Here is a 72,089-nt window from a genome sequence, read left to right as displayed (position 1 = left end):
AGTAGGCCACTTTCATGAGAATGCCTAATCTCAACTATTAATGTACTTCATAAACCACTTAAGAGGAGAAATTTAAAGAACATGGCATAAAGATAGTCCTCAAGTTATGAGGGCAATTGGGCAGCAAGTAGGCAGTTACCAAGATAATGGTAGCAGACCCTGTTGCTGTCATAACTCCAGGACTGTGTGGATCATTAAAGAGGAAAAGATGGGAATCTCATATAAAGAGCATAGGGGGATGAGGGTTGCCAGTGGCAGGCACTAGAAAAAGCAGCTAGTAAAGGTAGTGGATGAGTGCTGGGAAATATAGGTGGCAATAGGGTGCTACAAAATATAAAGATCCCTGGGATCTTATATTTTGTAATAGGGTTTTTCAGAAGGGACTTGGAATGATTTATGGAAATGACTTGCAAGCTTCCCTATTATCCTTGAGAGAGAAGTTGTAGTGATCATATTGACATGGTTTGCTGTCACATTGTAATCTCAAGCTGGATGCCCAAAGATAAACATCACAATCAACTGACCTCAAGGACACAGTGACACTATTTTGTAGACTAATTGCAAGTCTCCTTCATTCAAAGCAATCACCAAATGAGTGGTTGTAAGTCAATGACTAACTGTATTTGATTTGCACAAAGCTTCTGAAATGGTTCCATATACAGGTAATCCTAGAGTTACGACAGTTCACTTAGTGACAGTTTGAAGTTGTGCAATAACTGCCTCCCTTCCAAACTTTTGCAAGCCGATCGGACAGTGGGAGCAAAAAAATGTCTTTATTTAAGACAACTTCCAGAGAGGCAGCAATTGCAGCATAAAGAAGAAGGGGTCCTGTGGCATCTTAAATAACATCAAGTTACAGCATAAACTTTCACAGTCTGTGAATTCCTCTAGAGTTAATAGTAAATAGTGAGATAACCATTCATTATGGTTATCTGGTGAAGCTCAAACCTCAATATCTTTGTTAACCTTATGAATCAGAAACAGAGATAATGCCACAGAACAAAAAATACTTAACAGGTATTTTAAGAATTAATAGAAACCAAGTTAAAAGAAACTATCTTATTTAAAGTTAGGGAATGTAGTAGTGCTATCAGAATAAAATGAGAAGGCTGTGGACAAGTCATATGTATCACCACTGCCTCTCTTCCCCACACTGTCCTATAGGTAGTCCTCGACTTACAATCATTCATTTAGCGACTGCTCAAAGTTACACCCGCACTGAAAAAAGTGATCTACAAATGATCCTTGGCCTTAGACTTGGTAGCATCCCCAAGGTCACATTAAAATGTAGGCATTTGAGCAACTGGCATGTATTTATAATAGTTTCAGGATCCTGGGGTCATGTGATCACCATTTGTGACTTTCCCAGTTAGTTTCTGGCAAGTACAGTCAATAGGAGAAGCTGGATTCACTTAACAACTGCAGTGATTTACTTAATAACTGCAGTGATTTATTTAACAACCTTGGCAAAAAAAGGGTCATAAAATCAACCATGACTCATTTAACTGCTTTATTTAACAATGGAAATTCCAATTTTGCTTGTAAGTCCAGGATTCCTTCTATAGATAGTCCTCGACTTACGATCACAACTGAACCCCAAATTTCCCTTGCTAATTGAAACATTTGTAAAGTGAGTTTTGCCCTATTTTATGACCGTTCTTACCATAGTTAAGTGAATCACTGCAGTTGTTAAGTTAATAACATGGTAGTTAAGTGAATCTTGCTTCCTCATTTACTTTGCTTATCAGAAAGTCGCAAAAGGAGATTATATGCAACTGTCACTGCGACTGGGTCACTGCAACTGTCATAAATATGAGCCATAAATATGAGCCATTCTGATTTCGTGACCTTGAGGATTCTGTAATATGAAAAATGGTCGTAAGTCACTTTTTTCAGTGCTGTTGTAACTTCAAACAGTCAGTAAACAAACTTTTAGGTCAAGGACTACCTGTAGTTTTTTTCCTCCTACTTAAAAGAAATGTTTAAATACCTGCTGTTTCTTTCCTATGTGCTGCTTCCTAACAAGCATGTACATTATTTTGTTTGTAAACAGAAAGAAAAACAATCCACTATTTAGATATATATATCACTACAGACCTTTACATAAGGAATAACCTGACTCATCATTCTGTATCTGATAGTTTCCTGAACTTTTAACAGTGTTTGCAGATTGCTTAGTAAACAGTCTGCTGCAGAAAAGGAACCTATTTCCTTCCTGCAGAACAATTAGGAATCAGGGAAATGGAAAACATAGGACTTGCTTTGGAATAATTATTCCTAGATATTTTAGGGCAAATCCATTTAAAATCAGAGTGCAGATTCTATGAAACACTTTTGTTTAATAGCATTAATATGAAACCAATTATAAAATCTCAAAATCCTTTCTAAGAAAACAATAGCAATGGTGTAAAGAAGAGATCTTACTGTTTCTGTACCTAATTAAGTTTTATGAAAAAAGGCCCTTGATCCTCCCACTAGCTGTGACATCATGCAACAGAACTGATAACAAATTTTATTAGGCCAGGAAGACAATGTGGTCTGGTCTTGGATCCTCTTCCTAAAATCTATCTCTACCCAATTAATTTATGGACCAAGTTCATTAAAAGGTATACTGATGTACTATATGTCTCCGTCAATATACTGATTGATTAGTTAATAAAATTGTATTGTATTATCAGAAAAACAAAACTTCAGCTATAACAAGTTAAAAAATCATCTACCAGCAATTTGTAATATTGAAGATGTAACAGACAATTGTTGCACCCAGGCATAATTCCTCCACAATCAGAATATTTTTGCAGATTTTGCCGATGCTATTCCACTTGAAAAAAATCAATACTATTCAACTCTGTATTTATACATATAAGAGAATATTTCTTTATTTTATTTAGTAAATATTCTAAAAGGCAAGATTTTAGATATCAATTAAGTTTTGTTTCTCAATACACAAAGCACTTGATTTTTATTTCCGTTCCTTCTATTTCACCTTCCAAGAAATTAGTGGAGTTTGTAACATCAACCATCATAAAGGTATTATTTGCAGAAAAAAAATACACATAACATTTTCAATCCAACTTGTCACCAAATCTTCCAACTCTTATGATCTGCCAAAATGGCAATATTTCATCATTTTAAAGCAATTATTATTCAAAATTATAAAATAAAATGTAGAAAATTAAATTAGAATAGTAAATGGTTAGCACTTCTGTGATTTTCAGTACTGATTTAAAGTCTAGATGAAACAATCTTTATTGAAAGCACTAGAATATGTTTTCTGTCAATGCATTATTCAAGAAAGATACATCTAAAATGGGAATGAAACAGTATTTTTTACCAGTGGTTATAAGAGCACCCTCACATTTTTGTAATCTGTCAACTTGTCAGTTTTATATTCCAGGATCATTTTTTTAAAGTCAGAATTCACTTTGCCTAGTTTGTATGTATTAGCCAAGTGGAATATCCATACTATCTTCTTTCCAGTTAACTTATTGAGCAAACTAGGTAGATAAATCTCCCCGCAGATGAGTAGTTTTTAATTAACCAAAATACCAAAAGCACCAAATGATCATTTAAGTGGTACTTCAAATTTCTTTTCCTTTAACTTTCCATCCAAACACATTACTACGGTATTTCACTATTCTGATTTATCTTCATAATGCTGTTGTCCAACTGCAGATTCCTCATTTTTGTCTAATTTTTTAAAAAGCCAATAGGAAAATCTATACTATAGCCTTTAAACCTTCAGTATATACTCCTAAGCAATCAGCTAGTTAACCTGACAAATTTACTAATTTTTGGTATGCTGTGTCCCTTGCAGGAAAATTCACAAATGGCAACCACTAGCTTTTGGATTTTCATTAAAAATTAAAGTTAAACCTGTACAAGGTAATGTCAGAAAGCAAATCTCCAGCAGTTAGATGGACACAGCCAACTTAGTAACCAGAAGACATCAAACAGCAGACTTTAGAAACACACCATGAAGCAGTGGGAAAAAAATACAATAGGCAGGAGAAAGAGTTTTTAGTGAAACTTTTTTTGGAAATACCAACTGACATCTTAAAAGCAATCAGAAATCTGAGGTGCTGAGAATTTCCAAAGCGTGAGCTGAAAAAGGAACTTCAGTGAGAGAGAAAAGATACTTTAAAAAAGTCCTATGAAGACGAATGGGAAGCAGAAAAGGAAAAGTGAGAGAAATTATATGCTGGGTTCCATAAGCTTTAGGATGAGCATCAATCTAAAAAAAAAGTATTTGTAAGAGTGGAAGAAAGAGAAATAAATAATCGTCAGCGCCACACCTTAGCAAGTCCGCTGGGTTCGAGAAAGCGGAGGCAGAACGGGGAGTGGGGAGTTAGTCTCAATTCTTTCCCTTAACAGTGAAGACCAAGGTTCTTTTCACCACCGTGCAAACTACCTTTTCTCCTTAATACCTGCTTTGCCAACCTTGGATGAGGTTGGTGTATTTGCTCAAGGTCCCCTCCAGAACTGCCTCCGTTCTCCTACCAGCCGCCAGTCCCCCCGGGGCACCGCCGCCGCAGCCTCCTCCTGGACTGGCCGCAGCTGAACTAGGGCTGCTGCTGCTTCCTCCATCCGGCCTCACGGCCACCGCTGCAACCACCGCTCCTGCTTGCCGGCCATAGAGACCCCGACTGGTAGAAGTGGAAGGCGAGGAGCCCGCCGACGTGGGGCGACTGCTACTCCGGCTGCTACTGTTACTGCCTCCGCCGCTGCTATTGGCTGTAGCCACGGCCGCTGACACGTTGTCCCCGGGGCTTTGCGCCGCTGTAGCTGCCTTCTCCATGGAGTTCAGGGGAAGGCTCTGAGGCGGCCCCGGCCCTTGCTTAGATTGTAGCTGCTGCCGGCAGGTTGGGAAATATCCGAGTCATTCGCTAAGAAAAAGGGAGAGGAAGGACTGGGCGATCCCCGTGGCCGCCACCCACTCAAGGGCTTTTTGCGCCCACAAAGCGGAGACGGCGCCGGCGCTTTGTGTCCAGTGGCGTGGAGAAATCCGCCCCGCCCGCGATTCTCCCTCGAGGCCGCCCTCTTGCTCCAGCCCTAGTTGTGAATCTCTACTTGAGGCCCGCCAGAAAGGCCGGCCGCGAGCGATTCTCCGTGCTACGAAATTTGGGAGGAGACAAGATACACTCGCGCCTCGCTCTTACTGCCAGCGCCGGCTGCCTCTGCTCCGACGCGTACGCTTTTTGGAAGACTAGCCCAAGGAGCGTTCAGCCGGAATAACTTTTGCATCAGAGTTACGGAGTTGAAGGCGTGTGGACAGCCACCGCGGTGAATGTCAGGCTGGTTGATTTTATAACTGGTCTTAAGCCGAAGGCCATAAACCATGCTGAATAGGCAACTCCGCTCAATGCGAATTAGACTGCCCTTGAATGGCAGAAGAGGTCCCGGAGACGCTGTCCGACCAGTGTATCCCACCTTCTGCCCCATCGTGGGAGAAGAGCTATCAATGGTAGCAAGTAAAAAGTGTATATGCAGGTTTTAAAAGCATGTGCCTTGGCAGATGGAGTAGGAACTAACCTTTTGATTATTTATGCCATATGATATAATCCATAATTTTTATGATATAATCCATAATTTTTCAAGATTAAGTCCCAAGAAAAGCTGTTCTACTTATTCAGTAGAACAGGCTTTTCCAATCTGGGTCCATCTGATCTATAAATTGCATCATGGTTTGCTGCTTGAAGTGATACTGTGGAGGACCTTATTGTTCCATTTCACGCTAAAACTTTAATTCAATCTTGATTTTTTAAAAATAAAAAGTCTACTAGAAAGAATTGGGTAAGAACATGTTTTTATTAAAGGCTAATTTTCCCCTTCAGGTTTTTAAACAAAGTCTTTCCATATCTGAAATTTTATAATTTCTGAAATTTACTGAATCAATTTTCTAACCACATAAAACTCTAAATCATAAAATGAATACTAAATTGAGTTAGACTCGTAAAAACACTGTTCCATCCATGAAGTTCAAGTTAAGAAATAATCAAACTTATTGTATGAATACAGCCAACAATATGGCTAATATTGGGGAACATCATTTATAGTAATTTGTTGTTGCGAAGTCGTGTCCGACCCATCGCGACAACATTCCTCCAGGCCTTCCTGTCCTCTACCATCCTCTGGAGTCCATTTAAACTCATGCCTACTGCTTCAGTGACTCCATTCAGCCACCTCGTTCTCTGTCGTCCCATTCTTCTTTTGCCCTCAATCTTTCCTAGCATTAGGCTCTTCTCCTTCTTTCTCATTAGATGGCCAAAGTATTTCAGTTTCATGTTCAGGATCTGGCCTTCTAAAGAGCAGTCAGGGTTGATCTCCTCTAGAACTGATTTGTTTGTTCGCCTTGCAGTCCAAGGGACTCGCAGGAGTCTTCTCCAGCACCAGCAAAGGCCTCAATTCTTTGGCGCTCAGCCTTTCTTATGGTCCAACCTTCACAACCATACATTGCAATTGGGAAAACCATAGCCTTGACTATATGCACTTTCGTTGGCAGGGTGATGTCTCTGCTTTTTAGTACGCTGTCTAGATTTGCCATAGTTTTCCTCCCCAGGAGCAAGCGTCTTTTAATTTCTTGGCTGCAGTCCCCATCTGCGGTGATCTTGGTGCCCAGGAAAATAAAATCTGTCACTACCTCCATTTCTTCACCATCTATCTGCCAGGAATTGAGAGGGCCGAATGCCATGATTTTAGTTTTCTTAATGTTGAGTTTCAAGGCAACTTTTGCACTCTCCTCCTTCACCCGCATCAAGAGACTCTTTAGTTCCTCTTCGCTTTCTGCCAATAGAGTGGTATCATCTGCATATCTGAGGTTGTTGATATTTCTTCCGGCAATCTTAATTCCAATTTTTGATTCATCTAGCCCCGCCTTTCTCATGATATGTTCTGCATATAAGTTAAATAGGCAGGGTGATAGTATACAGCCTTTATTTATTCATATGTATATATGTATATGTATGTGTATGTATGTATGTATGTATTTGTTTTCTGAGGTTTTCGCGGGTGTTTGTATGTAGGTCTTTGGTTATTCGGGTTTTCTCCCGCGTAAAATTGGAAGTGTCTTGGCGACGTTTCGACGAAGTCTCGTTCGTCATCTTCAGGCTTCAGCTTCGTGCTTCTGGGAGCAATGTGTGATTGCAGCTGTTTCTTCCTTTTTAACTGCTAGTGGGGGTTTGAACTGATTGGGTGGAGCTTGGCTGTGCTCTGACTGGATGGGGGTGTGTCCTGTTTGGGTGGGGGCTTGGTTGTGCTCAGATTAGTCTGAGTTGCAGGATTTGAGCTGGTGAGCTGCATTGCTGTTGAGCTCACCAGCTCAAATCCCCTGCAACTCAGACTAATCTGAGCACAACCAAGCCCCACCCAAACAGGACACACCCCATCCAATCAGAGCACAGCCAAGCTCCACCCAATCAGTTCAAACCCCACTAGCAGTTAAAAGGAAGAAACAGCTGCAATCACACATTGCTTGTATGTATGTATATGTATGTATGTATGTATGTATGTATGTATGTATGTATTTGTTTTCTGAGGTTTTTGGTGTTTGTATGTAGGTCTTTGGTTATTCGGGTTTTCTCCCGTAAAATTGGAAGTGTCTTGGCGACGTTTCGTGAAGTCTCGTTCGTCATCTTCAGGCTTCAACCGTGCTTCTGGGAGCAATGTGTGATTGCAGCTGTTTCTTCCTTTTAACTGCTAGTGGGGTTTGAACTGATTGGGTGGAGCTTGGCTGTGCTCTGACTGGATGGGGGGTGTCCTGTTTGGGTGGGGGCTTGGTTGTGCTCAGATTAGTCTGAGTTGCAGGATTTGAGCTGGTGAGCTGCATTGCTGTTGAGCTCACCAGCTCAAATCCCCTGCAACTCAGACTAATCTGAGCACAACCAAGCCCCACCCAAACAGGACACACCCCCATCCAATCAGAGCACAGCCAAGCTCCACCCAATCAGTTCAAACCCCCACTAGCAGTTAAAAAGGAAGAAACAGCTGCAATCACACATTGCTCCCAGAAGCACGAAGCCGAAGTCTGAAGTATGTATGTATGTATGTATGTATGTATGTATGTATGTATATATGTATACTATATATATATATTACTATATATATATAGTAATAGAACAGTACAATACCCAAAACTTTAGTTTCACATTTGATGCTTTTATACCACAGCTGCTGTCTGCCTACCAACTCTTTCTACTATTGACCTCACCCCATTCCTAAAAGGACCATAAGGGGCGTGCTTAAGAGCACAAACGTGCCTACCGTTCCTGTCCTATTGTTTTTCTTTTTTTCTTCTTATATATATATATATGCTTATACCTCCTAATATTCCCTCATATATATGTTTATATACTATATAATCTTTTTGTGTGATGCTTATATATATTGTTGTGACAAATAAAATAAATAAATAAAAAGTAAATAAACTCAGGGTCATATCAGACATCTGTTTGAGTCAAAATACTTTGATAATTAAATTAGATGCACAGGAAACAAATGTAAAACTTTCCTGCTCACAGGAGCATCAATACTGAAATGGCCTTCTGGGGCAAAATAAACAGAAATGAGATAATGTTGGAGGTGACGCTTTCTTTCCAAGCCTCATAAATACAATATGTAAATAGGGGAAATCCATTCCTACTTTTTATACAAATTGATTTATGTACTTTACATAACAGGTTTAACCCTAACTAAATCCATGGGTCAAATTATCAGTTGAATTATCTGAAGATTGTGACTGATTTGGAATTACTTTGGGGTGCAAAAATTATTAAAGTAATTTTGATGGGTAAATGAATTGTTTTCCTTATCAAAATAATTTGGAACATAGTATAAAGTGATACCCTATACTTCAGTAAAGTACCTTTTGAAAATTACTATTACCGTATATACTCGAATATAAGCCGATCCGAGTATAAGCCGAGGTCCCCAATTTTACCCCAAAAACTGGGGTAAACTGGGGACTCGGGTATAGGTGGAAATGAGGCACCTACCGGTTGGGGAAAGCCTCCTCCCTCAGCTGAGAAGGCTGGCGGCTCCGCCCGCCTCTCACTGCACCGGCAGGGCTTCCCCGCCGTCCAAATGTGAAAAAGAAGAAAAAACTCGAGATAAGCCGTATATACTCGAGTATAAGCCGAGGGGCTTAAAAAAAAAAAAAACTCGAGTATAAGCCGTATAGACCCGAGTATAAGCCGAGGGGACGTTTTTCAGCACAAAAAACATGCTGAAAAACTCGGCTTATACTCGAGTATATACGGTAATTTACAACAGCTTTAAAATTCTGAAATATCCTAAAACAATAGAGAAAAGAATGAAAAACAGAGCTGATATATTTAAAATTGCTTAGAATCCTAAGAAGCAAATGTTCTAATGGCTAGTCTGAAACACAAACAAAGATGATGTCAGTCTAAGGTACTATTACAGAGAAAGCTTACCTGTACTTCCAACAACCTAATTGCCATTAGCCTAAAAGCCATAAGAGAGAGAATTCCAGCCTTTATTACAATAAAACACATTTAATCTAAATGACACAATAAATCACATTAAATATTTTACAATTGTTTAAAAGCACGGCCAAATCACACACAGCATTTTTACAGTGGTAGAAATGGAGCTGGAAAGAAGTGTGATCTAGTGATTTTCCCCTCTAAGGTCTAGCCCAGGCACCCATTTACTGAAGTGATCTTGCCAGACTGTCCCTCATGTACAGATTGCTGGTTTGCTTGTTACCTCAGACACTTGTTTTGCACTGTTTGTTGATCAGTGATATTGGAAAATGAGGTTACCCACAGCAGTGAAACAACCCTTAGGTTGCTGAGCATTTAAGTTCAGAGGCAGGAGAAGTTGAAAGCTTGATAGAATCTTGAGGGCAGGGGGATATGATTGGTTTCTTGGCAGCCCTATGGTCTGGTTCCTGCTACTAAATGTCAGGTTAGTATTTAATAAAATCCTTATCCATGACATGATTATGAATGTGGCAGCCATTTTAGTATGTATGACCAAAGCTTGGATGTGTTCAGAGATCTGAACATAAGACGCTGTTGTTGAAGTGGGCTCTAAGGAGCAAGTAAGTTTTGTGCTGCTGTACTTCATCATTGGATTAGCGGTTGAGTCTCCACACTGATAACTCTTGGGTATCTTTAAATTGCAAATGGGTAGCATAGAATCTTGGAAGTTCATTCGTTCATAGCCCCCTGGTAATCATGTGCCTGACCTATATCATGAAGAACCTGACACATATCAGGATTGCACACTAGATCTGGTTTTTGTTTCAGGGCAATTGCAGCATGATCCGGTAGTGGAGGATATTACCATCAGTTCTTTGCCATGGTGTAATCTCTCTCATCACTTTTGGGCTTAGTGGAGCTGCCTCATTCTGCAGGGAGTTGAACTCTTCAGTTGGTTCACCCTAGGCTATTGAGATACCTTGAAGTTTCCCTAAGGATGTAGTGGGCAGTTGAACCAAGACATTAGTTGTGACCTGGAATGGGCATATAAAGAGGACCTTAGATTGAATTGTTTCTATATGGCTTTCACTTTGTGACAATCCTGGTTCTCTGATGGATTCCAAAAGATGAAGCACCAGAAGAATAAGTAGAATGCCATAGGACAGTGGTTCTCAACCTTTATAGTGCTGTGACCCCTTTAATACAATTCCCCACGATGTGGCGACCCCCAACCATAAAATTATTTTTGTTTTGAATTTATCACGCCTGAAGCTGTATTGGCTAGCGATCTGAACTGCTTGCGATTGCCTTGAGGACGGAGGCATTAAAGCAGAGACTCCTCCCCTATTAAGTTTATTGCGCCTGAAGTCAGATTAGGCTAGCGATTGGGAGTGATTGCAGCTGGCTGGAGAGGGAGACATCAGAGCAAAGATTTCTCTCTTTTTTAATTCATCGCACCTGAAGCCGAATTCGGCTAGCGATTTGAAGAGCCTGCAGCTGGTTTGTGGAATCAACCATTGGAGCGTGATTCTTCGACTCGCAAGAATAAATAATTAAAATCAAACATTAAAACCTAAGGACACATGGGGTGGGGAGAGATGGAGAGGGGCAAAAATGGGATCTGTTGTTACTCGACCAACAATCTCCACTGTGCTGTTCCCCTAGACTCGCAGCTCTTACTTGAAGAGTAAGGGGCAATGGTACCCAGTAAAATCAGGTCCATCTTGTGTGCCATCATTCCTTTTCCTGAACAAATAACTTATGCCCCAGATTATTGTAATGCTCTCTACATGGGGCTCTCCTTGAAGTGCACTCGGAGGCTTCAGTTAGTCCAGAATGCAGCCGCGCGGGTGATAGAGGGAGCCTCGCGTAGCTCCCACGTAACACCGCTCCTGCGCAGGCTGCACTGGCTACCTGTGGCCTCCCGAGTGCTCTTTAAGGTTTTGGTTACGACCTTTAAAGCGCTCCATGGCTTAGGGCCCGGGTACTTACGGGACCGCCTGCTGTTACCGTATGCCTCCCACCGACCAGTACGTTCTCACAGAGAGGGACTTCTCAGGGTGCCGTCCGCCAAGCAATGTCGGCTGGCGGCCCCAGGAAAGGTCCTTCTCTGTGGGGCTCCACACTCTGGAACGAGCTTCCCGGTTTACGCCAAATACCTGACCTTGGACCTTCCGCGAACTGAAGACACACCTTTTCATTCGCGCGGGGCTGGCTTAAATTTTTTAATTTTTATAAATTTTAAATTTAATTGATTTTAAATTTGTTATTTATTTTAAATGGGGTTTAGTTTTATAAATTTTTAAAATGCTAGGCTAATTATAATAAGTTTCTTAATTTCTATTTTAAATTGTACATTGTATTGTTATTTTTTACTGCTGCCTGTACACCGCCCTGAGTCCTTCGGGAGAAGGGCGGTATAAAAATCAAATAAATAAAATAAATAAATAAATATTGTATGCAAACTGTTGCAACACGCTTTACATAGGATTGTCCTTGAAGACTAGCCCAGAAGATAGTAGTATGGACAGTAATGAGCCTGCATGGAATGCATATGCAATATCACTGCTTCATGACCTCTATTGGTTGCCAGGTGTGCTCAAATACTTTACTGTTTGTAAAGCCCTTCATAACAGCCCTAGCTCCCTGAGAGATTGTCTGTCTCCAGCAATGTCTGCACATTCCATTAAAATTGAGCAGAGTTGGGATGCTCTTAAACAATGTCATATATTGGGATCTAGAAAGTGAGCCTTTTGTGCCATAGTAGCTCTCCTCTGGAATAGCATCCCCTCAGAGATCCTTGGCTCCTTCCTGGTTTCATGCAAAAGGTATTTTAAAATATGGTTTTACCACAGGCCTTGGCAAGCTTCTTACAGGATTGTATATGTTGGTTAGGATCCTTTCTTCTTCTTCTTCTGAAAAAACATTTTTTTTCTTTTTATTATTCTGTGCTGCTTTTTAAAGTATGGTGTGACAGCAATAGAAGTTTTACATACATTTGATAAACAAATGTTAAAAAATAAATAGTTTTATATTATTAGCATGGGTGGTGGATATGAACAAGCACTGCTGTAATGATGTTGCTGGCAGGTTGATTCAAAACATTAGTATTTCTGCTTGTGATACATTTTTCTTAATGCTATATTGCATTTAATGCATTAATTTATAAATGTATTAATTGAAGGAGTGAAAGAAGCTTGAGCACATTGCATCAAATAAGGATTATTAGTAGGCCTGTGCAAATCAGCCCTAATTTTATTTTGATCAAAGATCTGAAATTCAAAGAAAGCATGATGCCAGTCTGCAGTTCAAAGACTAAGTCAATTTGATTTGATCTGAGATAAAATTGATTTTTTTTTAAAAAAAGTCTAGAGGCAATCAAGGAAGATTATTAATACAATGCAGATTCAAATTGCTTGAGTTTTTAATAGAAGAGATTAAGCTTGCAGAAATGATAGAATCTTTTGAGTTTATTAATACAATTAATACTACCAAGTTTCAAAACTTTTATAAAATGTTTTATAGATGGCATCTAGATCCTAAAAAATTATCGTGTATGTATCCAGAAATGCAAGCAAAATGTTGGAGATGTAATTGTGATGACGCTACATATTTTCACATTTGGTGGACTTGTAAGGACATAAAGGCCTTTTGGATAAAAATTTGGTGGATTTTACAAAATGTTCTGAAAAAGAAGATAAAGTTCCTGCCGCAATTTTTCTTGTTGGGAATTATTACGGATTGTACAGTAATTGAGACTAAATTGATTTTAAATCTAATAACTGCAGCAAGATTACTAATAGGACAATATTGGAAGAAAAAAGAAGTACCAACAATAGAAGAATGGATATTGAAAGTTGCCAATTTGGCTGAGATGGCGAAGATATCAGCCTTTTTGAAAGACAATACGCAAGAAAGATACTTAAAGGAATGGAAAAAATGGATTGACTATATTCAACGTAGATATCAGACTAAGAGTTATCAGACTGTTTTGAATGATTATGATGTATTATTTTGATTGCTTTTGGGGAAGTTAGGAATTGATGATTGTAGGGGTATAATTAAGTTGGGACGAAAATTTTTAGCATATGTTTGTTTTATTTTAACTATACCTTGTGCTCGTTCCGGGAAGTCGGGGAGGGGTTGAAGGAGGGGAGGGGGAAAGGGGAAAATTTTGTAAAACTTTTTGAATAAAAAAAAAAAAATACTACCAAGTTTCAGAGGCAATTCTTCAAGGATTTTATTGCAATAAGTTATTGAAATATTTCCTTTGCATTGCTTTTGAGACAGAGATAGAAGGGATTAGGAAAGAACCACACAGCAACCTCTAATTTGTCTAGCAAAGAGCCTCTTTCCTGCTATTAAATAGAAGTACTTTCCATCCTTGTATTGGCAAATATATTGCTGCTTGTAGTGCCAGTGATTATCCTAATTGCCTCTGTTTTGGCTCAGTGCTGAATGTATTGCTTGATTATGGATACATAGTCTGTGATGGCAAAATGATTGGTTATGTTTTCCATCTTTGCTCTCCTACTTCTGTATATGACCAGCAATTTGGAAAATTGTCCACCAATTATGACGATGCAACAAGCATGGAGTTGCAGGACCTCATTGATCATCTATTGGCTCCTACAACACATTCTGTCATAACCAAAGCTAAATATTTTTTTAAAAATATTTTAGTTAGGATTGCATTCTCCTGCCTGGGTCGGAATGGCAGTCACATGTGGGTCGACTTTGTCTAGCAGCCAATCAGCCTTGGAGGGATTGAGCTTGAGCCTGTTTCTCCCCATCCAGACCCGTACGGCTTCCAGACACCGGGACATCTGCAAAAGGAAGACACTGTTAGCACCTAAGCTTTGGTGGGTGTGTTGGAAAAGATCTTTGTTGTGTAGAAGAAGAGAAGAAGTTGCAGAGGATAATGTAGAACAGATATCAGGATAAAGTGCAGTGCAGCAAGTAGCTGAAAGCAAAGGAGGAGCAGGCACAGATTTTAGCAAACCAACAACAGAGCAGCTGAAAGAGGAAGTACAGCCTGGAAGCCACTCTGCTACAGCAGAAGATATTAATAGCCTAGGGCCTATCAGCAGCTCACCTTCTCCTGCCTCTTTCTTCCAAATACAGGCTAATTTATTTATTTATTTATTTTTTGCAAAATTAGTGCTTCAGAAGCAGTTCAGAATGACAGCCAGTAGTGCTGAAACTGATGACACCAGCCAGCAACACAAGCCAACCAACTCCAATGGTAGCTAAATAGCTCAGAGAAGCATTTCTGCATGTATAAGGAGAAAATAAGCATATAAAGGGCATTTTGGGAATTTAGATGTATGTTACATGTAGCAATACACATACAGTATATTACTATATAGTATGTAATATGGGTTTGACTTAAATTAGAAGTTAAAAAGTCAGTATCATAAAATTTGTTAAGCCCTTTTGGTATGATTAAAAAAAAAACTTTCTTGAAATGCAGGGAACACACTAATCTTATAGGCTGCTTGTATTTCATAACTACCTACCTTGATTAAGGAGATACTGTGTTTTAAGTGTTCCTCCTGTCCATGTGGGTAGCTCCAATTAGTGTGGGCAGGAGGGGAAAATTCAAGGCTAACCCCCCTTCCCAGTATGAAGTATTTCAAAGTTTGACGTTATTTCTGGGTATCTATCAACTCAAGCATCCTGATAATTCCAAGCTGTGTATTTTGAACTGGGCTGACCAAATGATGCTATTAAGATCTTGTCCCAGAGTCTGCAGATTGCAAGGGTCTGGATAAGGAGAAAAAGACTCAGATTCAACACTTGTAAGATGGATTGGCTATCAGTGTTTGAGCCACCCAATTCCAGAAATTTTCAATTTTAGGGCTGCATGCACTTCTCCATTTGGGATTGATGTGAATTTGGGAGGTTTTACTAATTTATTTATAAAATTTATTGGGTAACTCTGGATGGTTCACAGTCATAAAGATTGTATAAATATACAATTAAAACATAAATAATTAAAATCAAACATTAAAACCTAAGGACACATGGGGTGGGGAGAGATGGAGAGGGGCAAAAGTGGGATCTGTTGTTACTCGACCAACAATCTCCACTGTGCTGTTCCCCTAGACTCGCAGCTCTTACTTGAAGAGTAAGGGGCAATGGTACCCAGTAAAATCAGGTCCATCTTGTGTGCCATCATTCCTTTTCCTGAACAAATAACTTATGCCCCAGTCATATTGTATGCAAACTGTTGCAACACGCTTTACATAGGACTGTCCTTGAAGACTAGCCCAGAAGATAGTAGTATGGACAGTAATAAGCCTGCATGGAATGCATATGCAATATCACTGCTTCATGACCTCTATTGGTTGCCAGGTGTGCTCAAATACTTTACTGTTTGTAAAGCCCTTCATAACAGCCCTAGCTCCCTGAGAGATTGTCTGTCTCCAGCAATGTCTGCACATTCCATTAAAATTGAGCAGAGCTGGGATGCTCTTAAACAATGTCATATATTGGGATCTAGAAAGTGAGCCTTTTGTGTCATAGTAGCTCTCCTCTGGAATAGCATCCCCTCAGAGATCCTTGGCTCCTTCCTGGTTTCATGCAAAAGGTATTTTAAAATATGGTTTTACCACAGGCCTTGGCAAGCTTCTTACAGGATTGTATATGTTGGTTAGGATCCTTTCTTCTTCTTCTTCTGAAAAAACTTTTTTTTTCTTTTTATTATTCTGTGCTGCTTTTTAAAGTATGGTGTGACAGCAATAGAAGGCAGTTTTACATACATTTGATAAACAAATGTTAAAAAATAAATAGTGTTTTTTTTAATTGAAAGAGTTTTAAAAAACAAAAACATTTTCCCCCTTTTTTCCCTCCTCCCTCCCAAAAACCTTCCCCTCCCTCCCCCCCCTCGGCTCCCCGGGTCAATCACAAGGTATTGTTATACATAAACCAAACATAGAATAAAATTTCCCTTCCAATCCAAATAACCACATCCAAAGCTTTTCATCTCCCAACCCCCTCCCCATTACATAAAATAACTTTCTAATTATTCAAAGGCAATCTGATATTTCTTAATCTGATATCTGTTTTGTAGATAATCAATCCATTTTTCCATTCAATTAAATATCTTTCCTGCGTATTGTCTTTAAAAAAGCTGAGATTTTAGCCATCTCAGCCAAATTAATAACTTTCAATATCCATTCTTCTATTGTAGGTATCTCTTCTTTCTTCCAGTATTGTCCAATCAACAGTCTTGCTGCTGTTATTAAATTCAGAATCAATTTAGTCTCAATCCCTGTACAATCCGTTATAATTCCCAAAAGGAAAAATTGTGGCAGGAACTTTATCTTCTTCTTCAGTACATTTTGAATAATCCACCAAATTCTTATCCAAAAGACCTTAATTTTCTTGCAAGTCCACCAAATATGAAAATATGTAGCGTCATCACAATCACACCTCCAACATTTCGCTTGGATATTAGGATACATACATGATAATTTTTTGGGATCTAAGTGCCATCTATAAAACATCTTATAAAAATTTTCCCTTAAATTCTGTGCTTGTGTAAACTTAACATTTCTAACCCAAATTTTCTCCCATGTTTCCAACATTATTGGTTCCTGAATATTCTGTGCCCATTTTATCATACAATCCTTTACCAAATCCTTTTCCGAATCTATTTCAAGCAACACATTATACAATCTCTTTATATGCTCCTGGGTCTGATTTCTAATTTGCTTTATTAAATTTTCCTCCCTTTGCATTATACCAATTTTTTGATCTTCTTTCCATCTAGCACTTATTTGCCCATATTGAAACCAAGTATAATTCCTCCCTTCTTCATTTAATACCTGTAATGATTTTAATTGCAATCTACCTCCTTCAGCATACAAAAGTTCTTTATAAGTAATCATTTCCTGTTTCTGTTCTATATTTATATTCTCTATTGCATGTCTAGGGCTCGCCCATATAGGAATCTTGTAATCTAATTTATAGGAATATTTTTCCAGACCATAAAGAGCACTTCTCAACACATGATTCTTAAAAGCCCTATCCACTTTTTTTTCATAAAATAAATACGCATGCCATCCATATAACAAGTCATAACCTTCTATATTCAAATTTCTTTCCTCTGTTAAGTTAAACCAGTCACTTATTACTGAAAGGGCTACTGCTTCATAATATAGTTTAAAGTTAGGCATTCTTAAACCATTCTTAAATAGTTTTATATTATTAGCATGGGTGGTGGATATGAACAAGCACTGCTGTAATGATGTTGCTGGCAGGTTGATTCAAAACATTAGTATTTCTGCTTGTGATACATTTTTCTTAATGCTATATTGCATTTAATGCATTAATTTATAAATGTATTAATTGAAGGAGTGAAAGAAGCTTGAGCACATTGCATCAAATAAGGATTATTAGTAGGCCTGTGCAAATCAGCCCTAATTTTATTTTGATCAAAGATCTGAAATTCAAAGAAAGCATGATGCCAATCTGCAGTTCAAAGACTAAGTCAATTTGATTTGATGTGAGATAAAATTGATTTTTAAAAAAAAAAAGTCTAGAGGCAATCAAGGAAGATTATTAATATAATGCAGATTCAAATTGCTTCAGTTTTTAATAGAAGAGATTAAGCTTGCAGAAATGATAGAATCTTTTGAGTTTATTAATACAATTAATACTACCAAGTTTCAGAGGCAATTCTTCAAGGATTTTATTGCAATAAGTTATTGAAATATTTCCTTTGCATCGCTTTTGAGACAGAGATAGAAGGGATTAGGAAAGAACCACACAGCAACCTCTAATTTGTCTAGCAAAGAGCCTCTTTCCTGCTATTAAACAGAAGTACTTTCCATCTTTGTATTGGCAAATATATTGCTGCTTGTAGTGCCAGTGATTATCCTAATTGCCTCTGTTTTGGCTCAGTGCTGAATGTATTGCTTGATTATGGATACATAGTCTGTGATGGCAAAATGATTGGTTATGTTTTCCATCTTTGCTCTCCTACTTCTATACATGACCAGCAATTTGGAAAGTGTCCACCAATTATGACGATGCAACAAGCATGGAGTTGCAGGACCTCATTGATCATCTATTGGCTCCTACAACACATTCTGTCATAACCAAAGCTAAATATTTTTTTAAAAATATTTTAGTTAGGATTGCATTCTCCTGCCTGGGTAGGAATGGCAGTCACATGTGGGTCGACTTTGTCTAGCAGCCAATCAGGACCGAGTCTGGTGAACTGAAAGTCCGCCTCTTCCTGCTTGGGCTCCAGTTGATCAACTCAGTCCAGCTTGGACAAACGTGTCTTCCCTGCTGGATCCATTTGATCCTTTCTACTGAGGGTTTGCCTTGCTAAACCTTTCATCTTTATTCTGCAGCAAGAAAAGGTTTGGTCCTTTTATTCTTGCTGGGAGCTGATCCTTGGCTGCTCTGCCGGCTGGCAAGAGCTTTGGGCAGCACTCACGAGTCTGCTCCGACATGCTGGCCCAGGAACCCGTTTGCAACACCTTAGGCATCGGGCTGAAGACGCCACAAGGACAGCCTTTGCTGGGCGGCTGGATTTTGGCGTGAACAGCTGCTGGGCGCCATTTTGAGTCACGTTTTGAGCCGGAGGGCTAGCGACATTGATTTGAAGCTGCTGCTTTATTTTGAATCTTCTGACTCTTCTGCTGCCCAGGATTGGGATCAGAGAGCTTCTGTGAGTAGCGGAGGTTTTACTCCACGTTTGGAGCCCTGAGTTGCCTTTTTCTGCTGCCCCCCCACTCCATGTGCTATCTAAGATGACGGCCACTCAGCCACCTCGTTCTTCCAGATCCAAAACTGCAGCCTCATTGCTGTAGGATCCTGGGGAGGGCACTTCTGGAACAGCTCCCCCACCCACCCACCCAGTAAAAAGGCTAGGAGTAAAAAATCCACTTCCAAATATCATCATTCTGCTGAAACCTCCAGGCTGGAGGAAAGAAGACACAAAACCATAGAAAAAGTTTTTCAAAAGGCTCACTCAGAGGCTAGTAAGCAAGCCTCGATTTCTGCTCCGAGTGCAACCCTTCCTAGAGCTGTTTCCACTACTCCACCTCCTCCTCCTGCCTTTGTACCTGCAGCTACGGACATTACTGGGGTATCCTTGTCACCTGATGTGCTTTCTCCTGGAAATATGCCCCGCTCTGCTATTGCTGCCCTTTTGTTTGCTCCTATGACCAGGGAAGCTTCTTTCCCCTGCGGCTCAGGCTATTATGGTTGAATCCTGTGGACCTGTAGTTCCTGCTCCTCATAGCAGTCCTCCTGCTTCCACAACTGATCCTCTAGAAGCTCAGATTCCTGCTCATTTAGCTGCCATCATTTCACAGGCCATATGCCAAGACATTGCCCAGGGCATTCAGCAGAGGCCCCCCTCCAGATCCTCTTCTTCTGGGGTCCGCACTAGTCATTCTCAAGGGTCACGTGAAGCGGGGGATTCAGCTGCCCCTCCAGCTAGAGCTCAGTCACCAACCTCTGCCAGCCAAGCCTCTGTTTCTGAGGAAGGTGAAATTCATCCAGATCCTGAATTTTCAGACGGTGAGGGGCTTGAACCGGACCAAACTTCCTTTATTGGCCTCTTTAGACCCTAACTTTTCAGATCCCTCCTGTATAAGGCCCAAACCTTTACACAACTGGGCACTCCCATATCATCTTCTGCTTCCACTTCAACTGGAGATGATCCTACTACTTCCCTTTTTGCTGAACATTCTGTGCAAGCTGAAATGATTCCAGCTCCCAAACTTTTTACTGATGTTGTTCAGAGGCAATGGTCAGCTCCGGCCTCTGGCCCTCTACCCAACGGGCTTGACAAACGCTTGTTTAACCTTGCTCCAGATTTATCTGATCCTTTGCAGGTTCCAGCTGTTGATTCTCCCGTGGTGGTTCTCTCCACATCTACTAATCTCACTGGTCCTCCTGAGGAGTCCTTATGCCTGGAAGACAGGCGGGCAGAACGTAATCTTATTAAGGGGCACCTGGCTGCGGCCTGGTCTGTGAAAGCAACTTCGGCTGCATCCTTTTTTAACCGGGCCTCTCTTTTGTGGCTCTAGCAATTGCAAGAACGTATTACTGTCTCTGATTCTAGAGCTCATCAGGACATTAACAAGATTAAAGCTGCCATTGAATATTTGGCTGATGCGACTCTTCATGCTGCCAGATTTTCTTCCAAATCCATAGGTTTCACAATCACTTCCAGAAGGGTGCTTTGGCTTCGCCAGTGGCAAACCGATGTCAGGAACAAGTGGCGCTTGCTACTTTGCCTTTTCTTGGCAACAAGCTGTTTGGAGCTTCCCTGGATCCTATCCTGATCGAGAACAGAGATGGACGTAAGGTCTTCCCTTCCTCTTTTCATAGGTTGGATTTCCAACAGGGTTCCTTTCACTCCTAGTCCTTTCGGAGCTCAGAAGGCAGCTTCCAACCCCACCGGTCTCAACGCTCCTTCCAGCCCAGAGGAAACCTCTTCCTGGACAGTCAGGTAAGACAAGGGTACAGCTACCAACCCAGGAAACCATTCAGAGGTGGGAGGGGTCGCCCCTTCCGCAGGTCCAAATAGTCTCCCTCCTGATTCCCTTGTTGGAGGTAGGCTATCTTGGTTCGCCAGTGTTTGGGAATCCACTTCTACGGATGCTTGGGTCAGGGACACGGTCAGGCTTGGCCTGTCCCTAGAGTTTAGATCTTCTCCCCCGAGGGTTTTTCTTCCATGTCCGTGTCCAGAGACCGGACCAAAAGACTCCTAATGGAATCTGCTATTACTCATCTTTTGGATATTGGGGCCATTCAATGGGTTCCTCCTGGTCAGCACAGGAGAGGATTTTATTCCCGGGTGTTCTTGGTTCAGAAATCCTCGTGGGATTGGAGGGCTATCCTTGACCTTAAATCTTTGAACTGGTACATTGTTTACCGCTGTTTCAAGATGCTCTCCCTTCAAACCATTTTAGAATGCATCTGTGAAGGGGATTTTCCTTTCGTCTGTTGACCTAACTGATGCCTATCTGCATGTCCCAATTCGGCCTCACCATCATAAATTCCTCCGTTTTTTTCTATGCTGGCACACATTATCAATATTGTGCCCTACTCTTTGACCTTTCTTCAGCTCCTAGGGTTTTCACCAAGCTGATGGCTGCCCTCATTGGGCATATTCGCTCTTTGCCCATTCGCATCCTTTTTTTATTTGGATGATATCCTTGTTCTCTCTTGCTCTCCTGAACTGGCCCAGAAGGATTTGGCCACTACCCTCCAAATTTTGCAATCTCATGGGTTTTTGATTAATTGGCATAAGAGCCATCTTACCCCCTCCACACAGCTCTTACATTTGGGGGCCACTATTGACGCCATGTCTCAGAAGTCTTCCTTTCCCCTGAGCGTCAGGCTAGCCTCATAGAGTTAGTTGACTGTTGTCAGAGAGACAAGTCCTCCTCCATTTTGCGACTGTCCAAATTACTGGGGAAGATGGTTTCCACCTTTGGTATCATCCCTTGGTCTCGCCTTCACAGCAGGGAATTTCAATGGTTCTTTCTCCCATTCCATCGGTCTCGCAGAGATACTTCGTCGACTGTCCTTCCCTTGCCTCCAGCGGTCCTCGATTCCCTGGCATGGTGGACAGGTCCAGCTATCTCCAGGGGCTGCAAGTTTTGAGAAACAGAATGACTGACTCTCACCACCGATGCCAGCTTGTCCGGCTGGAGAGCTCACCTCAGGTCTCACCTGGCTCAGGGCCAGTGGTCTCAACTGGACAGGAAACAGAATATCAACTGGCTGGAGCTGCGAGCTGTCCACCTGGCTCTTTGACATTTCCAGGAGCTAGTTCAAGGCTAAGACATCCTAGTCTTGACAGACAACATGTCAGCAAAGGCCCGCATGAACAGACAAGGGGGCACTCACTCCAGGGCTCTGATGGAGGAGGCTCTCCAATTGGGTCTGTGGGCAGAGATCCACTTAGCCTCCCTGCAAGTCGCCCACATCTTGGGGGCGGCCAATGTTTGAGCAGATTATCTCAGCCGATCACAAGTGGATTAAGTGGAATGGAGTCTCCATCTATCTCTCTTCAAGGAGGTCACCAGTCGCTTTTGCCTTCCAGCAGTAGATCTGTTCACTTCTCAGACTAACCATCAGGTCGCCCGTTTCTTCACCAGGTTCCTGTCTCCGGGGGTGGAAGCAGTTGACACCCTTTGGAATCCTTGGCCTCCCAATCTTCTCCTCTACACTTTTCCTCCCGTTCTCCTTCTTTCCAGGGTTATCTGGAAACTGCTGGAGGAGAGACCAGAGCTCATACTCATCGCTCCCCACTGGCCATGGAGGGCCCGGTTCACGGACCTAGTGTCCCTATAAGTGGCACATGCTGGACGTTCATCGGGCCCTCAAGATCTACATCTTGAGAACATCTTCGTTCCACAAAACCGAAGCCCTTTTTGTGGCCTTTCAGCCCAGCTCCATGGACGCCAAGGTTTCAGCATCTTCGTTGGGTCGCTGGATTAGGGCAGCCATCACTATGGCCTACGAGGCTCAGGCCTTACCGGTTCCTCGACGGATCACCGCTCATTCAACAAGGAGTGTGGCCATTTCGGCTGCATGGTCGACGCAGGCTTCCTTGGAAGAGGTTTGTAGGGCTGCCACTTGGTCCTCCCCGACACCCTTCATTCGGCATTACCGTTTGGATTCTTTCGCCTCGGCTGATGCCTCCTTCGGCAGGCGGGTCTTACAAAGCATTCATCAAGAGCGGGACAGGACGGCCTCCCTTTCCCTCCCGGACACAAGCTTTGGTGTGTCCCACAGGTGACTGCCGTTCCTACCCAGGCAGGAGAATGGCCGTTGGACTTACCTGATAGGCCCCTTCTCTGCACAGGAAGGAATGGCAGTTATCCCCACCCTGGCTGGTCAGTCGGGGCCATCGGGGTGGGGGGGTCTCTAATTGTTTCTCATTCCAGGTAAGACACGTCAGTCTGCATCAAGCTCTCGCTGATCAACTGGAGCCTAAGCAGGAAGAGGCAGGCTCAGTTCAGCAGATTCAGTCCTGATTGGTTGTTAGACAGAGTCAATCCACATGTGACTGCCGTTCCTTCCTGTGCAAAGAAGGGACATATCAGGTAGGTCCAACGCCCATTTTCTTTCATTTTCTTTATGCATATAGAGAACAGCCAGCCAGTTCATGATTCTCCTATGGTCTGTCTAGGAGATAAGTTTAGGGAGGAGATATTAGTCATTCCATAGTTGGGCTTGCATTAGGAGCATACCAGACCAGTCTTGTCTTCTGCAGTTTTGATAGACAATTGACATAATAGTGCTTGTCCAACTCTTTAGGAAATGATAGCAAAGCAGTTGTAGATCAGGCTGGCAGAGAATTGAAGAAAAAGGCACAAGTGCTGGAAGACCAATAACTGCTTCTTTAACCACTATTAAACCATGTAACTAGGCTTCATTTTCAGCATTAATGCAATATAATTTTATATTGCATCTATTAAAGTTAAGGACAAGTTAAACCTGACTAATTCATAATCGGAGATAAGATTAAAGTAATATGATGGGGGTATTGGAGAAAATTGCCAGGTCATGTTTTTGCTGTGGTTAGGAGTTAGTGAAGCTATAGTCTACTGTAAACTGTGTGAACAAATACATAACTTACCTTACTCAGAAGTTTTCAGAAATGGACTATAAGGGACCATTTACTTTTCCAGTTGCTTTTTTTGGAAAACCTCTACTGACTTGTCCTTTTGGGGTAATTAGGCTTGCTGCTTCCAATTATTGGATTTTCTGAGGCAATAAGCTTGGTCCCTATTGGAAAAATAGCTCCACCCATCCATTACTAGCAGGATGCAGTTCTGTCAAGATTGTGGCTTGCTGTCAATGCTTTTATGTTGCTTAATCAGCAAAGTCAGTAGAATAGGCTGGTCAATGAAATACAGTGCCACAGAAATAGGCAAATACAAGAGAGTGGCACAAAAAGCCTGGCATTTGGAGCCTTACTGATTCTTATTCTCAAAACCAAACATATAAGACAAATGTACTAAATGTTAATATTTTTTTCATTCATTCATTGGGTCATAAGGTCCCAATTGTACAGAATTTATAAATAAGATTTGACTCAGGAGCATGTATCAGATTGGTTAGCTAAACTGAATTCCCAGCTATATTAAGAGAATCAAAGGGAAAATGTAACATTCTATTAACAGAAAAGAAATCAAATTTAAGATTTGGAGCTCTATTAAGGAAGCTGAGAAAGTGACTGAAAGAAACATGATAGGCATTTATTACTGAGATGATAATCCTTATTGACCACTTATTTAATCTGTGTCACATAACCCACTCTATTTCCCCTCTCAAGTATTCTCCAACTAGTGGGAAATGAAATTGCAATACCATTGTCTGTAACAACCTCAGAAGCAGCAGAAAAATCTTGAATCTATAATGCTATTAAGTTTATTAAGTACTTCATAGCCATATTATTTAATTCTATCAAGAATAGATCTCTATTTCATCAAGCAACTAGATTGTGTGGAAAACACAATACTGTTAGTGAAACATGTGGGAAAGAGGGCAACGTGTTTGGATATAAGAGATTGTAAAGTTGGGAAATCAACCTTAACTACCAAAGACTCTTAACTAGTAATAAATATTTTAATTCTGTTGTTTACAATACAGATTTCTGTTCCACCTATACTCTTGTTTTGTTTCTAAGAAGCTTCAGCAAATATTAGGAGTTTGACATTTATTTGAGCTATTTTTAATCTTATATTTCATAGTACACATCAATCTATTCCAGAGGTTTACAGTTATATGAAAGAAATCTCCAAGCACCGCAGAAAGATGCATAGAACTGAAACTGAAACCATTTTTATCTATTGGGCCTGATGGACTATGTGCATACTTCTTAAAAAAACTTTCAATTAATATAGCAGAACCCCTAAGCATAATCTTTGATAAAGCTTTCACGACTGGTTCCTTTCCCAAATTTTGGTCATCCCTATCTTCAAAAAAGGAGATCCCAGCCTAGTTGAAAACTGCAGACCAATCTCTCTATGCTGCATCACCTGCAAAGTAATGGAATCTATCATCAACCAATCCATTACCTTCCACCTAGAAACAAACAACCTACTCTCTAATAAACAATTTGGTTTCAGAAAAAAATTATCATGTAACTTACAACTTCTCCACTGCAAAAACATATGGACTACTAATCTTGATCAAGGCAAAGCAATAGATGCAATCTACATAGACTTCTGCAAAGCTTTTGACTCAGTAGTACATGAGAAACTTCTCCTAAAACTAAAATCCTACGGCATTTCAGGACCTCTTCATAATTGGATAACTGCTTTCCTGTCAAGCAGACAAGAAGTGGTCAAAATTGGCAATGCTATATCAAATCCTGTTCCTGTCAAAAGTGGCTTTCCTCAAGGCAGGGTTCTTAGACCAACGCTCTTCATACTATATATAAATGATCTCTGTGACCATATCTCAAGTTATTGTGTTCTCTTTGCTGACAATGTCAAAATATTTAACACCACCAACAATACTATTACCCTTCAAAAAGACCTTGACTTTGTATCCGATTGGTCTAAAACTTGGCAACTCCAAATCTCAACCAGCAAATGCTCAGTTTTACATATTGGAAAAAAGAACCCAAACACTAAGTACAAGCTTGATGGACATTACCTTACAGATGACCCCCACCCTGTTAAAAACCTTGGAGTTTTCATATCAAATGATCCAAGTGCCAAAGCCCACTGCAACTACATAGCAAAAAAGGCTCTAAGAGTTGTAAACCTAATTTTGCGTAGCTTCTTTTCCAAAAACTCTACACTACTAACCACAGCATACAAAACATTTGCTAGACCTATTCTTGAATACAGCTCACCTGTCTGGAACCCATACCACATCTCTGACATTAATACAATTGAACGCGTCCAGAAATATTTTACAAGAAGAGTTCTCCGCTCCTCTGAAAACAATAAAATATCTTATACCACCAGGCTTGAAATCCTGGGATTAGAAAACTTAGAACTCCGCCAACTCCTACAAGACTTGTGTTTAACACACAGAATCATCTATTGCAATGTCCTTCCTGTTAAAGACTACTTCAGCTTCAATAGCAATAATACAAGAGCAAACAATAGATTCAGACTTAATGTTAACCACTTCAATCTTGATTGCAGAAAATATGACTTTTGTAACAGAGTTGTTAACGCTTGGAACACACTACCTGACACTGTGGTCTCTTTTCAAACTCCCAAAAGCTTTAACCAAAAACTGTCTACCATTGACCTCACCCCATTCCTAAGAGGACTATAAGGGGCATGCATAACAGCACAAAAGTGCCTACCGTTCCTGTCCTATTGTTTCCTTTCATTATATATATGCTTATATGTTGTATAGTTGTTTCATGCTTATGCTTATATATACTGTTGTGACAAAAAAAAAAAGAACTGATTTACAGATGAGAATTCCTTAACAGGCATATCTACTGAAAGAATCAAGACCAAGTACAAAAAATGATCCCATTTTAATTACAAAATTCTAAAGAAAAATGACTGATTCATTGAATGAGTCAAGATTCAGTTCCTGACATTTCTTGATAGATTTGGAAAAGATTTCTATTTAAGCTGTGAACACCACCATGAACAACCCTACAGCTTCCAGGCATTGTGAGGGCAGAGATAGCATCACTCAGGTCCCACGTGTAGAGATGTAGAGCTGAATACCATCAGCAAATTGATACTGCAACCTATGGTGATAGTTAATCTTACCCAATGGCTTCATATATATGTTAAATGGGAGAGGAAAGAATACCGAGCCCTGTAGAGCACAGCAAGTGAGGTGTCAGGGACTGATCTCTCACTCAGTATCAACACCAATTGGGACCAACCTTGGAAAAAGGAGCTGAACTTGCACAAAACTGTGTCGCCCAGCCCAACTCATGTAGACAGCCCAAAAGGATATTACAGTCAATGGTATCAAAGGCTACTAAGGTCAAGGAGAGCAAAGAGTTGCACTACTTTATCTTGGAGATCATCCATGGAGCGCGACCAAAGCTGTCTCTGTCTCATAGCTTGACCTGAATTCTGACTGAAAGGAATTCAGGAAATCCATTTCATCCACAATCCCCTGGAGCTGCCGAATCCTATTCCAAACTATCTCTTCCCCACCTTCCCCAACAAGGGAAGATAAGAGACTGGACAAAAGTTACCCAGGCAAGTGGGTTTGAGTGATGTTTTTTAAGGGGTGGACAAACCCGGCTTCCTTAAAAGAGACACACACCCTTTGCAGTGCATGAACCACCTATGGTCACCATCCTAGAGGCTTTCACCAGCCAGGAAAGACAAGGATCTAATTGACAGGTTCAGACTGTTCCCAAGTTACTGGGCAAGACATCTCCCTAGGCAACTCATTGCAAGGGTTCTAACTGGGAACAAATCCAAATAGTTTTAACTGACAGGTGTGCAACAAATTTTTCTGCACAGCCTGAAGATGTTCATCCCAGCTCTTCCCCCCAACCTAGGAGGGGTTGGGTGATCTGAAACAGAGTTGAATGGTGGCACTCTGCAGATGCAAAAAGAACAGAGAAATAATGTTTTACCACTTTTATCACCATGAGATAGGCCTAAATAGCAGTTCTAAGAATGTTCAGTCAGAGTCATTTTCCCATTTTCCTCCAGTAGCATTTTAGGCATCTCTTAACCCATTTCAGAACCCTCAGTTTCTCTATGAATCATATGGAACGATGAGAGTGAAGGTTTGTGAGAGGTCATATAGGTGCAATTCTGTCCAGAGCCTCAGTGGCATTTTGATTCCAGGCCATTACTAAGGTTTCAGCAAGACTGTGCAGCAAAACCTTCAGGATATTCCCAATTCCTTCTGGAACCCATTTGATTCCATCAGTCTTTGAGATGGACCAATCTAATGGATCCAGTCTCCTTGTGGAGGGAACAATATAAGAGAATATCAGGGTTATAGCACAATGCCAGGTCTTGCCCTTCATTTGTTAAAACCAGATACACTAGTTTGTGGTTTAGGAACATGCTAAATAGATTACTCAGCTTTTGTGACCCATTTTTATGTTTAAAAACTCTCCTAATTGAAGAGCTGTGCTAGTATGCAGATTCTGGAAATTGTCCAAAATACTGACTAATGCAAATGTTAGCAGTCTTTTTTTATGAAAGAATAAAAATATAAGAGTACAGAATGGCTCTAAGTCAGGGGTGTCAAACTGGTGGCCTGCAGGCCAGATGCATCAGGTGCAGATCACGCCTACCCCAGCTCTGCGAAGGCAAAAAGCGTTGTGACACATCATGTGACATCAAAGTGATGCGGCGAGTTTGACACCCGTGCTCTAAATTGAATGCTGAAATAAAGTACATAAATAGCAGCTCCAAATTTCTTAGATGCTATGTTTGTTTTCCTCAAGTATAATTCTTTAAGTTCAGTGAGGAAAAGTTAAATAAAAATCTACTGGGAATTGATGAGTTGGCAAGCATATTCAAACAGTATGATGCAATGTACCAAGATACTTCCCAGGGGTGTAATTTCCTGAGCATAACTGTATTCTTGCTTATGTTGCTAATTAAAACAATGATACAAAAATTTGTTAAATAAAGATAGAAAGATGGCAGCATTTTCCATTACTTTTTTTGTGTGATGCAATGCATTTCCCCAAATTAGGGAATCCAGATGTATTGGATTTCATTCTCTAAATTCCCACTCTGAATGTCCTTTGTTGGCTAGGAAAGTTAAAATCTAGCACATCTGGAGGACATCAAGTTATAAAAGGGTGTTTTTTAAATGAGCAATAGAAATATCTGTGTTTAATCAAAATAATAATAATAATTGAAGTAAGGAAATGCTGATAGAATGGCTAAAACATCATACCTCAATATAGGGCAGAAAATTGTATTCCCCTGAGAAGTTTGCACATTTCTATATCCACATGAGAAACCTTCCTTCAAGCATTACCTCTGCCAAGGAGGTCCTTATTTGCCACACAATTTTTGCATAAATTATAAAAGATACCCTGAAGACTGAATAATGTTTTGGGTTTTTTTTATTCCTGGGGAATGTTTTAGGAATCCATCCTTGAAGCAGAAAATGTCAAGGAATATCTGCCCTTTCTTTCCCTATCCCTTTTGGGATATAAACGCATTTCCAAATAAAATTATTATTTTTTTAAAATGGAAAGAAAAAATGCAAAATTTATTTTTATGTTAAATAAAACATTTGTTTATTTGTTTCTTCAATTTCTACATCTGCCTATAAAAATACAAACAAATATAGGGCCCATCTCAAGATGATACTGATCTTTTCTTAATTTAGACTGAAAGTTTCCAATTTCCATAAAACATATCCTCACAGAGCTTCTATAAGGAATGTTAATAGCAGGGATAAAATATTAGGTTTATACACAAAAAGAATACAAAATAATCTTATGCTGATTTTTAATGCTATTTTAACCCATTCTTTGAAAGTTACCTGTTTTCATAAAAGTGATACCCACTGACTCAGTAATTTCTACACTTCTTCCTGTGTCTATGGGTTCAACTTCCACAACTTTTGAAAAGATAATACAAACCCTATTTCTCTTCTCAGCCAACTTCTTTGTTTTAACATAGTCCATTCAAATGTGTATTGGAAGACTTGTATTGATGGTGAATGTGAGGTAGGAGTTTTTTAGCTACTCTTTCCTATAAAATATATACAGATACACACACATTATTGATCTAATGGTAACTAACAGGATATACATTTAAATAAATCCTATGCAAATTATCTTTTATTCTCTCACTATAGAAAACTGAGACAAAAACCTATGGAAAAAGTTAACTGCATTTGTTCTTAAGTCGTTTAGATTTTTTGTACACTCATATCTAAATCTTAAAGTACATTTCAAAATACTAAAAAAAAGAGAAAATATGTATATATAAACCATAAAATAACACTTCCACAGAATTCTGCTCTGCTAGCTTCCAGCTTGTTCCAGGTACACTTCAAGGCTGATCATCCTCTTATATGACACGCCATATTATCTGCAAGACTATCTTTCCCTAAGGACATCTATGTGTCATACCAGATCAGATAAAAGAGGTGTACTCATAGTCCCTAAATATTGCTATCTGATGGGAACTAGGAAGCAAACCTTTCCAGTGGCAGCCCCCGCTTCATAGAAGCTCTACGTTTGGCAGGTTTGGCAAAAAAATAATAATAATAATCAGAACACAAAATACAAGCTGGATGGATACGACCAACAGATGACCCTCACTATCAAATACCTTGGAGTACTCATCTCAAATGATCTAAGTGCCATAACTCACAGTAACAGCATTGCTAAAAAAGCATTAACAGTTGTTAACCTAATCTTGCATAGCTTCTTCTCCAGTAATATTGAACTGCAAACTAGAGCATACAAAATTTTTGCCAGACCAATTCTTGAAAGCTCATCTGTCTGGAACCCGCACTGCATATCAGATATTAATACAATCGAACGAGTCCAGAGATATTTCACAAAAAGGTTCCTCCACTCCTCTGCTCGCAACAAAATACCTTATGCCACCAGACTCAAAATTTTGGGGTTAGATAATTTAGAACTTCACCGTCTTCCATCTGACCTAAGCATCGTACATAAAATCATCTGCTACAATGTCCTACCAGCCAATAAATACTTCAGCTTCAACCAAAACAATACAAGAGCACACAATAGATACAAACTCATGGTAAACCAATCCAAACTAGAACTGCAGAAAATATGACTTCAGTAACAGAGTTGTCAATGCTTGGAATGCACTACTTGACTCTGTGATTTCTTCCCCAAATCTCCAAAACGTTAAACTTAGACTGTCTACTTAGACCTCACCCCATTCCTAAGAGGTCTGTAAGGGTCATGCAGAAGTGCACCCGTGTGCCTACCGTCCCTGTCCTTACATTTTCTTTTATTTGTATTCTTTACATGTATTTATAATTATGTTTATACTTATATCTGTTATAAAATACATGTTTGACGAAAATAAATAAATAAATAACATAACATAACATAAAAAGAAAGCTTTGAAGACCTGGCTTTTTCCCCAAGCACTGGAATAAGATTAAGTGGCATCAGAAGTTCCACTTTAAGCCAAGTGTTTGATGTTTTAAATGTGTTTAATTTTATAGCTTTAATATGGTTTTATGTTGTTTTGACTTTTGATTGGAGCCACCTAGATTTATAAGATAAGACAAATGTTTTATATAAATAAATCAACCTTATTACAGTGCAGAATATATATTCTCTTATTTTGAAGATGCAATCTGGGAAGATTGCAGTGATTTAATTCGATAAATCCTTTGGGCAGCACAAAAAATAATTAAGGCAGTCCTCAATTTAAAACTTAGCAACTATTAGAAGTTCCTCTCTCTCCAAAAGGTACTTATGATTCGGTTCTAAAATTTCAATAGCCGGCCTACTCCACTCCCCTCAATCACATGGCTGCATTTCGAGTGTTCAGCAATGGTCTGCAATTATGGTTATTTGCAGTGTTCCATGGTCACATGACCACAATTTATAAAGTTTTTGCTGAAAGCCAGCACTTATTTCCAGTTTGAGGCAAAAACATCCCATTTGTTTACAAGCACTGTAAAAAGACTTGTAAAATTGGGTTGGTCAATCTGCTTTACAACTGTCATGACTTACAACCATAATAGGAAGGCTCCATTATAATCATAAGTTGAGGACTATCTGTAAAAATACATTTCACATTGATCCAGTGGACTAAGTTTATAGACTGCGTTAGTGAAGGTTGCTTGGCCATGCTGTATGTCAGCTGTTCAGCAACAGCATCAAGCCAAAGTGGGCCCTGTCCCAGTTGCTCTGAAAGGGAAGAACCTGTTCTGAAGTGGCAACAGCCACACTCAGTTCAGCTGCAAAGTGGTGCCAGGAATAAGCAGTTCAGCAAGTGGTATCAGCAAGGCCACCACTTTAGGAGACACAATCAGGCTGAGGCTGGGGTGGCCTAGAGCAGTAGCAACAGCAGCGGACACACTTGGCTCACCTGCTTGGCAGTGCTGGAGGTCAGCTATTCAGCAACAGCATCAAGCTGAAGCCAAACCCCAGATGTTCAATGGCAATATCAAGCCAAAGCTGGCTCCCCAGGAAGCCAGGGAACAAAGGGAGACTAAATCTGGAGTGAGGGCTTGATTGTGCAATATAAACAACAGCAACAAATTCTAAAAAGCAACAAAACAACAGCATGCAAATTCCAGGGTTTCAGATACATAGAGCAGACAGAATTGTAGAATCATAGGTAAAAAGAAGAGAGGAGGCTTATGCTTATATATCAACAACAGCTGGTCTCAGGATATAACTATAATATATAAATTCTGTGATGAAAACTTAGTCTTTACTTATCAGCTGTAAACCATTTTACTGTCTACGCAAGTTGTCCTCATTTCTACTAATTGCTGTTTATGTCCCCCCACAAGCCTGTGTAAACAAGGCATTACGAACTCTAGCTGACCAGATTATGTAGGCTGAAGCCAAATACCCCGATTCACTGGCCATTATTATGGGAGATCTAAACAAAACAAACTTAAGGAAAGAGCTACCAAAATACTTTCAGCATGTCAATTGTCCCACTAGAGGCAAGAATACTTTAGATCATTGCTACACAACACTAAAAGATGCTTATCGGTCTTTATCACGAGCAGTTGTGGGACACTCTGATCATTGCATGATTCACCTTGTACTTCTTACAGGCAAAGACTTAAAACCACAAAACCAACAATTAAATCAGTGAATAGCCGGACTGAGGAGGCAAAGTTTTTTTTTTTAATTGAAAAAGTTTTACAAAACTTCCCCCCCCATTTTCCCCCTCCCCCCTCCCCCTCCTCCCCCTCCCTTTACAACCCACCCACCCCCCGACTTCCCAGAACAAACACAAAGTATAGTTAAAAATAAAACACATGTGCTAAAAAATTTTCCCTCCTAACTCAATTACACTCCTACAATTCTCATCAATTCCTAACCTCCCCCAAAACAATCAAAAATAATACATCCTAATCATTCAAAGGCAGTCTGATAACTCTTAGTCTGATATCTGTTTTGAATATAGTCAATCCATTTTTCCATTCATTTAAATATCTTTCTTGCGTATTGTCTTTCAAAAAGGCTGAGATTTTTGCCATCTCAGCCAAATTGCAACTTTCAATATCCATTCTCCTATTGTAGGTACTTCTTTTTTCTTCCAATACTGTTCTATCAGTAATCTTGCTGCTGTTATTAGATTTAAAATCAGTTTAGTCTCAATTACTGTACAGTCCGTAATAATTCCCAGCAGAAAAAACTGCGGCAGGAACTTTATCTTCTTTTTCAGAACATTTTGTAAAATCCACCAAATTTTTATCCAAAAAGCCTTAAGTGTCTCAGCAGACTTAGATGAACTCACAAATACTGTAACATCATATGTCAGCTTCTATGAAGACCTATGTTCTGTTTCCCCCCACCAACACTCCCAACAAAAAATCAGACAAAGACCTTCTGCCAACAGTTTATTTACACTTGCCTGGATTCCTTTTGGCACAGAAATGTTCTGGCCACGTCTCCCCACGCACCTGTCAAAATCTCTGAAACGGTCTGTTATCGAGGTAACTAGAAAATTACAGATAAAGCAAGAGTCACTCACAAAGAGATTCTTTCATCATGAAACAGATTGCCCACGCAAATTCGCAGCTTTGTCCAACACAAAAAGCCAAGAAGCTCCTCCTCCTGCTTTTATCCCCTGTGGGTGTCGCTCCATGACTCATCATTCCCTGGGCCTGCCCCAATGTTTTCTCTCCTGCGCACGCCGGTCACGTCTTCGCAGTCTCGCATTGAGCCAAGATTGGTCTTGGGGCATTGCCAAATCAGAAGAAGGCCCGGGGGAATCAGGCCTTGCCAGCCCCTCCTCCTCCTCCTGGGTCAGTGCCAGGAAGGAAGAGGGCCCAGGGAAAGCAGGCCTTGTCAGCTCCTCCTCCTCACTCTATGAATCATCCTCCTCCAGGATTCCGAGTCCAGGGGCCTGGGTCACAACAACCTATGTGTACCGACCAGGGACTTGCAAATATACAGTAACAACAAACCTTGGTTCACAGCTAAACTTAAGCAGCTACGTCATTCCAAAGAGGAAGCCTACAGAAAAGGTGATAAAATGCTGTACAATCAGGCCAGAAATGTATTAACAAGGGAGATCAGAGAAGCAAAAAGAAGCTACTCTGAAAAGCTAAAGAATCATTTCTCAACAAATGAACCAGCAAACATGTGGAAAACTCTTAAAAATATCACCGGTTATGGCAAACCTCCTTCCCAGGCTGAAGGAAATCAACAACTGGCAGATGACCTGAATGTGTTTTACTGCAGGTTTGAAAGGAAACTACAGCCACCTATCTCCACAACTCAATATGGAGATAGGTGCGTCCAATCTCAGACACACTAACAACAGCCAAGCCTCCTACAACTGACCCCATCTCAGACACACCAACAACAGACAAACCTCCTATAACTGACCCGATCCCATTGGGTTCACAACCCCTAATGATCACAGAAAAGGAAGTGCAAGACCTATTTTACAGACAAAAGCCAGGAAAAACTCCAGGCCCAGACAAGATAACTCCTCCTTGCTTAAAAGTCTGTGCTGACCAATTGGCTCCCATCTTCACCCGTATCTTCAATAAATCACTAGAGATGTGCTATGTTCCTTCTTGCTTCAAATGCTCTACTATCATCCCAGTGCTGAAGAAGCCCACCATCAAGGGACTGAATGACTACAGACCAGTTGCTCTAAAATCTGTAGTCATGAAAACCTTTGAAAGGCTAGTGCTGTCCCAATTGAAAACCATCGCGGATCCGCTATTAGATCCCTTGCAATTTGCATACCGAGCAAATAGATCAACAGATGATGCTGTTAATATGACTCTGCACAATATCGTACAACATCTTGAATCTCCAAAGACCTAGGCAAGGGTCCTCTTTGTAGACTTTAGTTCAGCATTTAACACCATCATTCCAGACATTCTTCTAACTAAGCTAAGCCAGCTAGCGGTACCTGAAAAGACTTGTAAATGGATCATAAGCTTCCTATCAGACAAGAAGCAGCAAGTGAAGCTAAGCAGAATCACATCAGATGCCTGTACAATTAGCACAGGGCCTCCACAAGACTATGTGCTCTCTCCACTTCTCTCTATATACCAATGACACTTCTCTTATCTCTATAGATCAATAATTGCATCTCAAATGATCCCTCTGTTAAACTGCTGAAGTTCACAGATGACACAACAGTGATCAGTCTCATTCCAGACAATGGTGAATCCGCATATAGATGGGAGGTTGAACAAATAGCCTCATGGTGCAACCGGAACAATCTGGAACTGAACACACTCAAAACCATAGAAATGGTGGTGGGCTTTAGGAGAAACCCTCACATACTACCACATCTTACAATACTAGACAACACAGTATCAACAGTAGAGACCTTCCAATTTCTAAGTTTTGCCATATCTCACGACCTACAATGGACACCCAACATCAAAAATGTCATCAAAAAAGCACAACAAAGAATGTTCTTTCTACGCCAACTCAGAAAGCTCAAACTGTCCAAGGAGCTGCTGATCCAGTTCTACAGAGGAATTATTGAGTCTGTCATCTGCACCTCTATAACTGTCTGGTTTGGTTCTGCAACCCAACAAGACAGACACAGACTTCAAAGGATAATTAGAACTGCAGAAAAAACAATTACTACCAACGTGCCTTCCATTGAGGACCTGTATACTGCATGAGTCAAAAAGAGAGCTGTGAAAATATTTACAGACCCCTCACATCCTGGACATAAACTGTTTCAACTCCTACCCTCAAAATGACGCTATAGAGCATTACACACCAGAACAACTAGACACAAAAACAGTTTCTTCCTGAACACCATCACTCTGCTAAACAAATACTGTCAAACTAGTTACTAGGTCTGCATTACTATTAATCTTCTCATCGTTCCTATCACCCATCTCCTCCCACTTATGAATGTATGACTGTAAACCTGTTGCTAGTATCCTTAAGATTTATATTGACTGTTTCCCTATGACTATCATTAAGTGTTGTACCTTATGATTCTTGACGAATGTATCTTTTCTTTTATGTACACCGAGAGCTTATTATTATTATTATTATTTTTATTATTATTTATTTGATTTTTATACCGCCCTTCTCCCGAAGGACTCAGGGCGGTGTACAGGCAAAATAAAACAAACAATACAAAGTACAATTTAAAATGCGATTTAAAAAACTTATTTAAATTAGCCTGGAAATTTAAAATTTACCATACATTAAAAACCCCATTTAAGATTGATAAAAATTTGACATTAAAATTCAATTCAAGCCAGCCCCGCGCGGATGAAAAGATGTGTCTTCAGTTCGCGGCGGAAAGTCCGAAGGTCAGGTATTTGGCGTAAACCCGGGGGAAGCTCGTTCCAGAGTGTGGGAGCCCCCACAGAGAAGGCCCTTCCCCTGAGACAAGACAAATTCCTGAGACAAGACAAATCACCAAGACAAATTCCTTGTGTGTCCAATCACACTTGGCCAATAAAGAATTATATTCTATTCTATTATGGAGGCAGGACGAGGTTACAATAGCAGCACTAGAGTTGGGCTGTGCATCCAAGTGGAAGCTAATATTGAGACCAGACCTAAGGCAACAGAGTTTGAGACCATGGCTAGAGTGGCAAAACACATGGAGTAAAGCCCCATGGTTGAGCACAGGGCCAATGGCTACCAGGGTTGCCAGCTGCAACATTCCACTCAGAGTAAGAGTTGGGTAGAAGGCTGTGTGAACCTGTCTTCCTCTGGCCGACCAGTGGGTCTAGCTTAGGGGATAGTTGCTTTGTGTTGGGAGTGGAGGAAGAAGTCCTGCTAGCACTATGGTGCCTCGGGACCTGCCTTTCTCAACCACTTCCCCAGGGTATCTGAGGTAGCAGTTATGAGCAGTCTTGAAAAGGGCCAATAGATAGCTGGAGCACCACTGGAGAAAAACAAAGAATGAATCTGACCAAACATAAAAGTCGCAATTAATGCCTACCTTGTAGAAGTAAGAGTGGCAAAACATAGTTTTTTCCCCACACTTATTACACTTGAAATGTTGTCAAGTGTACCGTAACAAATGTCAATAAGTAAGACAAAAAGTCTGAATGGTGAATATGGCAGTATGTGGAGATAGAGAACTAGAGAAGGTATCAAAATACAAAGATCTGCAAATAGAAACAGAATGACTGTGGCAAAAGAAAGCAAATAGGCACTTTGGGTGCAATTGCAAAACAACTATTGGTATTGACAAAATGACCGTTGGACAATTGCAAAAGGCAATTTTACTTGGAACAACTTGCGGTAATTTAATTGTGCATTGCTGCCACTAAATTCCATATGGAAATAACTGTAATCACCAGGAGTGGAATATAATTCACAATAATATCTTTTGTATCTTAGCATATGGCATACCACTTTACTAGTTGATAAACACATAGGCTATGGAATGTGTTGTACCAAAAGGGAAAAAATACTGCATATAAAGTTTAAAACAAACTTTAAATGGGCACTTTAAAAAAAAAACCTGTCTCAATTACAAGTGATCATAATAAAAGGAGGTATTTCTAACCTGTACTTTCCTGTTTGAAGAGAAATAATTCCAACTAATATTTCTTGCTCTTCTCAGAAAATGCTCCATTAAGTCTTCAGTGATCCATGTATCACATAATTCAGGGTCGTTTGTGTTTTCCAGGAAGTGAACCAGCCTTACATTCTCAATTGAATTATGGATCTGATTTTTTTAATGGCACTATGCAGAAGGATGGAGGAATCAATAGACCTAGAATTCTTTTTCTTATACAATTAGCAATCATTTTCAAAAACAGAAAATAAAGCTGTCACTTCAAAATATCATTGGACCTAATCCTTTATTGCTTGATCTTCAAGAACTATAGACAAAAAATATTCTTCTGTCATAGCTTCACCCTATGTTCCCTTTCTTTATTACAAAAACTTCCATATGTATGGCAAGCTTTTTCCCACTTAATCATGGTTACTGAACGAAACAATCAGCTGTGTTCATACTGCTAAACCATAAATCATGGTTATATTCTATAATGTCTGCGGTCATTCAGTGTGCTAGATAAAGTTATTACAAATGCAACTATGTATGCACAAAATACCAAACTTTGGTTAATTAAAGTTAATGGCTGAATCACAGTAAGCTAAATTTAACTACCACATTTTGTAATCAGAATCTAATGAACTGAGTCAATGGCACTTTTTTCCCACACACACTTCCGACTCCAAACCCTAAGCTATATAAAACAACTCAAATTATTGTTCTATGCAGACATAACAGCATTCCTAAAAGAATTGTTGGAATATTTTATTTCCTTTTTATTTTGCCCTTTAGAAGGAAATACTTCTATTTAAACTTCCTCATCTTGAATCTTATTTATATTCTCTCTAAAGTGGTATACCTTTTGAACTTTCCTCCCTATTTCTGCTTACTCAGCTTACACATGAAATACACATCTCACCATTAGAAAGTGCAAAGTCTGAACACTCCCCCTTTGCTGATTCTCCTCTATCCACTTACTTGGGTGTTTCATTGAATTTGCTAAATTAAGGTGTTGCACTAATACTTGCGGTACTTTATTAGATTTGGGAGAGTTCATGTGTGAATCCAACCTCTGTGAATTAGAAACTTAGTTTTATTGGTGACCCAGATCTCCATGTATTTTTCAACAGATCATGATTAGGATAAACCATACCACAGAGTAGTTCAATAGGACTTAGGATAAAATGACCAGATTTCAGCGATGGCAAAGCGGGACACCATTGACAGGGGTGGGGCTGCGCATGCGCGCTGAGTCTTGCCACCTGCCTGAAGGAGGAGGAGCGGCTGCTGCTTCTCCGCTCTTCCAGGCAGGCTCGGCTCTCCTCTCGGCTCTTCCAGGCAGGCTCGGCTCTCCTTGGCTCTCCTCTCTGCTCTTCTCTTCCTCTAGGGCAGTGGTTCCCAACCTTTTCTTGTTTGAGGCACAACCTTTTCTTGTTTGAGGCACCCTTGGAAAGCCTTTCAAAAGTTCCCGGCACCCTTATAAGGAAATAGATATTTAAAATCTCCGTAGCTCAAAAGTTCCCGGCACCCTCAAAAGATCTCACGGCACCCCTTAGTGCCGCGGCACACTGGTTGGGAACCACTGCTCTAGGGTGAAGTCAAGCGGTGTCTCTCCTCCCTCTCGCGCCCCCTTTCTTCACCACTCCCCCTTCTCCGCCTCCTCCTCTTGCATTGCCGCCTCCCATTTTCAGAATGGGAGTGAAACAAAAAAAATCGGGACTTTTTGGAATTGCCGCAGGACGCGGGACAAATTATTAAAAAGCGGGACTGTCCCGCCAAAAGTGGGACGTCTGGTCACTATAACTTAGGATCGAGTAAGTATACATGCGTAAGCTGGAACTCCACACTTGCTAAATAGATAGTCAAAGATTTAACTTTGTATAAATGTGCTGTCATCAGCTTGCTGCTTTCTGTTGCTGACCGCTCTGCTTCTCTATTTAGAAGACCCCCTTCTCTTTTTGGTAAAACTATTGTGACTTGCAGAAATATTATAGGAGATTGGTGCAGAGGTACTTCTAGCACCTTCAATTGTTGTTGTTAAACTTAGAAGCTAATTTATTTAACCATACTTAAACAAAATTGTATAAACAGTTGTAGGAAGTTAGCATCCACCCCTCTCCTAGGAAAATTAGATTTTAGGAAATATTAAAAGCGCAGAATATTCCCCCTAAAAGGGAGGCAGAAACTCAGCCCCCACCTTTGTCAATGGGCCATTAAGGCCTGGGCCAGTCTATTCAACATAACAAAGATCTACCTCCTTCAGGCAGAGCCATAGTAGGAATTGCCCAAATCCCTTTCATTACATCACCCAGTAAGATTCAAGGAAACTTAACACAGAGACAACCTAAAAAAGTTAGCTATGACCTCTGTCAGCAACCAATCAGGATACTCTTCCTGTGCCCCAGGAAGTTCAAAGTCAGAGGGGTATAAAACCCAGGGACTCTCAGCATTTCTGCTTTTTTTTTTTTTTTGCCCATGAGTCAAAACCATGTGATCCTGTCCATCATTAAACCATCTTTCCGAACAGCCACCATGTTTTCGGTGTCTTTCTCCCCACTTGAGAGAGAGATGGACATTTCTTCCAAAATGTGAGGGTTTTTTTTGGTGGGATCTAAAAGAGAATTGCATCCATGCCTATTCAGAGACTGTACTGAATACAGTGTGGCTTATACTCAGATAAATTGAAATGATTAAATTTATGGTTAAATGGTTAAAACCCCTGGACTTCTAAATTCGCCATGAATTCGATTGTACGTCTAGTCCATACTCAAGAGCAGCAACGAACCCAGGCTGCAGGATGAAATGTTCTCCAAACTCCAAAAAGTGCAGACGGAAAAGAGAGAAGTGTCTACTAATCGATGTCGACTACAATTCCCAGCAAGCCCCGGAGGAGGGAGTTTTTCGGCTGTGTGTGGAGGCGGGTTTGGAGGCGGGTTTGATTGCTTCGCTTATGTTGGTGCTTCATGGCCGCTGGAGGTTTCTTTGCAGCGGCCAATTGGTGGGATTCCTGAGTTCCTTTGCCCTGGGCTTTTTTTCGGCAGGAGCGTGCCCTCAGCGACTTACAATGGCTGGAGCTTCGGCACCCTTGAAAGTGTGCATCGTGGGGTCGGGAAACTGGTGAGTGAGAAATGCCATTTGCCTCGGAGTTGGCAGGGTGTCAACAGAGCTTGCACTTTGCTATGGCTGGTTTTTGTGGGGAGAAATCCCCGCATAGTTCATCCCTCCACGAAAACTGACAGCCTTCCTAAATTGGGCGTGGACAGATTTCCGACTAAGCCCTGCTTGGGTGCAGCTTTGTCGGGCAAGTGGGACTTTTGCACCTCACTCTTTTGCACATTGCTTTTTAAGGGTTGAAGGTTGCCCTTTCCCCGCTTGATGTGGTTGTTCCAAGTCAGTCTCTTCGTTAGGAAAGGGCGCTTGATTGTCCAGTGATGGCGGTGGCATTTCGCCTCCCAAGTGTTTAAACCTAATCCAGTTATTTACGATGGCATTCTCTCAGCCAGATCCTCCACCTGGATATGCTGGGTCCGGAATGATTGTAGATACTGTCTAACAGGGCCAGTGGTCACCTGACCCGGGGGGGGGGTTTAAAAATATATCTCTTGCAGTGATTGCAGTGCAAAAAAGGGTTTCCTTGCTGTATGGCACAGTAATTTATTTATTGTAGTTACAGACCAATAATTCCAGGGGATACAGCCAATTACAGAATTGGAAGGGGCCTTTGGCTATAAAAGAAGCAAATTCCATGCTGATAGCCATAAAAATGAACATAAAAATAAAACCTTGTAAGTGCCCTTATATAAATGTAAGTTGTAATTCCCATCTGGAGCCCTGTGTACTCATGTGGCACTGTGCTGAAATAATTCTTGGAAAAAATTGTAATAGTTTTGGGAAAAGATGCAAAAGTCAAAACACTTTCCCCATAAATATTTTGATGTTTTAGAGTCTAAAAACGTGATTATAGGGAAAATGCAATTGAGGTACAAAAATAATGGATGGGAAGAAGAAACAAAATCTTCCTTTCGAAACTTTAGGGCCTGGATGCATAGAATGAAGCTGACTGGAAATTGTTCATGCAGGATATACTGTGAAATTCATTGCCACATAAGAGACATGATGATGGCAACAAACCTGGACAGCTTTAAAAATGGATTGAATAACTTTGCGGAGTACAATTCTATCAAGGGCTGTCACTTGTGAATGCTCAATTTAGTTCCGGGTGGGGCAACATCCCTTCAGATATCAGGTGCAATAAGCATTGTTGGGAGAGAGATGTGTCTCTGTTTCACAAGCATTGCAGAGACCTGCATTGGTTGGTCCCAGTGAGAAACAGAGGGCTTAGGACTGGGACCAGTCTTTTCCTGACCCATTAGGACTGTTCTTCTGTTGATCAAACTTCCTATTAGAAATGAGGACGCTTTTATGGAAAACCATTTATATCTTGGTTTTTTTTCCAAAACTAAAAACCTAAATTAATCTGTATATTTCCTAGGTCTAAAATCTGTGATATTTAAATTAAAAGGATCAAACATTTGTTTCAAAAACCTTCAAAATTTTCCCGTTCTGCTTTTTCTCTCATATTAGCAACATTCCAAATAGTGCTAAGAATACCAATTTTAGAAACGGTAAAACTTTCTATTCTTTCTTCCCCATTCTTTAAAGAGAGAGAAAAATATCTTATCAGCTCATTCCATTCACTGTTGTGTAGTTGGCTGAAGATGAGGCCTGAACATATACAGGCATTATATGGATAATGCAGATAGACCTGAATTGCCATCGCTAAGCCATGCACATCATAAAGTGCAACATCAGTGACTACATCACTTAGCTACCACATTCCAGGTAGTTCTGGTTGTAACTCCAGATGTGCAGGTTATTAAGCATGAAGTGGAGGAAATAAAGAGTACAGTGGTGCTACAGGGGAAGAGGAAACCTAGCTTAGGCCAGGCATAAATTGGATGAGTGAGATGCTGCTCAGAAAAGCCAGGGAAAGAAATTAAGGGATGTCTTCCTGAGTGCAAGAGTAGGGAAAGAGTGTGTGAACTGAGTGTGGGTGTAGACATGCAGGCAGGCCAGGGAAAGAGGGAGTGGGGCAAATGTTTATGTGCAAATGCAAGAAAGTGAGAAAAAGAGGGTATACGGCACATGCAAACAAAGGGGGAAAGGAAAGCATGTCTATGTAAGCAAGTAAAGAAAGCTGGGGATGGGGGAGACTTAGCTAAGCAACTTGCACCTTTCTTTGCTAGCTTCCCCATTAACTTTGCTTATGAGAAGACAGTGGGACACCCACTTCAATCACATGACTAAGGGACACTGCAACTGATCATATGTTCAAGCTGGTTACCAAGCATCCCAATTTGGTCATGTGATCATGGGGGCCCTGCAACTGCCAGAACTTTGAGGATCAGCTTGTTAGACCTTCATTCAGTGTCAGCATTTGAATAGTTGATGAACGACTGTTCATAACTTCAGAAACACCTGCTTATCCATATCCATTGTAAGTTTATCCCTATTTTCAGTTGTTTCCAAATGTAAGGAAAACAGCTGTATTCATATGACACTGAATAAAAAAATAACCAATTACACTTTAGCTTAGTGTAAACAATTGTGACTTGCTTGTAGTCCATTGAGCCACATAAATCAAGAAAATTGAGTTACCCTCCTAAAATATAAAGAGATTTTTATTATTAATGCAGAATACAGAAAGCTCACACCAAATATGGTAGTTCTCTTGAAAGTATCAAAGGCAAGATTAATTGATTTACAACAGTGAATTAGCTTGGAATGCTTTTTGATCTAATTTTCCTTCAATCAGTCTTAATGAACCAACAAGTACTGAATATAGAAATAATTTATTTTATTTATTTATTTATAATTTAATTTCTATACCGCCCTTCTCCCGAAGGACTCAGGGTGGTTTACAGCCATATTTAAAAACACGAAATACAAACAGCAAGTTTAAAACAGAATTAAAAACAAATATTTAATAGACCAAATAAACTAAAACGGTCATAGACTGACATAAAACCCATTTAAAATTGAAATTAAAAATTACGCTTAGGCCAGTCCCGCACGATGAAATAATAAAGTCTTAAGTTCACGTTTGAAGGTCCGGAGGTCGGGGAGTTGGCGCAACCCCAGAGGCAGCTCATTCCAAAGGGCCGGTGCCGCCACAGAGAAGGCTCTCCCCCTGGGGGCCGCCAACCGACATTGTTTGGTCGATGGCACCCTGAGAAGGCCCACTGTGGGAGCACACAGGTCATTGGGACGCTATCGGTGGCAGAAGGTGGTCTCATAAATAGCCCGGTCCTAAGCCATGGAGTGCTTTAAAGGTGATAATCAGCACCTTGAATTGCACCCGGAAGGCTACCGGCAGCCAGTGCAGGCCACGCAGGATAGGTGTTATGTGGGAGCAATGAGGTGCTCCCTCTATCACCCGCGCAGCCACATTCTGGACTAGCTGGAGCCTCCTGGTGCTCTTCAAGGGGAGCCCCATGTAGAGAGCATTGCAATAGTCCAGGTGGGAAGTGACGAGGGCGTGAGTGACCGTGCGTAAGGAGTCCCGGTCTAGGAAGGGGCGCAAAATAATAACCCTAAAATTCTAAAAAATTGATATAAATCAAAATATTTGTAGACATTGTTGGGAAAATTATAATCAGATTGATCATCTTGGTAATGCCCATTTAGTTGTTTTGGTCTAATGTATTTGATGAAATTGGAAAAATTGAGTAATTTTGTAAGTTAATTTTGTCAGTTTATTTTCTATATATCTCAAAAAATGTTTAAAAAAGTAACAGCCTAACATTTTTGTTAAGGGCCTAATTAACCTATCAATATATGGAAAACATATTGTTTTCAAAGATGTTTGGAAAATCTTTTGTTCAATCAAATGTTTGGGAAATTGTACAGGTAATTCTCCACTTATGACTAGTTGTTTAGTGACTGTTCAAAGTTATGATTGATCTCCCCTGGGCTACTTATCATCTGAATTCAAAGTTAGCTCCCCTGCAGTCATGTGATCCAGTTTAGGTTCTTGGCAACTGCCCCACATTTATGGCTTTTTCAGTGTTCCACAATCTAATTTCGGTTTCCAGCAAAAACTACCCATTGTAGACAATGGATTGCCTTAATGACTGCGGCATTTACTTAACCATATAGTAATTCATTTAACAACTGCTGCAAAAGTCATAAAATTAGGCACAGTCAAGTGGGGACCCCCTTATAATTCAGGATGAGCAGTCTTACCCCTGTAATTCTAGACTCAATTACAGTCATAAATCAAGGACTTTCTATTGTGTTCAATGGAAATGAGAGAGAAATTACGAGTGCCTATGATACTTTAGGACATTAGTAAAAAGGGTTTTTGTTTACCTGTTTAAGCCTCCATTGGTTGAAGTTGTCAACAGTTTTCTAAAAATTTGATAACATAAGAGGCAGGTTCGGTCTTCCTAATGAATAAACGTTCTGTCACCAGAGTAGACTCTGAGTAGACTGCCAGATAGATCTAATGTTCAATGCTAATCATTGGTGAAGGGAGTTCCAAAATGTATTTAAATTACATTTTTGCATTTATTAGGCTTTTTTCCCATTGAAAAATTGATATTTCATTGTGTTGATTAATGAACTATCAGAAACACATTAGGTTCTACACTCTATTTGAATAAATTGAGCAATTAATAGAAAGTTTCTTTTGGTCTGTCTTTCTGACATTTCTATTCAAATTCTATTACAAAATATTTAAAACCACTATTGTCTTAGTTCTGTTGATGTATGTTCTGCAACACAAGCTGATGAAGATCATGTAAACTGTTTAATATAATCAGTGGTTTGTTAGTTCTTATTTTGCTGCTTCAAAGACATAAGGTTATCTGAGTAATTACACATTTGAGAAAAAAAAAGTATGTGTTACTATTTGTAGATGTTCCTGAAAGTAAAACTCACAGAATTCTTTCAACATTCAGGAAATGGAACAATTTGTTCTTTTGCAATTCTGGTTCCCTTTGTTAGCTGTTAATTGGATCATAAAGTAATAAATTACTTTACAAGGGAAGCACCAGGGTAGTGATTAAGATACCAGGCTAGAAATTTTATTTATTTATTTTATTTTTATTTATTTATTTTGTCACAACAGTATATATAAGCATAAGCATGAAAATAACTATATAATATATAAGAATATATATAAGCATAAGTATGTAATAACTATATTAATTGGATATAATAAAAGGAAACAATAGGACAGGAGTTTTCTAAACCCAAGATTTCAAGTCTGGTGGCATAAGGTATTTTGTTGTATTCAGAGGAGTGGAGAACTCTTCTTGTAAAATATTTCTGGACACGTTCAATTGTATTGATATCTGAAATGTGGTGTGGGTTTCAGACAGGCAAGCTGTATTCAAGAATTGGTCTAGCAAATGTTTTATATGCTCTGGTTAGTAGTGTAGTGTTTCTGGAGAAGAAGCTATGTAAGATTAGGTTTACAACTCTTAAAGCGTCTGCCTAAGACACAAAGGCAGCGAAGTGATCTTAGGTCAGTTTCTCTGAGTTCAGGGAAAGAGGCAATAGCAACCTATTTTCAAAATCTTTCCAAGAATACCACAGGAACTAGACTAGGGAGTCACCAAGAGTCAACACTGGACAGAAATACTGGACAGAACAAAATAGGGGAGCTTTTTCTGAAAAGAGAAAGGTAAAAGAGTGGCAAATACTTGAAATCTAGGACCCTGATATTGTGGGTGAGCCCATTTTTTATTATGTTGATTGTAAGGTTTTTATTGTTGTTAGCTGCTATTTTATGCAGTCATATTGTTTGAATTATTGGATATGCTTTTATTTTGTCAGCCACTCAGAATCATGTATATGAGACAAATAACCACCAGGGGGCAGTATACACTTTTTTTTCTTCTGTTCAATTATGTTTGATTCTCAGAGACTGTCTAGACAAGTTCCTGCAGTTTTCTTGACTAGATTTTTCAGAAGTAGTTTGCAACTGTGTCCTTTCTAGGGCTCAGATGGTGACTGTCACCCACTGTGCTCAAGATGGGATTGGAACTCATGGTTTCTCAGTATCTAGCCTGATGTCTAAACCACTACACCAGATTGGCTGTAGCATACATTCACTGTCATTCTGTTTGAAACTTTTTGAGTTTAAATGGCCATTGATGTCACTGTGCGGCTGAAACTTTCTTTCAGGAATGGGACTGTGGCATTTGAGATGTCTATAAACAGTGCATTAGTTTTAGGAGCTTTCCTGGCACTGGAGCTTAATGGTGTTGTCCAGTGTTCAGTTCAGAATTTATGTAAAACCTCATAAAATATAAGCATGGCATAAGATAACAATGGTATATCTCTTGAAAAGGAGGTAGACGGTGTATATCATTATAAAGATAGACTCATCTATAAACCATGTGATGATTTGTAGATGGAAAGCATGAAAAGAAGATGTGTATGACAAGATTAATGCATATTGAGCACAGCATAGGACATTTGCCTTGCAAATTTATTAATTTATATGTTGCTTCGTGGCCTCAGAGAAATACTCTGTGTGTGTGCTTAGCAAAGTAGTTTGAATGAGCTCTACCACCAGGACATTTCTCTTTCAATAATAGCCCTACAATTGAAAATCATATGAATTAATTGGAGCTATTATCTGATGATTACATTTCTTCCTTCCTCATTCTTAAATTGCGTATTTTATAGTTTGCATATTTTATATATTTTATAAAATGTATATTTTATAAAGCATATAATTATTATCTTTTTCAGGGGGTCTGCTGTGGCTAAAATAATAGGCAACAATGTAAAAACAATGCAGAAGTTTGCTTCTACGGTGAAAATGTGGGTTTTTGAAGAAACTATTAATGGGAGGAAACTTACAGATATCATAAATAATGACCATGAGAATGTGAAATATCTTCCTGGATATAAACTACCAGAAAATGTGGTAAATATTGGAATGGATATATCTCAATACACTTTATCTTGATATCACATGACATACAGTTTCTGAAAGTAAGAAAACTCTTTTGGAAATTTCTAGTCTTTTGTGAATATCTACTACCAAACCAATTATGGGAAAATTGGCTACCTAACCCCTCACTGAATCTCAGACTTGGCTTATTATTTTTACCTTATGGGGATAAATTAGATATTTTTCCAGAGATTGAAGAAAATAAAGCAGTTTTCATTGACATGTATATATTATTCTGACCTAGACTTCCCAAGAGCATGAAGCAGACTCCTTGTCCTGACAAAAAACCCTTTTTATTAAGTTGCTGTGAATTCCTTTCATTCACATCCAGCAAAGTCTTTCAAGGGAGAATTTACAGTCACAGATCTTATCTGGTTTGGAGAGCTGCCAGGCCGATATTTTCAAAACTTGGCAAGAAGTCTCTGAGAGTCACAAACCAATTAAGCGAACTAATGATCTCCTACAAACTCCCCTCCCCTTTCGCTCCTCTTTATTCCCTATAGGAGGGGCCATTTACCATCCACCTGTGGCTTTACTCCTGAGTCGAACCTTGTTCCTCAGCTGTTCCCTTCTCCTGGCAGCTCTGCACATGCGCACACTGGGAACAGGCTCCAGCTGTTCTTCTGCCCCATTGATGTCCGACTCCGAAGGCAGCTGACAATTGTCAGATGGCCCTGGCCCCATCTCTGCCTCAGACGCAGAGCACTCATCAGAGCCTTCCCCAGACTCCAGGACTGGCCACATGTTCCTCCCTAATCTCCTCACTGTCTGAGTCTGCCACCAGCTCTGCTAACCGCTGGTGGGCCACAACGTATATGTTAAATTTCAAAAGAACAACTGCCATCTACCACAAAAAGTCAAACATAGGGTGTCTTCCTTTGAAGAGTTTTTCCAATAATTTCATTAGAATGCTGTGGTTATACTTTTAGCGTACTTCCATTAAAATACTTTAAATCTAGAATAAATACATTTAAGGAAAAGATATAGTAAATGTCAAAGAGAAAAGAAAGGAAAAGAAAAAAGAGAAAACAGAATAGAAATCATGAAAAATATACAAAAGAAATAGTTTTGAAGCATCCTCTTTTTTTTCTGTGTCAACTGCCTTTATTATTATTTTTAATTTAATATAAATAAAAAGAGCAACATATTCAAAATCCATATAAACAGTGTGTTGTTCTCTAGTAGTAATCTAGTAACAACAGTGCTTTTCCCTCATAATATTAATACATATTAATTAATATTTATCAAAATTAATAAGTTATAATAATCAACCCTAATAGTAAAATTAATCTTTCTCTTGTGATTTTAGAAGTTCTAACTTCTTTTTCTCTTATTTAACCATCAACAGAACAGATCCCATATCTCAAAATATTCAGTCTTTTCTGTTCTTTAATTTCAAGTATTAGTTTATTCATTTCTGCACATTCTAAGATTTTTGTTACTATCTGTTCTTCTGTAGGAATCTCCTCGCCCTTCCAATGTTGTGCAAACATGATTCTGGCCGTTGTTAATACATGTATTATTAAATATACATTCCTTTTACTGAATTTTTCTGGTTTAATGCCCAACAAAAATATTTCCGGTTTTAAATCTATATGTTCCTTTATCATTTTTTCTATCCAGTGTGTATTTTAGTCCAATATTTTTTTGCTTTTGGGCATGTTCACCACTTGTGGTAGTACTAGCCCAGGGTTTGGTTGCACTTCCAACACTTGGCAGACATATTCTTAAACATTCTAGCTACTCTTGCTGGAGGGAAGTATTATCTATAAAATATTTTGTATAGGTTTTCTTTATATGCAATGTACAGTACATTGTCAATGTATAGTTTCTATCCCAATTATAATCAAACATATATCTCTAATATTACATCATATTTCCATTCTATCCACAACCTATTGTTTCTAAATCTTTCATCAAAACCATGTCACAAAATTATTTTTTACACAAAAAGTCTAGAAGGCTTTGGTTATAAGTACATTCCAAATTTTATTGTTTCTTTGTATTTATAATTTGCTACTATGGTCAACTGGATATGTAGATATTAATATCTTGGCTATTCAATTATTCATTCTGGAAATTACAGTTTTCCAGTTCTGTCTGCTATAATACAATTTATAAACACATTTTGCAGAGTGTGTGCATTTTTAAAAAACTATTATTTTTAAATGGTTTTTCTTTTGACTTTACTATATGAATTTGCTATTTCTATTAATTAAATGCAATTTAAAATAAATAATAGTTAATTGGGTATCGGTGAACGTGATTACACATTTCTTCTTCTTCTTTTCTTTCCCAATTATTTTGTTTTCAGGTTGCAGTTCCAAATCTGACTGAAGCTGTGAAAGATGCAGACTTGTTGGTTTTTGTCATTCCCCACCAGTTCATTTATAAAATCTGTGATGCAATTACTGGGCATTTAACAAAGCAAGCTGTTGGTATAACTCTTATTAAGGTACAGCAAATAAGACACAAATGTTTCTTTTTGTGTACAAAATGATACGCTAAATTATTAACTTATGTATTCAATTTCTGTAACTGCTCTTAATTGAATCATGGAGTACAACTCAACTAAAGTCATTCTGGGGGTCTTATTAAATAACCATTCAATAAAGGTGCAGATAAAGATTTCTATAGAAATATAGACTAGGGAATCTTAGTGATGAAATGTCAGGGATAGCATCATGATTCAGACTACAAGCTGAAGTCTCATTCATTCAGCCCACAGAAGCACTGAAGGGCAGCCTTTCCATGTTAAGAGAGTAGGAAGGTGGAAGGTAGAATATATTCAGGAGCAGCCAGATGCTGGGTAATAGATCAATCCAACATATGCTCAGGAAGAGGCTGACATTCCTGTAGTTATATTCCCACTTGTATATAATTTATTTATTTAAAGCATTGCTATAGTCACCCATCTTACATTCATCTCTTGGCGGCTCCCAATCACATCATAACATTAAAAACACCATACTATAATTATAATAATTAAATGCAATAAAAACAACAAAAGCCCGGTTCTTTTGTGTGGTCATTTGTTATTGGAATTGCTGTCCTTGACAGCCAAATCTTAAATGCTTTGCTGTGAAATGTTCTATATTTTTACTGTACATTTTTTTGGAAACTAACTTTCCTTTTACTCAGGTAATGAATGCCCACTTGCCCAATGCACTAGAGCTACTGGTATGAACTGTGTTGCTTTTGGCCTTGGACTGTAATCATCTCCTGCTGAATTTACAATTTAATGTTGCTTAGCTAACTGATTTCATCCTGAAGGATCTAAGACAAGACATATCTAAGTTTTATTTGGCTTCAGTTTTGGAGCTACATGTAAAATCATCAACTACTTCTCCAATGTATATGTGAATTTCTTTTAATTTCATCATTGGATTCTAAACAATTTTTAAAGAAAAAAAATCATAGTTCTGAGTTGCCAAGTCTCCCTTGAATCATGAGCAGCTACTTCAGAAAGGATAAATTTGCTTCCACCTACTAGAAGGCAGGTTGCACAATTTTCCTCTGGTTCAATTCAACCTAAAGTGGAAGATCTGATAGATTACCGTATATACTCGAATATAAGCCGATCCGAGTATAAGCCGAGGTCCCCAATTTTACCCCAAAAACTGGGGTAAACTGGGGACTCGAGTATAAGCCGAGGGTGGGAAATGAGGCACCTACCGGTTGGGGAAACCCTCCCTCCCTCAGCTGAGAAGGCTGGCGGCTCCCCCGCCCCGCCCTCTCACTGCACCGGCAGGGCTTCCTCGCGCCGTCCGGTAAAATGTGAAAAAAAGAAAAAAAAAAAACTCGAGTATAAGCCGTATATACTCGAGTATAAGCCGAGGGGCTTAAAAAAAAAAAAACTCGAGTATAAGCCGTATAGACCCGAGTATAAGCCGAGGGGACGTTTTTCAGCACAAAAAACGTGCTGAAAAACTCGGCTTATACTCGAGTATATACGGTATTAGTACATTTACATTTTAAATTTACCATAATTAAAACTAAATATAGTCAGTGTGATTATTTTCAATCATATATTTAAGAATATTTTTATGTTAAAAATTAGTTTAGTAGTAGCTCCTTGACATTTCTAGAGCCATAACTTTCAGAAATCCTGAATGTTCCTATATGTTGTGAAGATTGTACACCTCCTTATTTCAGTTATTCAATATACTTGTTTAGATTCTGGTTTTTTATTGTATCATGGTGACAACTCTGCATTTATTTCATAAATCATATTAATGGATTTTGGGAAAGGAAAGATTGGTATGAAACCAAATTGTAGTTTTCCAACCTCTATTCTTTAGGTAAAATAAATAATGTGGAAAATATTTTTTTTTCTTTCTACATGTTGCTGCTTTTCATTAGATTTTAATGGATGCCCTAACTGAAAAATTAGGTAGGCTCAGAAGTAGCTTTACTTTTGCCAGTCATGGTGTTCTAGTAAAATAATTCAATATGTTTCCCTTATTTTTGAATAGTGATTTTAAAATGTTGAAAGGAAAAAATGCTAAATGTTGATTTAGTACAGGACAGAAATGTGTGTAAATCAGGATCTAAATTCTAAAGAACCGTGCTTAAAATATATCGTAAATTGAACACATCTGATTGTAAGATGTCAGTAAAGATTAGATAACTCTGTATGCTATGAAAAATGCCATTGTAAAGATCATCCAAATCAACTGTAATCACTGCTTTCCTATGTTTCTTGCAGGGTATTGATGAAGGCCCTGAAGGACTCAGACTCATCTCTGATGTAATTCGGGCAAAAATGGGGATAGATATCAGTGTGTTGATGGGAGCAAACATTGCCAATGAAGTAGCTGCAGAGAAATTCTGTGAAACCACAATAGGTAAATTTCAAAAAATAACATGATGCTTTTCAATAAATACCTTCATTTCAGTTTTGCCCAACCCTCACTTGCATTTGTTCATATTTGGTCTCTAATCCTATCCATGGATTAATTAGATGTCATTGAACCTAGTGATGCTGAAATTTATAGTACGATATTGCACACAATCCTCAGTAACAAGAATAAGTAGCAAATATTTCCTTTGTGAGGAAAGAAAGGATATTCCCACTTGTTATTCTCCTTTTAAAAAAAAGACATTTCTAAATTTCCAGCTGTGTTTTTAAAAATATCAGGAGAGTTGCTGTTCATAACATTGGGTCGGTTCAGGAATATCTACAGCAACAATCATTGGCTTCAAAATGACAAATGCAACTGGGTAATCAAAGCTTTGCTCCTTATAACTGACCATTGCATGCATTATATAGGTATAAAAAGAATCAGAGTTTTGATTGCTAAATCATGCTTCCCATTTTAAAGCCAATGATTATTGCAGCAGATGCCTTTCCCACTGCTCTTCACTGCCAGTGCAACAACCTTTTGCTCTCAATAAAGTTGCATTTTGTTTTTCATTTCAGTAACATTGTAAAGCCAGGGAAATAACTGAAGCCTGGAAAATGGCCCCTTGTCAGTTAACAGGAGTGCTGATTTACTACCAGCTTATCAAGTACTTAGGAGTCGAGGGCTTGGCCACACAAGGAAACAACAGCCAATCACCAGCCACCAACAACCAATCAATTAATAGGAAGGCACCACATAAATATGACTCACAGAATAGCGTATTCCAGTAGAGAGAAGTTCCCTGAAGATGGGCATGAGTCCAAAAGCTCAGCAGAGTAAATTTCTGGTCCAACCCAGATTCGATCTTAAAGCAAATTTCTTCAAGCAGAAGCCCTCCAAGGATTTTGAGACTATAATTCTAGAATGTTCAACCAGGATTGAAATCTTGGAAGTTGTTGGGCCAAGGCATCTAGAGAATGTCAGATTGAATTATATGAGGAATAGTGTAATCCAAGATAGGTCTACTTAAAATGAAATTCTATAGAGGTTCAATGAATTTAACTATCAGTCAAGCAATAACAATATGATACAATAGTTTGACATATATCAAGGCCATCCAAATTCTGCATGTGTTTTTTGTATTATAGCTGAGAAATCACGTCTTATGTATTGCCGTTGTATCTCAAGTATGCCTGTTTTGTCAGTAGTATGATTCTTTGATAAGATAAACTAGGATGCTAGAGGTATGAAATATGTATTGCCTTGGCTGATTCTGTATTAGGCAAAGGGTAAATTGGTTTTCTCTATATTATATTCGCCATAATACACCAATACAAAATAAAGAGACCTTTACTAATAAGAACCTACATCAGATGCAACCACAAATAAAATATGATTAGACAGCATAGAATTGAACATACATACAAAAATCATCAAGTGTTAACCTCTATAGATTTTCCCCAAAGGTGCTTTTCCAAAAGGCAACTGGATTTTTTGGGTATTTTTCCTTGAAAACATTTCATTTGTCATTCAAAAAGCTTCCTCAGTTCTGACTCTTCTGAACCCCCTTGGATAAGAAGTGAAACATTTTCAAGGGAAAAACCAAGAAAGTCCAATCCAGTTGCCTTTTGGAAAGGCAGCTTTGGAACAATCATGACCTGGATGATTGAGAATCTCCATAGACCTCTAGAGATTTCTTGGTTCATTTCTCATCGCTCAGTAAAATCCTATCTTAACCATTCTGGTATGAATTAACAATTGCTCTGGAATCAGGAAGGATTTGGAAATACAGCATGCTAAAGATTCAATAGGTTCATTTTTAGTTATGTTGTGTAAAAGTTTTCTTTTGTTTCTTGCTTGGAAATGCAGATATGATAACTAAATGATATTAGCAATTTTTCCCCTTTCCTCTCCCTACTTCCCAACAAAAACAGGGTGCAAAATCTTGGAAAATGGCCTCCTTTTCAAAGAACTTCTACAAACTCCAAACTTCAGAATAACTGTTGTGGATGATGCTGATACAGTTGAGATTTGTGGTGCTCTTAAGGTACTTTTTTGTTGTTGTAAAGATGGCATTAAAAAACTAAATTGCCTCCTACCAGTCCAAAGACTAGAGAAACACTTGCTGAAGAGTTTGTTATCAGAACTGATTTCAGTGTTTGCTTCCTCTGCAATCTTCAGTAACATGTTGGTGCCAAAACTATCTCATTGGATTAATGTAAAATTTCTCTCAGTACACAGGCACTCACATCTTCTCATTTCAAAAGCACTTTGAAATAGGTGTTTTAGATTTTTATTGTTGGTTGGTTAATGGTAGGCAACAAGAACTAGGGCAGCTTTTCCCTTTTTAGCCAATTAAGGTATATCTCATGGATAAAATTGGAATTGGACTAAGTTCATGCAAGATTCACATAAAATTAAGATTGGTAGCCAAGATTTGTAACCATGGTGAATTAAGATTTTTATATCTTGGTTTATAATCCTACATGACACTGAATGGTTTCACATATTGCAACATATCTTTTCATCTCTGAATGCGTTTCCAGACAAGATACAAGGCACTGAAACATAATTCTTAGAATTTCAGCCAACATGGCCACTGGGATATAATTCACTACATAAAGGTGATAGACAACTAGTTTGTGCCCTTTTTAAATGCATTCCCATTACAGCAAAGTGCTGATAAAATGTAAAATTAATTCTGGAAATTGGTAATTGTTTAAGACTATTCACTGTTATCATACAAATCAAACTTACTTTCAGAAATCAGAATTTCCTTTCTTCAAGATAATTCAGTTGCTTTACCACCAGATAATACTAGTGATTTATACATAAGGGCATACATAAGGGGTAGCTTACCAGTTTGATTTAGAAATGTGTCTGCCCGAAAAAAAACTCCAAAAAATGGGGTGGGCATCCTATCAGTTAAAGAGGATGATATGAAGAAACATAACAGGGTTCCTTTAGGGCACAGGTGTCAAATTCGATCGTGTCACATGACGTATTGTGATGTTTTTTGCCTTTGCAGAGCTGGGCTGAGCGTGGCTTGCACGTGACGCATCTGGTCTATGGGCCGCCAGTTTGACACCCCTATTTTAGGGGAATGGCTTTTCCCAGCAGATTATTAATGAAAGATATCAATGATATTAATATCATTTTGCGCTTGTAACATGTTTTCAAAATTCCAAATTTGCTTGCTGGCACCCAATCACCTTTTGTGACTTCCTGACAAACAAAGTTAATGGAGAAGCCACATTCTCTTAACAACCATTTTAGTAATTTAACAACTGCAATGATTCATTTAACAACTATGGCAAAAAAGGTCATAACATGGGGCAAAATTCACTTAATAAATGTCTCAACTTAGATACAGAAATTTTAGGTTCAACTGTGGTTGTAAGTTGAGGACTCTGTGTGTGGGTGTGTGTATGTTGAGAACATTAAATGTATGTGGCATGCATGTAACTGTAAGTTCAATGAGTTCTTCCATCATCCTGCAGTCTCTTTGCCTTTTCCATGTCATTTATTTAGAACATAGTGGCAGTAGGAGCTGGCTTCTGTGACGGTCTTTGCTGTGGAGATAATACCAAAGCAGCTGTCATTAGACTTGGATTAATGGAAATGATTGCTTTTGCCAAAATCTTCTGCAAGGGGCAGGTCTCAATTGCTACTTTCCTGGAGAGCTGTGGGGTTGCAGATTTAATCACAACTTGTTACGGTGGCCGAAATCGAAGAGTGGCTGAAGCATTTGTTAAAACAGGAAAGGTATATTACTTGTAGTGTTAAAAATACTTTCTCTCAACCCAGGAAGCTAACATATTTGGAATGATTCTTTTATTAGAGGGTAATAAGGTAATTTTTGCACTTAGTTATAACTTATATTATAGAAGCATAAACCCCAATATCTGCAAACTTACTTTTTAAAAAATTTCTAAACAGTACTGAAATTACAGAGTGGCCAAGAGGCCAGTTTTCTTCGTTTTTATAATGAATTTCTTAGTAAATATTTTAGAGGACTCTTAAATTGTGTTAAAATGAAAATAAGAAGAAAACAAATCCCACCCAAAGGTTAGTGACCATCCTGAATCAGAACTTCTAAAAATGCCTCAGGCAATAACTACTTTATTAAGAGTAATAGTAGAACTAGGCAAAGTCATAACCACAATGCCAGTGTATTCACAGACTGTGCTAATAGCAGATTAGCTGCTCATTGTAATAGGTAAGAGTTGGACTTGCTAATTGCTTACTTTGGTAGATTGGCAAAGGGCTAATCAACTAGGAAGTAGGATTTCTATCTGAAACTGTTAGCAAACAGTTGATATGAGGAGTGCTTATCATCTTACATTCTTATCTATATCAGTGAAACTTAGAAATACTTATTTTTAACGTTCAGAGTATTGAAGAACTGGAGCAAGAGATGCTGAATGGGCAGAAACTTCAAGGACCACAGACTTCTGCAGAAGTGTATCGCATTCTTCAGCAGAAAGGTTTGGTGGAAAAGTAAGTGAGCAACTAATCTACTGATTTCTTCCCCTATTTTCAACCCCAAATACCTCCCAAATCTGCTGTAAAAACGTTTGGATCTTTTGAGATTGTATTAGGAAGTAAGGACTCTGTTCTACTCAGAGAGTCTGCTAGGACTGAGGTATTAATGATTCCTGAGCTATATATTTAAATGATCTCCCACTAATAATATTAAAATACGTCTCATTCTGCTTGTTTTGACAGAAAATCAAACCGTAATTTTATCTAATCCTTTTAAAATCGTGTGCATGCTTAAAAATCTTTGCACACTTGATTACTTGAAAATTCAAGAAGTGTTTATCCTAACCTCCTGCAGTAGTTTTCCTGTACTTTACTTTTTTTAATCATAAGCAATATACCAATTTGTTTAACTGGCAGTTACTTTTAGGAGTTTCCTTTATATGTTCTCCCAACCTTTGCTTCTGTTTTATTGTAAAAGTTAGTAATAGAAAATAAAACAGAGAAACAAGACCTATAGTTTACAAAGAGGTTCAAAAACTCTTAACAGAATTTGATTTTCAGTTCTTGCGACTTGTGAAGTTCTTAAGATTTGTGCAGTTCTTATGATTTGAAAACTGAAATGGTTGGAAAAATTTTGGCTTTCCCATAAAGCAGGGATGGGAAACAATCCTGAGCCAGCATTCTGGGAGTTGAAGTCCACAGGTCATAAAAGGGCTATAATTCCTTACCTCTGCAAAAAGATAAACCAGTCTTGAAATTTTTGATATCTGGTTCCCATTTTTAACATATCCATAACAGGAACAAATAGAATAAATAAACATATGTTGTTCTTTTCTTTTAGCATTGGTCCTGCATGGTTGCAGGGCCCACTTGTTTTTGCACTGAACTCATCTAGTTCTTATAAGCAAAGCTATCAAGGCATGATGCAAGAGGGATTTTGTTAGTCACAGAGCAGAAGCCGATTCGGGCTGAGAAAGAGTGACATGTCCAAAGTCATTCAGCTGCCTTCCATGCTGAAGGGAGGATCAGAATCTGGGTCTCCCCATTCCCAACATGTTGGCACTCAATGAATACATTTAAAATGATCAAGTAACCTTTGCCTGAAGAATGCAGTGAAGGAAAAAGAAGATATGTTTCTCCTTTAAAATTTTTGTGATTTTTTTTATGCACTGTACTTTGTTAATTTAGGGGCTAGTCCATTTAAATATATTTGCCTCAACAGAAAAAGAAGATACAAAATAAATAGATAAATGGTATCTCAGATTTGTTTTGGACATCAGAACATTAAAAAGGTTGAACACTAATAGCTGTAATTGTCTCCCCTAGTAAGATGATTGCTTGTCTTATTTTTTAGGTTTCCACTATTTACTGCTGTTTATAAAATCTGCTATGAAGGAAAGCCTGTCCAAGAAATGATCTCCTGCCTCCAAAGCCATCCAGAGCATATATAAAGCACACTTTACCATTGTCACATTTCCTGCCTTTTCATACTCATTCATGAGTTCAAATTAATGTCATTGGCTTGTCTATCCATGAAGAAATTGCAGAAATATGTGTTTCTATGGATTTATCTAAATTATGTATTATACAACTCCTAGAATACTAGCTGTTATTTTTAGTGGCTAAGATTTAGTTGGCTTTCAAATATACTGTACAGAACTAGCACACTCCTCAAATTTCCTAATCCTCTTGTCCTATCTGAAATGCTTGATGTTCTTTTAAGCATAATTCTAATGCTTCCTTATCAAGCAGGGATTCATCTAGACTTCCCAATGATTCAAAGAGAAGATGCAGTTAGGGCAGAAATAAGATACTACAGTACTCCAAAAGTTTATTGGACTAAAGATCCTATCAGTGCCAGATTTAATAGCATTAATAGCATCAAGGAGAGCTTTAATTGTCAATTTTTGTAGACCTATAAACTGAGCACATCATATCAATATCACCTAGAAACTGCTTGCTAAAGTATAGTAAGCTGCAAGAACACGCATTCAGATTTTTTCAGTCAGATTTGCACATCTTGTATGGCATAGATTGCCATTTAATGAGAATGGTATCATTTAATTAGTGGGAAGTGGCATTAAAATTTTTAAAATTTAGATTTTAAAAATAATTTATTCTTAAAAGTAATTTTAAAAAATGAAGATTTTTCAAATGTGCTTTTAAAGTGATTGTGGCCTCTTTTTTAAAAAAAAAAAATACTGGCTTGCCAATCCAGTAAGTGTATGAAAGTACAGTTCCTAAAGACTCCCGTTCTATCAGGATGTGATGGGAATTGTACTCCTAAGGGTAAGATTGCTGTTTAAAGCAAAAATTTGCCCTCCAATATTTATCCCTTCTCTAATTCAGCTTTCTCCATTTTCTCGACCTAAGCTAAGAATTTAAGGTACCAAATCAAAACCTTTTTGATCTAGCTGTGATGCTTAACATCACACATTTTTAAACAATGCATAATCCTGTGGATTTATATACGCAGCTCCAAAGCTGCTCTTATCCTAGCTGAATATTATTAAGGTGATGATATAGGCCTATACATAAAGGTGAAGAATAGCTGTGTGAAAGTTTTTACATAGTGTTTCAAGACTGCAACCCATTATCATTCAGGTTGGCCTGCTGCCCAGTTCTTTCAGGTGGCATTTAACAAATAACCTGCTGTCGTGCTTTGATGTGTCAAAACTGTGAAGGTCAATTGAGGTTGGTATAGAATCTTTATTTCCTCAGCATATTGTTTGTCCATTTGTGGGATTAAATTAGAAAGAGCCAAAGAGTTCTTTTTTCCAGCAAGGTTCTGATATGGGAGTGTACAGCTTTTTTACTGAACTAACAATGGCATGTGTGCTTTTTGTTTACACTATCCAGCAGTCCAGTGCTTGAGACACAGAATTGACATACACCAGCCTTTAACCACCTGGAGAGTGACAGACTATTAAAAATCTGAAAAGCGTGGCCTCCACACATTTGAATTCTACCCACTAGGGAAGGCTAGTGCAGATAATTTAAGAGGAGTTGTTCTGGTTATATCCAAAGTGAATATACTTGTGGTTCCCATTATTTCGCAATTGCCCATTACTACAAAACATTACTATTTTAGCCGTTTTTATTTTGGTGCCTTTTTTTTTTTGGTTTCTGTTTCAATTGTTATTTGAGTTGCCTTTGGAAATCCATTTAGCAGGACCCAATTGTTAGGTATGACTGTTTAGAATGGGAATAAGATGTTTTTTGGGGGGAAAAAGACAAAAATCATGTTGGTTAAATAGGTAATAGTCTGATTAACAAACTATGTAAAGCTATCCTTTCAATTGCTGCCTTCATATCTGTGGAATTACTGCATCTGTCATATGTGACCAACATAGGTCAGTACTTCTGGGAGGCATTTGATTGGGGAAAGCTGACCTAACATATATGAAATTAATCATGTGTGAATACTAGTCTTCTTGATTATTATTAAGCTAAAATTAATACCTTGTCTTAGAATAATGGAATGATAGGGTGGAAGGCAGTAGTAGGTTCCACTTACCTTTGCTATCGGTTCGGAACTCTGAGCGCATACGCACACACTTCACTCACACATGGCGTTTCTCTGTGTGATGATGTCCAGGCGGGTGGGCGGAGCCTCCTGCCACCGCCACTACTGGTCCGCCTGAACTGGTGGTATCCCACTACTGGTGGAAGGGATCTTGGAGGTCTTCTAGTCCAGCCTCCTGCCTTAGACAGGACTCCTTATGCCATCCCAGACAAATGGTTGTCCACTTTTTTAAAAAAATCTCCAGCAATGGAGCACTCACAACTCCAGGAGGCAAGCTATTCCATTGATTAATCATTTTCACTGTCAGGAAATTCCTTATTTACAGATTGGAACTTCCTCTGAAGAGCTCCTACCCATTGCTTTTTGCTCTGCTCCCAGGTGTTATGAAGAATAAATTGAAACCCTCTTTCCCATGACAATTCTTGAAGTATTGGAAGATTGCTATCATGTGTCCCCTGAGCTTTCTCTTCATTAGGCTAAACATGCCTAGCTGCCTTAACCATTCATCACAATTTAGCTTCCAAACCCCTTATCATCTTTGTTGCTCTTCTCTACGCTCTTTCTGTCTATTCTTCAAAAAGCAGAATGGCAGCGTGGTTCCCCTACAGTTTATCCGTATAACAACCTTAGGCTGAGGACAATGACCACTGAAGGTTATTCAGTTTGCTTATAGGCTGATTGGCAGGATTTGAATCAAACTCCACTTACAGCTTGAAATGTTCATTGTTATACTAATTTGGACTACATCTATTTTACATATACTCCCTGGCCTCAGAGCACTAATTTAGGATGGTTTATTCTCCTGTTGAGCTCGTTCATTTCCTCAGTCACTTTTATTATGAATTATCTGTTTTAAGTGGCCTGAATAAGGTTATTGCATGATTTTTGAGATAGAAGAGGCTGACTCAAGCACAATCATTTCACAGTTGGGATCACATTAAAAATTAGGAAATCAAGATTTTTTAAAAAATTTCTACGCCATTGTTTTTCTTCCCTTACAGAAAATGTTAGAAAATTATTCTGAGATACAAGTCTCTGAGTTTTCCATGGGTGGCAGTCACAATTGACTATATATGGCAAGCATTATTCTTGTTTCCTTTTCCTCCTCTGAATTTTTTCTGTAGCACATGGAGTCTAGAATGGTAATTTGGTATAAGATTGGAGAACCCAGGACCCTGCAAATGTTGCAAGATCCTGCTTCCCATTAGCTCCAGTCAGGTGGTCAGTGATCAGAAGATGTCGGAGCGGTATTCCAGCAACGTCTGAAGGGACACTGAATTCCCACTCTTAATGTAAAAGGAAAGTAGCTCCTTCTTGAAAAACTCCAAAAAATGCTCCGAACTTGACCCAAATCTTTCTCAACTTGGATGCTTCCAGATGTGTTGAAAGGAGATGTAGTCCCAACACATCTGGAAAGCTGTCAGTTGGGTGTAGCAGGTCTACCCCAATGAAAATCTGGTATATTTGGCTTTAAGCAGTTAAAGCAATTTTTCTGCTGATGATGACTTAGAATGACTTGAATACAACACAGTAATGAAAAAATGTTTATACATTTGGAAAGGCACAATTGAGAAAACACATATTTCTCTTCAAAGCCTCCTAGGCCTAATATGAAGTGACTGCTTTTCTTTTAATATTGAATCTAAACTAATATTTCTGCCTTTTCTAACATTCAATATGTATAGCCATTTTGTATATGTGTTTGTAATATGCAAAGGGTTCTGTAAACTGAATGTGATGAGTTATGCATATTGTCAAATTGTTTAAAACTATTTACTCCTATTTTACTCCTTTTTCCCCCACTTGATTTTTAAAATCAGATGGAAGAGTTAGTAAAAAATTTATCTATGTCACTCATTGTTATTGTTTTCAATAAAACATAATATTTTGTGTTTCTTACTTGTACATTCAGTGCTTAGGATTTGTTACTTTCTCAATTGTATTTGCTACATTAATTTCTTCAGAAAGGGAGGTTCTAACCTTCTAACAAAAGGTTAGAAACTGCCAATGTCTTTTTCCTAATGCCTGGATGATTAATATAACATAGTCACTTACAAACAGAAATTCAGGTAATACAGGAGTTGACCTAGTAGTATTTTATAGGAGTATTTTTATTTGCTATGTACATATTTAGTAAATACAAAACGTATTTTCCCCACAACAACTAGTATCAATACAACTTTTATTAATGCCAGATAAAATGTGAAAAAGTAGAATAAGTAGGGGAAAGGATGTAAGGACATCTGCACATTTGTGAATAAATGTAGCATATCAAAGTATATCTCCAAGGCTTACAACACGAAGTACACTTACTTTTTTAATGATTCTTATTTCTGAGTAAACATACATAACATAGCTTTAAGTATAGCAAAGCAAACCATATTCCAGTTAATAAGATTTACTTACCTTTTATCATGAGAAGCTATAGAAATTCAAAATTAGTAACAGGTTTAAATGCAATGGCTTCTAGCTAAAATAGCAAAACAATTGAATCTACACATTTGAGATGCAGTTATTTTCAATTCATTTCATTTTCAATTCAGCGGTGAAATGCACTTATCTTCACTACCGGTTCAGGAATGTGAGCATGCGCCTCTTCTGTGCATGCACAGACACTCCAATGCGCAGAGGGTCAAAAACAGGACATAACGATGTCCTGGCGGGTGGATGGAGCCTTCTGCCGCTGGCACTACCAGTTCGTGCGAGCCGGATAGATCCGGCTGGATTTCACCACTGTTTTCAATTCATTTTGAAAGAGTTTTACAGGTAGTCCTCGACTTACAACCACAATCAAACCTAATGTCTGTTTCTAAGCAAGGCAGAATTTAAGTGAGTTTTGCCCATTTTATGATTTTTTGCTATAGTTGTGAAGTGAATCAGTGAAGCCGTTAAATGAATTGTGGTCATTAAGCAAACCTGGCTTTCTCCATTGACTTTGCTTGTCAGAACCCAGCTGGAAAGTTTACAAGTGATGATCACGTGAACCTGACATAGTGCAACTGTTATAACTATATGCCGGTTGGCAAGTACCTGAATTTTGATCATGTGATCATGAGGATGCTGCAATTGTCGTAAGTGTGAAAAATGATCATGTTTCTTTTTTCAGTGCTATTGAATGAATGGTCACTAAAAATGGTTGTAGGTTGAGGACTACCTATATATCACTTTCTAAATTGCATGTCTGCTTTTAGTACATTTGAGACTTGATTCTATTTATTTGCAGTTAAACAACCAACTGTATATATTCCTGCTACAAGTACTTTGAAGTAATAAAGAGCTCCATACAAGAAGTAAAACATTCATCTGGGAAACAAGCTGCAAATTAGTCAGAGTAATGGAAAGGGCTGTTCTTCATAAAAGGGAAAGACGAACAAGCATATATGGACTGCTTGATGCCAAGCTTTTGCACAACACCACATTGAATATAGACAGTGGTAGGATTCAAATAATTTAACCAACGGTTCTTCCTAACAACCAGATGGATGGGTGTGGCTGGGTGGGGTCATGTGACTTGAGTAGACATGGCCAACTCGACGTTACGGCAAGGCCCACTGCCATCTCCTCATTGCCAGTCTGCTGGCAAACAACGAATGCTGCAGAAATAGGGCAATTTCCTATGTACTGTTCCGAGCCCCTTCCCCCTCTTCGAGCTGACAAAATCCCATCTAAGGATTGTGACTGCCTGGTGAGCCTGCCTAGTGCATGCTGACAAAAGGAGGCTGGGGGGGAGGAAAGGGAAGAGACGACGGAACCACCCATGTTCCGCCTCCACTGCGCCGCACTGGATCGGGATGAGGAGGTGGGGAAAAGCAAAAAGCTCAGTCCGCACTCACCAGCATGACAGTGAATCTCTCTTCCAGGTCTCCCGGTTCGGGCATTGGGAGCTTGAGGGGTAGATTGTGCACCCCGAGGTCTGTCTGCTCAGAGTCCATGCTCTCCGCATTGCCCATGGCAACAGCCCTTCCTTGAGAAAGGGGAGTGGTAGGAGATTGGTCCACCTCTATGCCCAGGTTTCTCCTGCCAGATTTCAAGCTCCAAACCATTGCCACTCCTCCACCAAGCCCGGCTCTGGCTGCAGCTGACCATCTAGACCCCAGAGGCCACCAGCGACTTGTTAAGGAGGACCTCTCTGTCCCAGCCATGTGTTTTCCAGCCCAGGCTGCTTGGAATGCAAGGCATACTGCTGTTAAGCTCCTGGGTTCCCCGCATGAGCACTGGAAGTCGAGTTGTTTCCTGGCTGCTCCGATACCCCTTCCCTGCCCAGTCAGCCCGCGCTCTCCTCTCGCTCCAGGCAGATTCCTCCAGCGCCCACACAATCTCCCAAAATTTTTAACAATTAGAGCTGTGGGGAGGTGAGGTACACAGATCTCTGTCTCCTTCTAGAACCAGCCTTGGAAATACCCACCCTCTGCCTCTCCCCACCACAATTGAACTCCCTGCTAGGTGGTTCAGTGGCTAAGACACTGAGCTTGTTGATCAGAAAGGTCAGCAGTTCGGTGGTTCGAATCCCTAGTATAAATCTCCTGCATGAGCAGGGAATTGAACTAGATGACCTCCAAGGTCCCTTCCAACTTTGTTACCTCTTACTTTTCTCCCAGCACTTGGGGACAGAGTTTTCCTCCTTAACAGAGACCCCACTGGTGGCCTCTGGGGTCTGGACAGTCGGCTGCAGCCAGAGCCGGGCTTGATGGAGAAGATTTTTTCTTTTTCTCCACACCTCCCCATCCTGATCTAGTGTAGCGAAGATGGAGGTGGAAAATGGGGGGGTTCTGTCAACTCTTCTTTTCCTCAAGCCTCCTTTTGCCAGCATGCCCCATGGAGACTCCGCAGGCAGTCCTGACCTTTAGAGGGCCTTTTATTTTGTCAGTGGGGTGGGGGAGAACGGGTTCGGAATGGTACATAGGAAATCACCCTGTCTCTGTAGCATCCATTGTTTACCAGCAGGTAGGCAATGAGGCGGAGGCAGCTGTGGCCAGCCTGTGTCTTGGCACGGAGAGCAGGTTGTTCTCCAAGTGACTGAGTCATGGCCAGCTGCACCAAGAAAGGCCAGAAATAGCCACCCGTTTCCTGCTGCAAAAATCTTTTAAATACCCTGACTCTCGGGCAGTGAGACCCAGCAGGACATGAGGCACCCAAGAATCAGTCCTGGCTGCTTGTCTCAGCCACAGTGCTTCCCAGATGTGGCTTAACGTTACAGCTCTGAGCCCGAAGTGGGGGGAGGTGAGGGATGCCTTGAGCACAAATGTACCATGATGAAGGCGGAACGCTGTTGCTGTGCAAAGGCTCACCAGGCAGGGAGCTGGGCTGTGTGGGAGTCTGTGGGGAAGACAGTCAAGGGGGCTGGGGCTTGGGGGCCATGTGGTTGAGGCAAGTGATTTAGAGGGCAGCAGGAGCTATGCCACTGGCATGAGTGGCTGGGACTCCGGGGAGGGGAAGGGCCAGCCAATAGTGGGATTAGCCGGTTCTCTGAACTGTGCTAAAAGTTAACAACCAGATCAACTGAATGGGTGTGAACTGGCTGAATCCCACCTCTGAATATAGATGATTCTGATTACCAGCAATTAACATGTGCTTTTTCATCTCCATATTTTGTTGCACAGTGTGACTCTCAGAGCCCATTGCTGGGCAAATCACCATTTTCCATACTGGAGTAGTGATGGTAGCATTTTTTCTTCCATTTCGTGTTCCATTCTAGATTTCCTACTAAGTTGTTCTAGAATAAAAATACTTTTAACCCAGAGCTAAGTAAAATAGCTTCCCCAATCTTATGTCTGTGAATTACAAGGGTCATAATTCAATGCATTTGGCGGGTATCTGATGGGGAGAGCCAATAAAATATTTAAAAGAAGTTTAAATCAGATTGTTTGCCTAATCACAAAACTGAAATAATAGCAGGAATTATAATGCCAAGAAAATTTTGGTAGTCTATGCTTTTTAAAAGTTTTTTTTCCCCAAAAAAGAGTCTTATTGCAAGCACGAAAGAATGGAGTACTAGAACTTAAAAATCTAATATTCTAATTTGACCTCAGTAAAAAAAAATGGACATATGATTCATTTCATTTATGCTCTGTGGAGCTCAAAGCAGACATTCTACTTCTACATTCTCTCAAAACTATTCTGCAAGTACAAGTTTAAGAATAAACAACGAACAGCTGCCAAATACAAACCCTATAATAATAGTTGTTATCAAAAGCATATAGAAAAATACAAGCTAACGCCATGAGATAAGACAGGTTGAACCATGGACCATATCCTTTTTTAGCTGTAGGTCCTGTGACTATTTGAATTAGGATGAGCCACATTGTATCAGCTACTAGCAACACCTACAATTTCTAGAACAACCCTGGAAAATAGCCTTAACTATTCAAAATTAGTTAAATATATACTAGGTTCCAAGGTTAATACACAGTAATTCAGGTTGTAGAAATCCCTAATGATCTACACTATACTGATCAGAAAGATATGGTTATCTATATTTACTGTATCTACAGAAAGTCCTCAACTTACAACCATTCATTTAGTGATCATTCAAAGTTACGGCACTGAAACAAGTGACTTATGACTGTTTATCACACAATTGTTGCAATATCCCCATGGTCACAAGATCAAAGTTTGAGCACCTGCCAACTGGCATGAATTTATGACTGTTGCATTGTCCCGGGATCATGTGATCACCATTTGTAATCTTCCCAGGTGATTTCCAACACAGCAAAATCAATATGGAAAGCCAGTTTTGCTTAATCACTACATGATTCACTTAATAGTTGTTTGCTCAACAGCTGTGACAAAAAAAGGTTGGGCAGAACTCACTAAACCAGGGTTGTCCAAACTTGGCCCTTTGAAGAGTGGTGGACTTCAACTCCCAGAATTCCCCAGCCAGCAACTTGCTCATATTTATAGCTCATGCTGGCTGGGGAATTCTGGGAGTTGAAGTCCACCACTCTTCAAGGGGCCAAGTTTGGACACTCCTGCTAAACAATTGCCTTCCTTAGCAATGGAAATTTTGGACTTAATTGTGGTTGTAAATCGAAGACTAGCTGCATTTTCAGATTAGATAACTTATGCCTTTTACTACAGCTTTAAAGCAGAGCAGTAAAGCCAGTGAGTTCTTATATTTTTGTTTTACAAGAAGATGACATTTTTAATTTTAACTTTGAAATCCAAAGAGTAATTGCTTTGGGAAGTTTTGTTGTTGAATTGATAAAATAGATACATCAGAAAACTCCCTTATTATAGTCCCTTAATTTGGGATACATTGGGCAACTGGATGGATCTGAGTATTTACTGGGGAGATGTCCTTCCTGATGCCATGTGGAGTTGGCAGAAGCTATTTATTCTTTGTGCCCTAGGAGAGAAACATCTGCTGCTATTTAGTATTGAACACTCAGCCTTCCTAATTAGAGGCGAGCACCTTCACCACTAGGCTACCAGGTGGTTCATGATAAAATAGATACATAAATGAGTAAACAATATAAGCAGCAGCTAGTTCAGGTTAACAATTACATTCTTTTGTGCATTATAAAACGCTTATCTAATTTACATTTTGCTGTGATATTAAATTACTTAATGTGAGAATGTTTCCTCCTCAAAGAACTGTAAGCATTAGATTCCTTTAGACACTAATGGAATTTAAGGAAGCTATTAATGAATGTCTTACAATGTTCAACAATTTAAAGCAAGAATGGACACATTTGAAATTTTGAGACCATAAAGGGGCTCAACAAATCACAAAGTCTCATCTACCAGCACTGGTGGAATTCATCTCCTTTTAGTCATCCATTCCCACCCATTTAGTCATCTTTCCCACCCATGGTGTCCACAGGGTGATCAAAGAAATGATAATGGTACCTGCAATGCATATAAAAAAGGGACAGAGCTTTAATTGTGCAATCACAGACTTCCTATTGACTTTTTTTGACCCATGTTGCCACTCAAGTTTAAGTTGGGGAGAGGAATGGGATATATTCTTTTCCAAAAACTCTACACTACTAACCAGAGCATACAAAACACTTGCTAGACCTATTCTTGAATACAGCTCACCTGTCTGGAACCCATACCACATCTCTGACATTAATACAATTGAACGAGTCCAGAAATATTTTACAAGAAGAGTTCTCCACTCCTCTGAAAACAACAAAATACTTTATACCACCAGACTTGAAATCCTGGGATTAGAAAACTTAGAACTCCGCCGACTCCAACAAGACCTGTGTTTAACACACAGAATCATCTATTGCAATGTCCTTCCTGTTAAAGGCTACTTTAGTTTCAATCGCAATAATACAAGAGCAAACAATAGATTCAAACTTAATGTTAACCGTTTCAATCTTGATTGCAGAAAATATGACTTTTGTAACAGAGTTGTTAACGCTTGGAACACACTACCTGACTCTGTGGTCTCTTCTCAAACTCCCAAAAGCTTTAATCAAATCTGTCTACCATTGACCTCACCTCATTCCTAAGAGGTCTGTAAGGGGTGTGCATAAGAGCACAAAAGTGCCTACCATTCCTGTCCTATTGTTTCCTTCCTCTTTATATATACGCTTATATTTTATTTTATTTTATTTATTTTATTTGTCACAACAATATCTGTAGGTATCATACAAAAAGATTATATAGCATATAAATGATTCCAATATTGAAGAAAGATGCAAATTTACAAGAATGGCAAAAAGGGATTAATAATTTTGTATGAAAGGGTAAAAAACCAAGAATAAAGTTAAAAATAATGCAAGACGTTAGGGAAAGAGGGGGTTTAAAAATGCTTAACTTGAAACTGTACTATGATGCAGTTGTTTTAGCTTTAATTTCTGATTGGATTAATTTAACAGAGGAAAGGATTTTGAATATAGAAGGTTATGGTTTGTTATATGGATGGCATGTATATGTAATATATGACAAGAAAATTGATAAGACATTTAAGAATAATATGGTCAGAAGTGCTTTGTTGAAGGTTTGAAAAAAATATCAATATAAGTTAGATGGAAAGATACCAATATGGACAATCCCCAGACATATGATAGAGAATATAAATATATTACAAAAAATGGAGGTTATCACTTACAAAGAGCTTTTGACTGTGGAAAAAGGGGAATTACATGGTTCCAGTATGGACAATTGCAATCTAGATGGAAAATAGATCAGAAAATTGGTATAAGGCAAAGTGATGATAATTTGGTAAAACAAATAAAAGATCAAGGTCAACAGCATATAAAGATATTATATAATGTATTGGTTGAAATTGATTCAGAAATGGAGTTGGTTAAAGATTGTATGGTAAAATGGGCACAAAATTTTCAACAACCTATAATGTTAGAAACATGGGGAAAAATTTGGGTGAGGAATGTTAAATTCATAAGCACAAAATTTAAGAGAAAATTTTTATAAAATGTTTTATAGATGGCATTTAGATCCTAAAAAACTGTCATGTATGTATCCAAATGTGAAAGCAAAATGTTGGAGATGTGATTGTGAGGATGCTACCTATTATCATATATGGTGGACTTGCAAAAAAGTTAAAGCCTTTTGGATTAAAATATGGTGGATTATGCAGAACATTTTGAAAAAGAAGATCAAATTTGTTCCACAGTTCTTTTTATTAGGAATAATTCCAGATTGCACTGTTATAGAGACAAAACTGATTTTGAATTTAATAACTGCTGCAAGACTATTGATTGCATAATATTGGAAGAAAGAAGACTTACCTACAGTTGGAGAATGGATTAGTAAAGTATCAAATTTAGCAGAAATGGCAAAAATTTCTGCCTACTTGAAAGACTGTACACAAGAAAAATATATTTTGGAATGGAGAAAGTGGATTGATTATATTCAAAATAAGTATCAGATTAAAAAATATCAATTAGTTTTTGAGTGAAGTTAGGAATTGCTATGTATTAGAGTTTAAGAAAGAAGGGAATTGACAGTGTGATGGTGTGAAGTGGAATATGTTTTATGTTATATTTTAGATTATGTTTGTCAGTTACAATACCCTGTATTCTGTTCTGGGAAGTCTCAGGGGGAGGGAGGAGGGGGGAAATGGGGGGGGGAAGGGGAAGATTATAAATTGATTGATTGCCATTGTATAGGAATAATGATAGAATTAAACAAGTTGGAATGGTGTAAAGTCGGGACTGCTCGGTAACCACTCCCGAAGGGAAAGGGTAAGGAAAGAGGAGTAAAGAAGGAAGAAAGTAGGTAGGCAGGTAGGTAGGTAGGAAAGAAGGGAGGGAGAAGAAAGGATAGGAGGAGAAGAAGGAGGAGAAGATAGAAGGTTAGAAAGGATGGTAGTGAGAAGTGGGAAAGAGGAGGGGAAGTAGGAAAGCGAGGAGAAGAATGGTGGGGAAAGTCGAAGAAAGATGAGAAGGGTAGAAAGGATTAAGGGAGGGAGTGGCGGTTGAGCAGCCCTGATTAGAGCATAATTTGAGTATAGGATCGATTGTTGGATAAGTGATTGTATTGTACACTGCTCAAATTGTGGGAATTATTATGGAAAATAAAAAAAATTTTGCCCTGAAAAAAAAAAAAAGATTATATAGCATAAAAACACATATATGAGTAAATATTAGGAGGTATAAGCATATATATATATAGGAAGAAGAAAAGAAAAACAATAGGACAGGAACGGTAGACACGTTTGTGTGCTTATGCACGCCCCTTATGGTCCTCTTAGGAATGGGGTGAGGTCAATAGTAGAAAGTTTTTGGTTAAAGCTTTTAGGATTATGGGAAGAGACCACAGAGTCAGGTAAAGTATTCCAAGCACTGATGATTCTGTTACAGAAGTCATATTTTCTGCACTCTAGATTAAAGCGGCTGACATTAAGTTTAAATCTATTAGTTGCTCTAGTATTATTGCAATTAAAGCTGAAGTAATCTTTAACAGGAAGGACATTACAATAGATGATTCTGTGAGTTAAACTTAGGTCTCGTTGGAGGCGACGGAGTTCCAAGCTTTCTAAGCCTAGGATTTCAAGTCTGGTGGGGTAAGGTATTTTATTGTTTTCAGAGGAATGGAGAACTCTTCTTGTAAAATATTTCTGGACACGTTCAATTGTATTGATGTCAGAGATGTGGTGAGGGTTCCAAACAGGCGAGCTGTATTCTAGAATTGGTCTAGCAAATGTTTTATATGCTCTGGTTAGTAGTGTGGTGTTTTTGGAAAAGAAGCTACGCAAGATTAGGTTTACAACTCTTAGAGCTT

At 39.1% G+C, this 72,089-nt stretch overlaps 2 protein-coding genes across 8 annotated transcripts in view; one reads left to right on the top strand and one right to left on the bottom strand.

Moving 5' to 3' along the window:
- Positions 1–5,160, bottom strand: part of OSBPL10 (oxysterol binding protein like 10) — a 137,103-nt gene extending 131,943 nt beyond the window's left edge. The window contains exon 1 of one of the 5 annotated variants that reach the window (XM_058183617.1): positions 4,428–5,160. In XM_058183617.1, coding sequence (XP_058039600.1) covers positions 4,428–4,798 — 371 coding nt within the window. In that variant the 5' untranslated portion in view covers positions 4,799–5,160. The other 4 variants (XM_058183616.1, XM_058183615.1, XM_058183614.1 and 1 more) reach the window with 4 other exon arrangements.
- Positions 5,161–40,591: 35,431 nt separating this feature from the next.
- Positions 40,592–62,795, top strand: GPD1L (glycerol-3-phosphate dehydrogenase 1 like). Of its 3 annotated transcripts, XM_058183759.1 has the most exons (8): positions 40,595–41,182; positions 47,831–48,008; positions 50,350–50,490; positions 52,744–52,882; positions 54,814–54,926; positions 56,411–56,644; positions 57,273–57,379; positions 58,719–62,795. In XM_058183759.1, the coding sequence occupies exons 1-8, from the start codon at positions 40,863–40,865 to the stop codon at positions 58,813–58,815; spliced, it is 1,329 nt and encodes a 442-aa protein (XP_058039742.1). In that variant the 5' UTR covers positions 40,595–40,862; the 3' UTR covers positions 58,816–62,795. The 3 variants fall into 3 exon arrangements, with proteins under 3 accessions (XP_058039743.1, XP_058039744.1, XP_058039742.1); XM_058183760.1 differs by lacking the exon at positions 47,831–48,008 and having other exon boundaries at positions 40,592–41,182; XM_058183761.1 differs by lacking the exon at positions 56,411–56,644 and having other exon boundaries at positions 40,592–41,182.
- The last annotated feature ends 9,294 nt before the right edge of the window (positions 62,796–72,089 follow it).

Source organism: Ahaetulla prasina, chromosome 4 (assembly GCF_028640845.1).
Source record: "Ahaetulla prasina isolate Xishuangbanna chromosome 4, ASM2864084v1, whole genome shotgun sequence".
Lineage (NCBI taxonomy): Eukaryota > Metazoa > Chordata > Lepidosauria > Squamata > Colubridae > Ahaetulla > Ahaetulla prasina.
This window is presented reverse-complemented; position numbering and strand designations above follow the sequence as displayed.

Bases quoted from the DNA above. Each gene is read 5' to 3' on its own strand.
- GPD1L (XM_058183759.1), top strand. From the start codon at position 40,863: ATGAAATGTTCTCCAAACTCCAAAAAGTGCAGACGGAAAAGAGAGAAG. The intron at 41,183-47,830 runs GTGAGTGAGAAA...TATCTTTTTCAG, and splicing joins ATCGTGGGGTCGGGAAACTG to GGGGTCTGCTGTGGCTAAAA. The intron at 56,645-57,272 runs GTATATTACTTG...TTTAACGTTCAG, and splicing joins CATTTGTTAAAACAGGAAAG to AGTATTGAAGAACTGGAGCA.